This window comes from Protopterus annectens, chromosome 2.part0 (genome assembly GCF_019279795.1).
Source record: "Protopterus annectens isolate FY-2018-M chromosome 2.part0, PAN1.0, whole genome shotgun sequence".
In the NCBI taxonomy this organism is placed as follows: domain Eukaryota; kingdom Metazoa; phylum Chordata; order Ceratodontiformes; family Protopteridae; genus Protopterus; species Protopterus annectens.
In genome coordinates this window covers 40992984-41065072 of record NC_056728.1, presented here as the reverse complement: position 1 = coordinate 41065072, position 72089 = coordinate 40992984, and positions in this window count along the sequence as shown.

Here is a 72089-nt window from a genome sequence, read left to right as displayed (position 1 = left end):
AGGAGATAGTAAAACAAAAAAAAAAAAAAAAGAATTATATTGGTAAAAGATAGAGAATGAAATTTTTAAGGGACAAGTACCAAAGCAAAAAGAAAGGAAATGGATAAAAATATGTGTACAGTTAATGGTTGGGGGTTGGTATAATGGTTAAGGTGTTTGCTTCACATACACAAGGTATAGTTGGGGATGTAGTGATGACTAATCATGGTGCTAAAAGTGTTGGGAATGCAGTGATGACTAATTGTTGTGGTTAAGGTGTCAGGAATGCAGTTATGACTAATTGTGGTGCTTAAGGTGTTGGGAATGCAGTGATGACTAATTGTGGTGGCTAAGGTGTTGGGAATGCAGTGATGACTAATTGTGGTGTTTAAGATGTTGGGAATGCAGCGATGACTAATTGTGGTGTTTAAGGTGCTGGGAATGCAGTGATTACTAATTGTGGTGTTTAAGGTGTTGGGAATGCAATGATGACTAATTGTGGTGCTTAAGGTGTTGGGAATGCAGTGATCACTAATTGTGGTGCTTAAGGTGTGGGAATGCAGTGATGATTAATTGTGGTTCTTAATGTGTTGGGAATGTAGTGGTGACTAATCATGGTGCTTAAAGTGTTGGGAATGCAGTGGTGACTAATTGTGGTGGTTAAGGTGTCGGGAATGCAGTTATGACTAATTGTGGTGCTTAAGGTGTTGGGAATGCAGTGGTGACTAATTGTGGAGGTTAAGGTGTTGGGAATGCCATTATGACTAATTGTGGTGCTTAAGGTGTTGGGAATGCAGTGATGACTAATTGTGGTGGTTAAGGTGTTGGGAATGCAGTGATGACTAATTGTGGTGCTTAAAGTGCTGGGAATGCAGTGATGACTAATTGTGGTGTTTAAGGTGCTGGGAATGCAGTGATGACTAAATGTGGTGTTTAAGGTGTTGGGAATGCAGTGATGACTAATTGTGGAGCTTAAGATGTTGAGAATGCAGTGATGACTAATTGTGGTGCTTAAGATGTTGGGAATGCAGTGATGACTAATTGTGGTGCTTAAGGTGTTTGGAATGCAGTGATGACTAATTGAGGTGCACTGCCCAGTCGGGCAGAAGAGCTTGTCTGTGATGTTAACAACTGAATTATGTTAGCACTTGGCTGACAACTGGATAGATGGGGGAGGGGGACACTGAGGGAGTAGGGAGGAAGGGGATTCCCTCACTGCAGAATTATTGCCTAAATACTACCAGGAGCTTGCCACAAGGCAAGTTTGAGATGGTAGAACCTCACTGCAACTGTCAAGTGCTTTGCATGCAGCCACACATACTAAAAGTAACTACATGCTGAGGGTTATTCCCAGAACCAAGGAGAAGTAGTTAGTGCATAGAAACAAAATCTGGATTATGACTGTATGGTCATTGTGGTTTCTCTCTGAAGATGTGAGACAGCAGCTTGATGTCATTAGGATCCTCGTGTCAGATACATAAATGCATGCATGCATATATACATATGTATATATACGCACATACATGAACATATACTATATTGGGTACTGAGATGAACTTATATGAAAGCTAATAATGCCAAATCTCTCATGACATTGTCTTTAAACATCTTTTTCCAGGAAGAGGAAGAAGAAAGCCTTCGAGTTCCTTTGATACCTACATGAAGTAGTATGATTACCTGCGTGATGAAATCTTCCTCCATTATTATCAGCAGCAATCAGAGACTGACCATCTGGGTGTAGAGTAAAGACTCAGATTTGGTTGTTGTCTTCTGATAAAAATAGACATTATTTTAATGACTTAAGTCATTTTGTGTTTTCTCCTAGCAGAGGAATCTTAAACATTCATTGCCAGACTGGCCAGCATCAATTGACTATTCAGTGGGAGTGAAAGCTTTATCTGCCAAAAGCAGTTACATGTGTAAGAAGACTGTTTTTTTTTATTTGCATGAAACATATGCACATACTTTAACTTGATGTAACTGTTCATAACCCTTATTGTCCTAGTTTTGTACTCTCATATGTGTTTGACAATTACTTACAATTAATTACTTTATTATGACTGTGTTTTTCTGAAAACCCTCTTCCTCTACCTCTTTATCAAAATCAGAGCTGGATCATGGTCAAATGGTGTCCTAGGCTCCCCATCCGGCAGCCATTCCAGTGTCCCTTTACTTGTTTCTGTCTTTCCAATTATCATAAATACTGTTCAAAACTGTCAGTGTGCATACTATTTTCTTCTTTACTTTTGAAATTATTACAGACGTGTGGATTTAATTTAAAATTTGTAATTTATTTATCCTTTGTTGACCAGGTTAATCCCACTCGGCAAGTAGCCTCTTTTTAGGGAAGACCCAAGGTGGTATTTATACTACCAGGGGAAATTCAGCCACAATAGTGGGGAACTTTCCCTAATTATCATTGCTGTGAGTGGGAGCCATTTTGCATGAGTACTTCCTGTTTCCATTCCAAGTACAGAGGCTGCCAAGAGAAACAGGGAGGCAGATGGAGAGAGAAGGAGGTACTGGAGTGGTGAGAAAATGGAGGAGAAAGTTAATACTGAGACCAGAGAATTTGTGCAGGATTCTAAGGAAATGTTTCAAAGAAATCCATTAATCGAGATAAATTGGGATTATCATTCCCTTCAGCAAGGGTGATATTCCTGAAAACTACCACATCAATAGCAACACCCTAAGCACACAGTCAGTGGTGAGTGATCTCGCCACACAGGTTGACAGCAATCTTAACTTTAATTACCATGTCTCCACAGTGGTAAGAAGGGCATTTTGTATTGCTCATCTCATAAATAAGGGCATTGCCTCCAGAAAAAAAGAGGTTATAATCCTCCAGTACTCTTCCCTCATAAGATCAATAATAAATTACAATGCTCCCTTGATATGATTCTTTCCAAACACCTGCAGCAATTGGAGAGACCGCAAAGTTACCTTGCAAAGAAAATTCAGGGTCTTCAAGATCTGTCTTATGCAGAAAGACTGAAATCATTGCCACTTTACTTTGTGTTGTACAGACTGCTCAGAGGCAACCTGTGCCTTGCATATAGGGCAATCTCTGACCCAGCTTTAATGGAAATGCTGCACATTCGCAAATCAATGGCACACAGGTCACTTACTCAAAGGGCTTTAACCTGGTATGTGACATCAACAGAACATGCTAGAGAGACACATTTGTTTTACAGAGGTTGCCCCATCTTTGGAACAGGCTTCCTATTCATGTTAAACAAAGCCCCTTGTTGGCCCTATTCAAGTGTAATTTGGACAATTGGATGGGTAACTGGAAATTCACCCTGGAGTTTTGCCTGTGTCCCTCTTGGACAGGGGCAATAGGTGCTGATTTTAGTGTCTGCTTGAATCAGACATCCTGGGGAAAATGGTTTGAACTTGGCTGGGCTAGTAAGGGCCCTGGTGCCATTAGCTTAGTAACCTCCTATGATCTTATGATTCTAATGATAGATGTATAATTACACCCCTCCAGTAAGAAGGGTTTCTGGATGGTTTACTTAAAGAAATGGTGATGCAGAGTGAGCTAGAAAATGAAGAAGACATTTCCTGTGGAGACATTATGGTGAAAAAAGGAAGATGCAGAGACAATCCTGAAGAATAGTGGTGAAATGGAAAAGAAAATATATGCAGAGATAGTAAAAGAAGGCAAAAAGAGAGTAACAGAAATGAAAAAGGTAGAAGAAAATGAAAAATGGAAGCGCAAGATAAGACTTCAGAGTAAAGAAGACAAAGAAATGGAGAGGTATGATGTGAAGGACAATGTAATAGCTCCTTTGGGTATAAAAGCACATGAAGTAAAAGCATACATTCTTATTAACAAAGAAATGTTGTGATGTTATGTTTGAAACTGTTTTTTCAATGGAAAATTTTCTTGGAGAATATGAAAAAAGAAAGACTGTAACCCATAGAACCTTTATGTGATAACTGAATTTAACAGGGAAACAATTTTGAACAGAGGTGAAAAAATAGACTTTGAAAGGACATTTGAAAACCTTATGTAAAGAAGTACTAGACATTGCATAAGTCTATGATAAAAGCAGTTTATAGACTGGTGGATGTGATTGCAATATTGTATTAAAAATAGAAAGAGACAAACTTAGAGATAAAAAACTGGGGACAACCCAAAACATGTTGTTCTGTTTTTTTTTTTTTTTTTTTTTACTGTGGAAAAGAACATTTGATAACTAACTTTGTTAAAAGAAAATGTTTTATTTGTGAAGTGGGACATGATGCAAAAAAAATGTGAATTGAAATGTCATAAATGTAACAAAATTGAACATTTATGTATGGATTGTAAAAATGCAAATACGATTGAGGAAAACAAAAAAGAAAGAGAAGAAAATGAGTAAAGACAAGGCATTTTAGAAGTAGTAAAAATAGAAGAAAAATTACATGCAAAAGAAATAAAGAGGATGTAGAAGAAGGCTCTGAAATAAGTGATGCAAAAGACATACATGGGGAGATAGTAAAAGAAAAAAAAGAATTATATTGGTAAAAGACAGAGAATGAAAATTTTAAGGGACAAGTACCAAAGCAAAAAGAAAGGAAATGGATAAAAATATGTATACAGTTAATGGTTGGGGGTTGGTATAATGGTTAAGGTGATTGCTTCACATACACGAGGTATAGTTGGGGATGCAGTGATGACTAATCATGGTGCTAAAAGTGTTGGGAATGCAGTGATGACTAATTGTGGTGTTTAAGGTGTTGGGAATGCAGTGATGACTAATTGTGGTGTTTAAGGTGTTGGGAATGCAGTGATGACTAATTGTGGTGTTTAAGATGTTGGGAATGCAGTGATGACTAATTGTGGTGGTTAAGGTGTTGGGAATGCAGTGATGACTAACTGTGGTGCTTAAAGTGTGGGAATGCAGTGATGACTAATTGTGGTGGTTAAGGTGTTGGGAATGCAGTGATGACTAATTGTGGTGTTTAAGATGTTGGGAATGCAGCGATGACTAATTGTGGTGTTTAAGGTGCTGGGAATGCAGTGATTACTAATTGTGGTGTTTAAGGTGTTGGGAATGCAATGATGACTAATTGTGGTGCTTAAGGTGTTGGGAATGCAGTGATGACTAATTGTGGTGCTTAAGGTGTGGGAATGCAGTGATGATTAATTGTGGTTCTTAATGTGTTGGGAATGTAGTGGTGACTAATCATGGTGCTTAAAGTGTTGGGAATGCAGTGATGACTAATTGTGGTGTTTAAGGTGTTGGGAATGCAGTGATGACTAATTGTGGTGGTTAAGGTGTCGGGAATGCCATTATGACTAATTGTGGTGCTTAAGGTGTTGGGAATGCAGTGATGACTAATTGTGGTGGTTAAGGTGTTGGGAATGCAGTGATGACTAATTGTGGTGCTTAAAGTGCTGGGAATGCAGTGATGACTAATTGTGGTGTTTAAGGTGCTGGGAATGCAGTGATGACTAAATGTGGTGTTTAAGGTGTTGGGAATGCAGTGATGACTAATTGTGGAGCTTAAGATGTTGAGAATGCAGTGATGACTATTTGTGGTGCTTAAGATGTTGGGAATGCAGTGATGACTAATTGTGGTGCTTAAGGTGTTTGGAATGCAGTGATGACTAATTGAGGTGAACTGCCCAGTCGGGCAGAAGAGCTTGTCTGTGATGTTAACAACTGAATTATGTTAGCACTTGGCTGACAACTGGATAGATGGGGGAGGGGGACACTGAGGGAGTAGGGAGGAAGGGGATTCCCTCACTGCAGAACTATTGCCTAAATACTACCAGGAGCTTGCCACAAGGCAAGTTTGAGATGGTAGAACCTGACTGCAACTGTCAAGTGCTTTGCATGCAGCCACACATACTAAAAGTAACTACATGCTGAGGGTTATTCCCAGAACCAAGGAGAAGTAGTTAGTGCATAGAAACAAAATCTGGATTATGACTGTATGGTCATTGTGGTTTCTCTCTGAAGATGTGAGACAGCAGCTTGATGTCATTAGGATCCTCGTGTCAGATACATAAATGCATGCATGCATATATACATATGTATATATACGCACATACATGAACATATACTATATTGGGTACTGAGATGAACTTATATGGAAGCTAATAATGCCAAATCTCTCATGACATTGTTTTAAACATCTTTTTCCAGGAAGAGGAAGAAGAAAGCCTTCGAGTTCCTTTGATACCTACATGAAGTAGTATGATTACCTGCGTGATGAAATCTTCCTCCATTATTATCAGCAGCAATCAGAGACTGACCATCTGGGAGTAGAGTAGAGACTCAGATTTGGTTGTTGTCTTCTGATAAAAACAGACATTATTTTAATGACTTAAGTCATTTTGTTTTTTCTCCTAGCAGAGGAATCTTAAACATTCATTGCCAGACTGGCCAGCATCAATTGACTATTCAGTGGGAGTGAAGGCTTTATCTGCCAAAAGCAGTTACATGTGTAAGAAGACTGTTTTTTTTATTTGCCTGAAACATATGCACATACTTTAACTTGATGTAACTGTTCATAACATTTATTGTCCTAGTTTTGTACTCTCATATGTGTTTGACAATTACTTACAATTAATTACTTTATTATGACGACCGTGTTTTTCTGAAAACCTTCTTCCTCTACCTCTTTACCAAAATCAGAGCTGGATCATGGTCAAATGGTGTCCTAGGCTCCCCATCCGGCAGCCATTCCAGTGTCCCTTTACTTGTTTCTGTCTTTCCAATTATCATAAATACTGTTCAAAACTGTCAGTGTGCATACTATTTTCTTCTTTACTTTTGAAATTATTACAGACGTGTGGATTTAATTTAAAATTTGTAATTTATTTATCCTTTGTTGACCAGGTTAATCCCACTCGGCAAGTAGCCTCTTTTTAGGGAAGACCCAAGGTGGTATTTATACTACCAGGGGAAATTCAGCCACAATAGTGGGGAACTTTCCCTAATTATCATTGCTGTGAGTGGGAGCCATTTTGCATGAGTACTTCCTGTTTCCATTCCAAGTACAGAGGCTGCCAAGAGAAACAGGGAGGCAGATGGAGAGAGAAGGAGGTACTGGAGTGGTGAGAAAATGGAGGAGAAAGTTAATACTGAGACCAGAGAATTTGTGCAGGATTCTAAGGAAATGTTTCAAAGAAATCCATTAATCGAGATAAATTGGGATTATCATTCCCTTCAGCAAGGGTGATATTCCTGAAAACTACCACATCAATAGCAACACCCTAAGCACACAGTCAGTGGTGAGTGATCTCGCCACACAGGTTGACAGCAATCTTAACTTTAATTACCATGTCTCCACAGTGGTAAGAAGGGCATTTTGTATTGCTCATCTCATAAATAAGGGCATTGCCTCCAGAAAAAGAGGTTATAATCCTCCAGTACTCTTCCCTCATAAGATCAATAATAAATTACAATGCTCCCTTGATATGATTCTTTCCAAACACCTGCAGCAATTGGAGAGACCGCAAAGTTACCTTGCAAAGAAAATTCAGGGTCTTCAAGATCTGTCTTATGCAGAAAGACTGAAATCATTGCCACTTTACTTTGTGTTGTACAGACTGCTCAGAGGCAACCTGTGCCTTGCATATAGGGCAATCTCTGACCCAGCTTTAATGGAAATGCTGCACATTCGCAAATCAATGGCACACAGGTCACTTACTCAAAGGGCCTTAACCTGGTATGTGACATCAACAGAACATGCTGGAGAGACACATTTGTTTTACAGAGGTTGCCCCATCTTTGGAACAGGCTTCCTATTCATGTTAAACAAAGCCCCTTGTTGGCCCTATTCAAGTGTAATTTGGACAATTGGATGGGTAACTGGAAATTCACCCTGGAGTTTTGCCTGTGTCCCTCTTGGACAGGGGCAATAGGTGCTGATTTTAGTGTCTGCTTGAATCAGACATCCTGGGGAAAATGGTTTGAACTTGGCTGGGCTAGTAAGGGCCCTGGTGCCATTAGCTTAGTAACCTCCTATGATCTTATGATTCTAATGATAGATGTATAATTACACCCCTCCAGTAAGAAGGGTTTCTGGATGGTTTACTTAAAGAAATGGTGATGCAGAGTGAGCTAGAAAATGAAGAAGACATTTCCTGTGGAGACATTATGGTGAAAAAAGGAAGATGCAGAGACAATCCTGAAGAATAGTGGTGAAATGGAAAAGAAAATATATGCAGAGATAGTAAAAGAAGGCAAAAAGAGAGTAACAGAAATGAAAAAGGTAGAAGAAAATGAAAAATGGAAGCGCAAGATAAGACTTCAGAGTAAAGAAGACAAAGAAATGGAGAGGTATGATGTGAAGGACAATGTAATAGCTCCTTTGGGTATAAAAGCACATGAAGTAAAAGCATACATTCTTATTAACAAAGAAATGTTGTGATGTTATGTTTGAAACTGTTTTTTCAATGGAAAATTTTCTTGGAGAATATGAAAAAAGAAAGACTGTAACCCATAGAACCTTTATGTGATAACTGAATTTAACAGGGAAACAATTTTGAACAGAGGTGAAAAAATAGACTTTGAAAGGACATTTGAAAACCTTATGTAAAGAAGTACTAGACATTGCATAAGTCTATGATAAAAGCAGTTTATAGACTGGTGGATGTGATTGCAATATTGTATTAAAAATAGAAAGAGACAAACTTAGAGATAAAAAACTGGGGACAACCCAAAACATGTTGTTCTGTTTTTTTTTTTTTTTTTTTTTACTGTGGAAAAGAACATTTGATAACTAACTTTGTTAAAAGAAAATGTTTTATTTGTGAAGTGGGACATGATGCAAAAAAAATGTGAATTGAAATGTCATAAATGTAACAAAATTGAACATTTATGTATGGATTGTAAAAATGCAAATACGATTGAGGAAAACAAAAAAGAAAGAGAAGAAAATGAGTAAAGACAAGGCATTTTAGAAGTAGTAAAAATAGAAGAAAAATTACATGCAAAAGAAATAAAGAGGATGTAGAAGAAGGCTCTGAAATAAGTGATGCAAAAGACATACATGGGGAGATAGTAAAAGAAAAAAAAGAATTATATTGGTAAAAGACAGAGAATGAAAATTTTAAGGGACAAGTACCAAAGCAAAAAGAAAGGAAATGGATAAAAATATGTATACAGTTAATGGTTGGGGGTTGGTATAATGGTTAAGGTGATTGCTTCACATACACGAGGTATAGTTGGGGATGCAGTGATGACTAATCATGGTGCTAAAAGTGTTGGGAATGCAGTGATGACTAATTGTGGTGTTTAAGGTGTTGGGAATGCAGTGATGACTAATTGTGGTGTTTAAGGTGTTGGGAATGCAGTGATGACTAATTGTGGTGTTTAAGATGTTGGGAATGCAGTGATGACTAATTGTGGTGGTTAAGGTGTTGGGAATGCAGTGATGACTAACTGTGATGCTTAAAGTGTGGGAATGCAGTGATGACTAATTGTGGTGGTTAAGGTGTTGGGAATGCAGTGATGACTAATTGTGGTGTTTAAGATGTTGGGAATGCAGCGATGACTAATTGTGGTGTTTAAGGTGCTGGGAATGCAGTGATTACTAATTGTGGTGTTTAAGGTGTTGGGAATGCAATGATGACTAATTGTGGTGCTTAAGGTGTTGGGAATGCAGTGATGACTAATTGTGGTGCTTAAGGTGTGGGAATGCAGTGATGATTAATTGTGGTTCTTAATGTGTTGGGAATGTAGTGGTGACTAATCATGGTGCTTAAAGTGTTGGGAATGCAGTGATGACTAATTGTGGTGTTTAAGGTGTTGGGAATGCAGTGATGACTAATTGTGGTGGTTAAGGTGTCGGGAATGCCATTATGACTAATTGTGGTGCTTAAGGTGTTGGGAATGCAGTGATGACTAATTGTGGTGGTTAAGGTGTTGGGAATGCAGTGATGACTAATTGTGGTGCTTAAAGTGCTGGGAATGCAGTGATGACTAATTGTGGTGTTTAAGGTGCTGGGAATGCAGTGATGACTAAATGTGGTGTTTAAGGTGTTGGGAATGCAGTGATGACTAATTGTGGAGCTTAAGATGTTGAGAATGCAGTGATGACTATTTGTGGTGCTTAAGATGTTGGGAATGCAGTGATGACTAATTGTGGTGCTTAAGGTGTTTGGAATGCAGTGATGACTAATTGAGGTGAACTGCCCAGTCGGGCAGAAGAGCTTGTCTGTGATGTTAACAACTGAATTATGTTAGCACTTGGCTGACAACTGGATAGATGGGGGAGGGGGACACTGAGGGAGTAGGGAGGAAGGGATTCCCTCACTGCAGAACTATTGCCTAAATACTACCAGGAGCTTGCCACAAGGCAAGTTTGAGATGGTAGAACCTGACTGCAACTGTCAAGTGCTTTGCATGCAGCCACACATACTAAAAGTAACTACATGCTGAGGGTTATTCCCAGAACCAAGGAGAAGTAGTTAGTGCATAGAAACAAAATCTGGATTATGACTGTATGGTCATTGTGGTTTCTCTCTGAAGATGTGAGACAGCAGCTTGATGTCATTAGGATCCTCGTGTCAGATACATAAATGCATGCATGCATATATACATATGTATATATACGCACATACATGAACATATACTATATTGGGTACTGAGATGAACTTATATGGAAGCTAATAATGCCAAATCTCTCATGACATTGTTTTTAAACATCTTTTTCCAGGAAGAGGAAGAAGAAAGCCTTCGAGTTCCTTTGATACCTACATGAAGTAGTATGATTACCTGCGTGATGAAATCTTCCTCCATTATTATCAGCAGCAATCAGAGACTGACCATCTGGGAGTAGAGTAGAGACTCAGATTTGGTTGTTGTCTTCTGATAAAAACAGACATTATTTTAATGACTTAAGTCATTTTGTTTTTTCTCCTAGCAGAGGAATCTTAAACATTCATTGCCAGACTGGCCAGCATCAATTGACTATTCAGTGGGAGTGAAGGCTTTATCTGCCAAAAGCAGTTACATGTGTAAGAAGACTGTTTTTTTTATTTGCCTGAAACATATGCACATACTTTAACTTGATGTAACTGTTCATAACCCTTATTGTCCTAGTTTTGTACTCTCATATGTGTTTGACAATTACTTACAATTAATTACTTTATTATGACGACCGTGTTTTTCTGAAAACCTTCTTCCTCTACCTCTTTACCAAAATCAGAGCTGGATCATGGTCAAATGGTGTCCTAGGCTCCCCATCCGGCAGCCATTCCAGTGTCCCTTTACTTGTTTCTGTCTTTCCAATTATCATAAATACTGTTCAAAACTGTCAGTGTGCATACTATTTTCTTCTTTACTTTTGAAATTATTACAGACGTGTGGATTTAATTTAAAATTTGTAATTTATTTATCCTTTGTTGACCAGGTTAATCCCACTAGGCAAGTAGCCTCTTTTTAGGGAAAACCCAAGGTGGTATTTATACTACCAGGTGAAATTCAGCCACAATAGTGGGGAACTTGCCCTACTCATCATTGTTGTGAGTGGGAGCCATTTTACTTGAGTACTTCCTGTTTCCATTCCAGGTACAGAGGCTGCCAAGAGAAACAGGGAGGCAGACGGAGAGAGAAGGAGATACTGGAGTGGTGAGAGAAATGGAGGAGAAAGTTAATACTGAGACCAGAGAATTTGTGCAGGATTCTAAGGAAATATTTCAAAGAAATCCATTAATCGAGATAAATTGCCATTATCATTCCCTTCAGCAAGGGTGATATTCCTGAAAACTACCACATCAATAGAAACACCCTAAGCACACAATCAGTGGTGAGAGATCTAGCCACACAGGTCGACAGCAATCTTAACTTTAATTACCATGTCTCCACAGTGGTAAGAAGGGCGTTTTATATTGTTCATCTCATAAATAAGGGCATTGCCTCCAGAAAAATAGAGGTTATAACCCTCCTGTACTCTTCCCTCATAAGATCAATAATAAATTACAATGCTCCCTTGATATGTTTCTTTCCAAACACCTGCAGCACTTGGAGAACCACAAAGTTACCTTGCAAAGAAAATTCAGGGTCTTCAAGATCTGTCTTATGTGGACAGACTGAAATCATTGCCACTTTACTTTGTGTTGTACAGACTGCTCAGTGGCAACCTGTGCCTTGCATATAGGGCAATCTCTGACCCAGCTTTAATGGAAATGCTACACATTCGCAAGTCAATGGCACACAGGTCACTTACTCAAAGGGCCATATCCTGGTATGTGATTTCAACAGAACTTGCTGGAGAGACAGATTTGTTTTACAGAGGTTGCCCCATCTTTGGAACAAGCTTCCTATTCATGTTAAACAAAGCCCCTAATTGGCCCTATTTAAGCGTGATTTGGACAATTGGATGGGTAACTGGAAATTCACCCTGGAGTTTTGCCTGTGTCCCTCTTGGACAGGGGCAATAGGTGCTGATTTTAGTGCCTGCTTGAATCAGACATCCTTGGGAAAATGGTTTGAACTTGGCTAGGCTTGTAAGGGCCCTGGTGCCATTAGCTTAGTAACCTCCTATGATCCTATGATTCTAATGATAGATGTATAATTACACCCCTCCAGTAAGAAGGGTTGCCGGATGGTTTACTTAAAGAAATGGTGATGCAGAGTGAGCTAGAAAATGAAGAAGACATTTCCTGTGGAGACATTATGGTGAAAATAGAAAAGGAAGATGCAGAGACAATCCTGAAGAATAGTGGTGAAATGGAAAAGAAAATATATGCAGAAATAGTAAAAGAAGGCAAAAAGAGAGTAACAGAAATGAAAAAGGTAGAAGAAAATGAAAAATGGAAGCGCAAGATAAGACTTCAGAGTAAAGAAGACAAAGAAATGGAGAGGTATGATGTGAAGGACAATTTGATAGCTCCTTTGGGTATAAAAGCACATGAAGTAAAAGCATACATTCTTATTAACAAAGAAATTTTGTGATGTTATGTTTGAGACTGTTTTTTCAATGGAAAATTTTCTTGGAGAATATGAAAAAAGAAAGACTGTAACCCATGGAACCTTTATGTGATAACTGAATTTAACAAAGAAACAATTTTGAACAGAGGTGAAAAAACAGACTTTGAAAGGACATTTGAAAACCTTATGTAAAGAAGTACTGGACATTGCATAAGTCTATGATAAAAGCAGTTTATAGACTGGTGGATGCGATTGCAATATTGTATTAAAAATAGAAAGAGACAAACTTACAGAAAAAACTGGGGACAACCCAAAAATTGTTGTTCTGTTTTTTTATGTGGAAAAGAAGAACATTTGATAACTAACTGTGATAAAAGAAAATGTTTTATTTGTGGGGAAGTGGGACATGATGCAAAAAATGTGAATTGAAGTGTCATAAATGTAACAAAATTGAACATTTATGTATGGATTGTAAAAATGCAAATACGATTAAGGAAAACAAAAAAGAAAGAGAAGAAAATGAGCAAAGACAAGGCATTTTAGAAGTAGTAGAAATAGAAGAAAAATTACATGCGAAAAAAATAAAGAAGATGTAGAAGAAGGCTCTGAAATAAGTGTTGCAAAAGACATAAATGGGGAGACAGTAAAAGAAAAAAAAAGAATTATATTGGTAAAAGATAGAGAATGAAAATTTTAAGGGACAAGTACCAAAGTAAAAAAAAAAAGGAAATGGATAAAAAATATGTGTACAGTTAATGGTTGGGGGTTGGTATAATGGTTAGGGTGTTTGATTCACATACACGAGGTATAGCTGGAGATGCAGTGATGACTAATTATGGTGCTTAAAGTGTTGGGAATGCAGTGATGACTAATTGTGGTGGTTAAGGTGCCAGGAATGCAGTTATGACTAATTGTGGTGGTTAAGATGTCAGGAATGCAGTTATGACTAATTCTGGTGCTTAAGGTGTTGGGAATGCAGTGATGACTAATTGTGGTGGTTAAGGTGTTGGGAATGCAGTGATGACTAATTGTGATGGTTAAGGTGTTGGGAATGCAGTGATGATTAATTGTGGTGTTTAAGATGTTGGGAATACAATGATGACTAATTGTGGTGTTTAAGGTGCTGGGACTGCAGTGATGACTAATTGTGGTGTTTATGGTGTTGGGAATGCAGTTATGGCTAATTGTGGTGCTTAAGATGTTGATAATGCATTGATGACTAATTGTGGTGCTTAAGATGTTGGGAATGCAGTGATGACTAATTGTGGTGCTTAAGGTGTTCGGAATGCAGTGATGACTAATTGAGGTGCACTGCCTATTAGGGCAGAAGAGCTTGTCTGTGATGTTAACAGCTGAATTTCTGTTAGCACCTGGCTGACAACTGGATAGATGGGGGAGGGGGACACTGAGGGAGTAGAGATTAAGGGGATTCCCTCACTGCAGAACTATTGTCTAAATATTACCAGGAGCTTGCCACAGGGAAAGTTTGATATGGTAGAATCTCACTGCAACTGTCAAGTGCTTTGCATGCAGCCACACATACTAAAAGTAACTACATGCTGAGGGTTATTCCCAGAAACAAGGAGGGGTAGTTAGTGCATAGAAACAAAATCTGGATTATGACTGTATGAAAAAAGAAAGACTGTAACCCATGGAACCTTTATGTGATAACTGAATTTAACAGGGAAACAATTTTGAACAGAGGTGAAAAAACAGACTTTGAAAGGACATTTGAAAACCTTATGTAAAGAAGTACTGCAAAAAAATGTGAATTGAAATGTCATAAATGTAACAAAATTGAACATTTATGTATGGATTGTAAAAATGCAAATAAGATTAAGGAAAACAAAAAAGAAAGAAAAGAAAATGAGCAAAGACAAGGCATTTTAGAAGTAGTAGAAATAGAACAAAATTACATGAGAAAGAAATAAAGAGGATGTAGAAGAAGGCTCTGAAATAAATGATGCAAATGACATAAATGAGGAGATAGTAAAACAAAAAAAAAAGAATTATATTGGTAAAAGATAGAGAATGAAATTTTTAAGGGACAAGTATCAAAGCAAAAAGAAAGGAAATTGATAAAAAAATATGTGTACAGTTAATGGTTGGGGGTTGGTATAATGGTTAAGGTGTTTGCTTCACATACACGAGGTATAGTGTTTGATTCTTACCCTTGGAAGGGAAACTGGCTAGGCTTAGAATGACCATTAAGGCACCTAGCCTAATAATTAGCTATGTGTTTATGAAACCATGACTAAAGAAAATGAAAACTGAAAATTTGAGAGTGCTTTCTGTAAATGTGAATAGTATTAAGAATATAGCAAAAAGAAAAGGGATTTTAGAGTGGTGTAAATATATGTGATGTATATGTAATTATATTAGAAGACAATATTTTTAACAAATGAAAAAGATTTCAAATGATAAACTATGAGGAGAAAAAATAATCTGGAATTTGAGAAATGAGAGATACGTTCTGGAATAGCCTCATTCTGTAGAAATAGAGGAAAGATATTAGATATAACTTTAGCACCACTGTAGATTTAAAATGTAAATAACAAGTATATAGAATTATAACATTATATGCTTATATTAACTGCAAAGAAAAGGAAAGTTTACTTCATCAGACTTTAGGTTATGTAGTGATAAATATGAATATTATAATAACAGGGACATTTTACAGCTGGTGTTCTTTCATATTTCCAATTTTTATTGACATAAAGGGTATTGATACATATCTGTTTATATTGACTGTATACCAACTGTTTTCATGCTTATTATCAGGCCTTCTCTGAAATGCTGATGTTATAACTCACTATGCTACTAAAATAACTAGGCCGCAGTTTTAGTAATTAGCCCTAAGGCTAGGGTTCATGTTTAAAATGTACAGGCCCCTTTAAGGTACTTAATGCATTCACTCCAACTGACCTCAGGAAGTTTGCACTTCAATTTCCAAATGAGCAGAGCCTAATCCTTTTGACAGAATCAAATGATGTCCTCATACTTCAAACAAATGTTCATATTTCTGGAACTATAGGGATTATGAAAGAAGTATGAATGAGAAACTCTTCAGCACAAATTCTTTTTATAGTGATAGTATTCTTTCGGTTCTAGGTCTTAAACTGAATTTTAGAAGTCACAATAAACATAGTGGGGGAATTCAATAAAACCTTCATGGAGTGACTTTCAATGTAGGCAAAGTGGCATAGTGTTAACATGGAATCCAGCAGCTGTGCGATCCAGGAAACAGAGCAGAGGGGAGTGCACGAGCGTGCGGATACGGAAGTGTCCGTGGCATGCAAATCACCTCATAAGCAGGTGAATTGTATGCAAATGAGCATGTTTTGTGATTCAGCAAACAGATAGGTATCCATGCAGGACCTGTGTTGGTGTTAGAAGTGTACACAGAAAATATCCATGTACAGAGATATAAAAATTGAACAAGGTCTGGAAAATGGCAATTAAAATGTCAGAATTATCATAGTATCCACAGATATGTGCAAAACTATGCCCTGTGAGTCCAAACACTAATGCAAACTAATATAAAATAATATAGTTTTAATACCCATATTACGTTTGTGCAGAGCACAACAATGCGCAAACATGCCGTTAACAAAAAAAAATTTAAATGTTTAAAAACTAAAAATAAGACATATGTGAGATCAATGCATTATAGGGCCATGCATGCAGTATGTACAACGGTATATTTCAGTGGTTGCTAAGGAGGCAGGCCCTGGAATATTGAAGTACCCAAGTTATGTGCAAGGATCTGTATGCAAATGAGCTGGGGTTACTGAATAGCAAAAAACGGGCCACTTTGTCCACAGATAAAACCCGTGTAGCCTCAGAACCCTGTTGATATCCACAGAACAGCTAGCTGACATGAAAATGGGATATGTCACTATATGTTTAAGCATATTGTAGCTCAGTGGCGCCTGTTTGTGCGGTGCACTGCTCAGCTAAGTACGGTTTGTCTCCAGTGCTGCTAAGCTTTGTTTAGCTGTGGGCACGTGTTTTAGTTAGTTTAAGCTCTGCTGAGAGTGCCCTTACTTGCAGGTGTGTCCAGACTGCTGAGCACAGGTTTGCACTCCATGCTGCAGTGCTTAGCAGGGAAGGCAGTTTAAAAAAAAAAGAAAAGGAAATTGCCTGGGAAAGCTTATCATGTAGAAAATAATGATAACCCTTGTTCCACTTACACTGGCCAATTCAAACCCCTCAGTGATATACCTGGCAGGTGGAATGCATCATACTTAGCCAATCACACAGGCTGCATCTGCAGCACACCACTATAAAGTATGCATATACCCTACAATCTGATTTTTCCACATACTCTACACCATTGAACTACACACTTGGGAATTTTAACTGACAGAATGCTAGGGGCTGCTGCTGGTCTGCTACATCTGTATGTGCTAGAAGCTGAGAGCAGTGCTGCTGCTGCTGACAATAGGCCTATACTGAGAAGGAGAAGAGTGCTCAGGACCATGGTAACCTTCCAGAAGCTACATGAGCTGGAGATTGTAGAGTGCTACAGGCTGTACAGGGACATACTATAAGAACTCACTGAGTTTTGCTGCCCTCAACTCAGACCCAGAGCCAACAGAGGGGAACCCATCACAGTGGAAACAAAGGTATGTATAGCCCTTAGCATACCAGCTGCAGGTACTTTTCAAAGACCAACTGGGGACATGATAGGGGTCTCAAAGGCATCTGCATCCTGGGTAATCCTTGTATGGCCATCTAGTGGGGGATGCTGGCTACACCCTGGAACAGTAGATGATGACACCCATTGGAAATGCATACATACCTACCGAAGAATACCATAATGAGGCACAAGCACAAACTAGGAAAATCTTAGAGTGTATGTTTGGATTGCTTAAGTCACGGTTCTGCTGCCTTGATATATCTGGTGGAGCCCTGCAGTATTCTCCAGCCACATGTGCACAGATGTTAACAGTCTGTGCCATGCTACACAATATGGTCTTGCAGAAACAGCTGCTGCAGGATCATCACAGGGAAGGGACACACAGCCCCCCACCAGTGCTAAGGTCCCTGCAGCCACACCCATAGGGGACTTGGAAGAGGAACCCCCTGAGCCTGTCCCAGTAGGCAGACGTAGGCATGCCCAGTATTCCCTGGCCTTTGCAAAAAGGCAATGCATAGCACATGCACTGAAAACCTAGGGTCCTAGGGACTGACACCACTCTGACTCACATGCACAGTAAAAAGGATGCCAGCCACACCATACAACCTGTACCTTACCATGTATTGGCTGTGTACTGCATGCATCAGACAGTCAGCCCTGAGGCACTGTTATCTCAACTGTTGCATTCACAAGGTAAGTCACTCTTCTTCACAACAAATGTACGGGGCACTACACTATGATAGCATATGTATGGATCTGCTGTATGTATGCAAGGGAATATAGTGGGTTACTGTGGTACCTGCAGAGAACTAACAGCTATGTGGGACAATAGGCACTCCCTATCCAATAGTGGCTGCCCCATAATATGCAGTAGGCCAAAAGGCAGCAAAACCAACTGCAGTATGCAAGGGAAATGCCGAACAGTGGGGTCATAGGACAGATATATGACTGCCAATGCTAGACTCCCCTAACCACAACACAGCCATGTTCCCATACAACTGCAGTGACAGTATGTTTTCAAGGTTATAGCAGCAGACCAGACAATCCCAGGGCTGTCCCAAACAACCTGTTGACATGTTCTGTTTTCTCAATATGCAGGGGTCAAAGTGTAAGTCTGTCTGATGTTGATAGTGTCAGGAATTAAACTTCACTGCCTGGTAGATGGTGTGGATCAGCAGGCTAAGTACATTAACATGGTTGATGGTGCTCATGGTTCAAAGCTGGTTGCAGCTACAGTTTTGCATGTGAGGTACTCCTATAGTAGGAGTCCCACAGACTGTCAATCCATCACTATATGTTACTGCAAGAAATCTGGACAAAATGAGAAAAAATGGAGAATTGTAGAATTTAGAATTTGGAGCTTCACACCCCAGAGAGAAGGGTGAGGGCAACATAACTGTGTGTACTAATTAGTCTAATAATTGACTGTGTCCAGTGGGTGTAGATGAAAAATGGAGAGCAATGTATGGAGCAATATTTTTTTCTGGGACAGATGCCTTTTTTTTAAGGAGAGAGTGGAATGCTGGAGAAGGGATATAGGTACACGTGGGAAGGTACATTAGATAGGAGAAGTTACATTTACAAACAGATAATACAGCATACAGAGGTGGTGTGTGACACATGAGGGGGTAAACACCTTGGATGGGGAGGGTGTTCTGGAATCAGAGAGCCATGTGCCCCCCAGATAGTGGCAGTGAGATTGAGCTCCCCACCCATGGGCATTTAACACTGCTCCTTTACTGCCCCAAAGGTGGCTGTGTCAGGAGATGGGTGCCGGGGCCACCTTGCCCATCCAGATCTTTGAGTCTGCCCTCAGTCCGGCACAGGCAATCCTCATAGCCACAATGTACGATCCTGTGCACCATCACCAGTAGCTGTTCTTGGGTGACAACCCCTCTCCATGCCCACTCCCAGGGGGTTGGGCCCCATCCCCTGAGGCTGTTCCACCCATAGGTAGTGCAGGGGTAGCAGAGGGGGCACCACCGTCTTGGGGTCCCAGACATGTTGGGACCCGGTGCCATGGCCAGCTGAGGTAGGGTAGGTGGATCACCAGGAACTGGCCTACCCAGTCAAGCTATGGTGTTGAGATATTTCAAAGTGTATAGGTTAGTGATGAACAGAACATTTAGTTAGTTATAACAGCATATCAGAACATAGTAACCAACACCAAACACAAACAATGTAAAAATATAAGAAGGAAGGACTCCTGTTGTGTTCAGAACCTAAAATACTTTATTAATGGTTGAGAACTTTTGTCCATCTATACTGTTACAGGACTTCTTCAGAACAATTAATAATACCTTCACTTCCACTTAAATACACTTAAATGCAATGACACAATTAAACAATTAAGAATATCAACATAATTAACATTAAAAATAGGGACCAAGTGGCCTCTACTGCAAATATGTATAAACATTGAATACTACAAAAAAGTAAAACACAACCTGAACAGCCAACGTAATACTATTACAAACAACAACCATATTTTTTCAACTTTAAAATACTACTAATGCTAATACATTCATTCAATCCTGGATATTCTGTGGCATTGAGTTTTAATTGCCAGTGAAGCTCACTAACACCTAAATGCTCAGGAGTAATCCTGCCCTGTTGATCTTCACAAATCTGCTATATAACAAAGAATTTAAAAGAGTGGTCTCTATATTTTATTGTGTCTACTCAAAGCATTTGTTTTAGCCTCCCTTGAAATATCCAAAATATGTTCTTAAAAATCTAGAGGTTTTACCCACATAAAAAGCAGGGCAGACCACACATTTAACAATATACACCACATTTTTAGAATAACAATTAAAATGTGAAAAAAATATGCAATCTAAAATTGTTGAGCATAAAGTGATCAGTTGTTTCCAACACATATGGGTATTGTCTACATCTGCCACACTTATAATTGCCTAGCTTATTGTGCAACTGTTGACCCTTAGAATTATGTTGAACCCTTTCTAAGTAATCTTTAAAGTTAAAATCTCTCTTAAAGATGAAAGACGGAGATGAACCAAACATCTTCAACATATCTTGTTCCGAAATAAGCAAAGACCGATTTTTCTTTACTACGGAACAAATGTTTGGAGTTTTTGTTATAAACTAGAATAAAAAAACCTTATCATGCTTCCTGTTTCTGTTAACCTCTAACATGTTACAATTAGTGACCTCACCCCTAGACAATAAAGGTGTATATATCTTATTTCTTCTTTTCTCATAGACCTCATTTTTCAAATTCATAATTAAATTATTGGGGTAACCCCTTGATCTAAACATTGCAGCCATAAATTCAATCTGTTGGAAAAAAATCTAATTCCCTAGTAACCATCCTGGCTGTTCTCACCATTTGCCCCTTCACAACTGCTCTTTTTTGGAAGGGGGGATGGTGACTGGAATATTCTAAATAGGAGTTTGAAAAAGTGGGTTTTCTAAATATTCTAGAAACCAGAGTTTTTGTGTCATTATCAATAGAAATCTCTACATCTAAATAATGTATTTTGTCATTGTTGAAATTGTAAGTAAATTTAAAAAATTGTTCTGCGTTATTAATATAACTTAAATATTTTTGCAAAAATTCTAAACAACCCTTCCAAATCAGAAAGATGTCATCCAGGTATCTTGTATAATTACAAATGGACTGGTTATATTTACTTTGAAACACATATTTGGTTTCCCAAAAGGTCATAACAAGCTTGGCAAAAATGGGTGCGCAAGCTGCCCCCATAGCGACTCCGATTTTTTGCTTGAAATATTGCCCATCAAAAAAGATAAAATTATTGTTAAGGACCACTTCCATCAAAGAAACTAAAGAGTTAACCTTGTGTCCCTCATATTTTTTAGAAATTAACTGCCTTTCAAACCTAATTCATGAGGTATCACACCAAATAAGTTACACACATCTACTGTAACAAAATACATCTTGCCAGAAAATTCTAGCCCATTTGAACTAAGTAGAAACTGCGAAGAGTCTTTACAGATGTAAGAAAATTCCTGCAAGGCTGCCTTTAATTGTTGGTCCAAAAACCTGGAAACAAAAAATGTTTTAGACCTCTTGGCATCTACTATGGGCCTAAATGGTGGATTCACTAAGGTCTTATGTATCTTGGGAAAACCAAATATGTTACCAATAACTGGATATTCATTTTTCATGTAAACATGCTCATCTAATGTAATATTCCCTTGATACAACATATTGCCGAATAACAAATCTATTTTGTTATGAGAAATGTTAATCTCATTACGTGACACTTCATCATAAGAACCATCCATTAAAATTGCATTAATAGCACAATTGTAATCAACTTGGTCCATAATAACCATTCCGTTGCCTTTATCGGGTGTCATTATAAGAATATTTCTGTTGTGAATAATGTCCTCAAATAAACATCTTTCTGAGGGAGTTAAGTTATCTACAACTGAGCCAATATAGTCGAGACATTCTCTAAAATCATTTATACATGCTTTATCAAATGTGAGCAGATTATTGTGCATAGGAGAGTTAAAAGTACTTGATCTATTCAAACCTATGCTAGTAGAATGTTCAGTATTAACCACAATGAAGGAGAAAAAGGTGCAATTGTAGTTTAGAAAACAATTATCCACACCTCAATTGAACTCCAGAAGACACAAAACAGATGTGCTTAACACAGTTTTAATGCAGTAACAAAGCACAACACATAAACGATACTCCTTGAAAATACATTTTCGTCCTCAACTTCATCAGATACAACTAACAAACTAAATTACATGCCTTAAATACTTCAATTAAATACAAATTCACCAATAAAAACAGTGCATCACTAAAATTAACATTTTATAGGCTTTACCCACAATCCTTTTCACTGCCATTAACATAACTTCATTTACAACAATTCTACACTTTAAAAGTTCTTTTTAATACAATTCATAATGTAAAATAAACCCTGTAACTGCTTGCATCAATAAATGTTAAAACAACATCTCTCCTTAAGAGTAATAAACCATAAAAAAACTTGATATATAAGTTTATAAAATTTTTAAACAGTGACTCATGTGCTCTCTATTGGATATAAAACTCGCAACTGCTTCACATTTAAAATAACTACAGACTCTCACTATGCAGGGACTCAACACAATCAAATGCCACGGTTGTATACTTTTTTGTAAATGTTATAATATTGCCGCTCTCAGTTTTAAAACTGGGGCCAGGGATAAACCATCATTTAGTCCAGGGAACCTAATGGCTTCTAAACAAATCTGCCAGTAAAGTTCCCTGTATTCAATTCTGGTCTCCCACATACCACCCCTCATATCCCTTGGGATCTCCTCAAGTACAAAAAACTAAACTTTCCTTTTCCACATTCTATACTGTGCCTATATAGTCATTATTAATATTTCTATTACTTATGGCATTCAAATGTTCATATACTCTCCTTTACAGCTTCCTCTCGGTTTTTCCTACATAGAATGCCTTGCACTCACATAAGACAAGATATACAACCCTGCTGGTCTCACAATTACCGTAGCTCCTTGCCATGAGGGTTCTATTTCTGGAATCCAGGTGGACTAGTTCAGTATTCGTAATGAAAGGGCATTGCGCACATCTCACACATTTGAATGTCCCTTTCTTTTTTCAGGTTCCACCCCCTTAAAGTCATAGTATCCTTCCAAAACATTTTTGATACTTGTTCCCTTCCAATAGACACATTTAAAAGGGGTTTTAAAGTCTAGTTTAAGGTCACTGATTCTACTGAACGTAGTCCATTCCCTTTCGATGGTTCTACATACAACATTGTCATCCCCACTAAAATCAGTGATAAATGCTGAACCAAAGTTCCCCTCATTCTTATTTCTTTCAAACTTAAATGATCACCCGCAGGGCTAAATTCGGGAATTCCCAAGATTAGGACATATTTACCTGTCCTCTCACTAGCCACCTCCTGTTTCTCTTGGATGATTAAAGTTTCTGGGTATCCACTTTCACAAAACATCCCATGTAACACATCACATTCCTTTCTAAATTCTTCATCATTCAAAGTCATTCTACTAATTCATACAAATTGCCCTTTTATAATATCTTTCTTCTGATGGAAAGGATGGGCACTAGCATAATGTAGAATAGAATTAGAGTATGTCTTCTTCCTGTATACCCTTGAATTAAATTTATTACCTTCCTTGTAAATAGTGACGTCTAAGTATGCAATTTCTTTATGGCCAATATTGTATGTAAACCTTAAACATTCAGTAGATTCGGAAATGTACTGATAAAATTCCATGAATGTTTGAAATGTTCCTTTCCAAAAGATACAAATATCACCTAAAAACCATTTGTAAAATACCCAGCAATCTTTATATATACTATTCAAAACAAACTTCTTCTCCCACACCATTAGTATCAGGTTGGCATACATCGGGGCACACCTTTCCCCCATTCCACTCCATTGGTCTGTTGAAAAAATTCTCCCTGAAAGAAAATGTAATTATTTTTTAAAACCAATTTCATCAATTGCATACAAATAGTAGGCTTTAGGGTAAAGCCTATAACATGTTAATTTTAATGATGCACTGTTTTTATTGGTGAATTTGTATTTAATTGAAGTATTTAAGGCATGTAATTTATTTATTACTTATATCTGATGAAGTTGAAGATGAAAACGTATTTTCAAGGGGTATCATTTATGTATTGTGCTTTCTTACTGCATTAAAACTGTGTTAAGCATGTCTACTGTTTCCTGTCTTCTGGAGTTCCACTGAGGTGTAGATAACTGTTTTCTTAGAATTTTCAGTATTGCCAACATTATTAAACCATAAAAGCAAGTTAAGTTTGTGAATAAATAGTTTAAACTCTATAAGCAAATCCACAATATTAAGTTTTCTAGCTGGCACATACATAAACCCTTTAGCCAATAAATCAGCACAAGCTGAAGTAATGTTCTTTGTGAAATAATTGTATATTTTAAAATCTCTCCCTGTTTTAAAAAAACACCACAGAGTTCATATTTCTTCTTCAATAGACATGTTAAGTTGTTGTCACAGTTCATAGTTCCAAAAAAAGACTCTTAGTCCACTTGAATATCATTTGAAAAACTAGAATTACACTGTTCCTCCAAATTGCCAGAATATGAATATAATGATAAAAGAGACAAATTACAGTCACTAAGGTAACCAGTGCTCAAACAGTTACCTTGTATTTCTGTGTCTAAATTCAATGCCTCTTGCAGCTGTTGTAGTTGTTGTTCCATCTCTTGGGATGGGCTCCTTGCACTTGATATCTGCTGGTCTGGTCATTCTCCTGATAGGCACTGTTTTGAGAATGTTGAAGAGTAATAATTTTGCTGAGCCCGATTTTGCAAATGTTCCGAGCTTCTCACACTCGGAGCTCCAGTGGGGGCATGGCCATGATTGTCCTGTTCAAACCTCCCTCCACTATCATCATTGCCTACATCCAAATGATTGGCTGACCATCTCTGGTTGCCAGACAACACGTAAAATGTTGAATAAGCTTCCCCTTTTGAATAATCTTGCAAGTCTCTTTGTAACTTTTTACACTTGTGTAAAAATATATTGTTGCATTGATTGTCATCATGAACAAATGCTTAGTCAAATAAACCCTTAACTTGGGAAAATAAATCACTTTTAATCAAATTAATATGTTCTTCAAGCTCGATAGTCAGGTTTTTCAACTTAATATTGTTGCAAGTGACCATCAACCTTAATAAATCAAGCCCAGATGTATTAAATGTTCAAGCTCCTTCAAAAATTTAGGATTACTAGATGCTCCATTAGGCATTCACCACAATCTTAACCCTTTGGAACTTGATTTATCTCTAAATTATGCTCCGAGTAGCTGTTTTCTAATTGGAGCTTCTTGTAGAGGAACAAACTTTCCTCAAAAGTTTTAACTCATTGGTTTAAAGTGATCGACTCACCAGATCGAAGCCTCTGTGTCCCAGCTTCAGAAAATTTAAAAGAATTAATTTTCCAGTTGGTTGAACTAGCTGACCCAACAGAAGTACCAGTCTGAGTGTTAGGTGTAGGGTGAGTTAATGGAACACCTAAACTACCAAAATCTGGTGATCCGCCACACTGGGAAGTGAAGGAATTTTGTAACTGGGCTGAATGCATTGATAGTTGAGAACTCACTTGTTGCAATAGAGCAGATAAATTGCCATTGTTAGTAGTAGTTGATGCAGTCTGACTACCAACAGTGTGTCCACCTCCTCCTATAGTAGTAGTAGCATGCCAGAATGTTGCAAATAACCCAGTAACATAACACTGAATAGCATATGGAACACAACAATAAGTGAAATAACAGTCAGTATTGTAACTGTATACCAGTAACAGTTACAGCATAAGGCCAACAACATAGGTAATTCAACAAGGTATGTTAGGATGCAGCCATTGTAATACACAACAATAATAACGCACAAGCACCAACATAACTTTTTAGAACAAGATATGTTAATAGTAAACCATAACCAATGTATAACAATAATAAATTAAGATGCAGATAAGGGGTGGGGGGAGAGAGAAATGCAGTCCATTAATATCAGTATAGGCTATATTGTTTGAAACAGTACTCTTATATACTATACAGGTTTGCACTTACTTTATGTATACAAGTGCCCTATAGCTTCTGTAGCACGTACATACCTCTCAAGCTATCCACATGGGACAGTATGGGCCAAGCTGTAACACTTACAGGTACACAACTACAGGGGACTATTACATGTGAGGGAGACATATATGACTACCAAGGTGTACTGTAGACTGATGTAGTGTGACTGTGCTATTGACATAAATCATGTCGATGATAGATCTTTGACTGAGGGATTAGGCAACAGTGATCACTGTCCGTGAGACAGTGACACTTGAGAGACATGTATCGTGCACAGTACAGACAGTTTACGACTATCATGCCATCCTTTGGAGGCATGGGGTTAGACTATCAGCAGACATTCACAGACACACCAGGCATACAGCCATACCAAGATTACACATTTTATTTATTGTATTAACTTTTATTAGTATTTTACTTGTTGTCTTTATTTTCTGACATCTTATCACATTGCTGCGCAATGCTGTTAACACTCTGGTACATCTGAACACACAAACTATTAACCTATTCTAACAGCTACCGCAGCCATTTATTTACCTGCATTTCCTGTGGGGAGAATATCTGTTAACAATACATAACTGGTTCTATAATATTTAGTAATACTAGTCACTGGATTTGAAGCTTGGTCTGTGAGTGTGACAAAATGTACATCACACCTAGCCTTTATCAAATTGAGCTACTGAGCCACTGCTGCATTTTGATTAAGTGATATGTGCCTAGAGCTCACCTGGTAACAAAATATGACCTGGTAATAGAGGTTGAGTGTTATACAAGACTGCAGTACCACTTGAACACACATGCATGAGATTCACGCATGACAAAGCTAGTAGGTGAACTGTGCATTAATATATGGAATGCAGGTGTAGACAATATATCCCTAGTGTGTGGGAATATCTGCGATGTGTACAAACCATACTGGAGTGCTAGGTTGGCTACCTGTCCCATATACAGTTGCAGATGGTATATTTGCAGTTTACAGCTATTACAGTTTCATACTTGTCTGCAGCAGCGTAACTAACATCAGGAATGAATATAACTGAAATGCAATGGTTAACACAAGGCAATCCTGATATACACAGTATACATTGGGTGTTTGTATTATTGCTTCAGATCTTAGTGCAGAACAAATATTATAATGCATTGTATATTTTAGTACAACTCCAAATCTACAGTTTAGCAGAACAATATTTATTACCCAGCCTTTAGTCACTTAGTGGTATTCTTTGTGTTTTTAGTTCACAGCAGGTGTAATACTCGATTTCATGAACAACAGCCCAAAATGCACACATATTGCAAAACAAAGCTTTGTTAGAGGTTACTTAATGCAGTGAGTGGTATAATTTTTCCAGTCTTTATTGCAGAACAGTTCATATAATGCTGGTGTTGCAGTACAACTGTAATTCCACAATTAATGCAGTAGAAACTTTATTTCCTTAACATTCTCAGGTTTCATGCATTCATCTTTATTGAACTATACCTGGCATTACTCACTTATTGCAGTCCAGCTCTATGACCACATTCATTGTAGTACAATCAAAACTGAATATACCTAGTGGCAGTTAATACATTACTCTTTCTTGCATATATGACTATAGATTGCAAAATACATCTGTACTCACCACACTCAGAGCACAACCTGGCCAGGTGCCCTGAATAGGCCTCTAGGTTGCAAGCTCTCTCCTATGCAGTTTCAGGGAGAGAAGCATACTATTATGTGTACCTGTCTATCACACATTCAGATTAGGTTTTGGTAAAACAATGCAAAGAGTACTTACAAACTTGTGGAGCATTCCCATCCTGAGCATCTTGGACCCGGGTGTCCAAGAGATCTCCCTTATAATGCTTCAGGTCATCATAATGATGATGCACCTGCTCACCTGTGAGGAGGATACCAGTTCCACTGGTGAGATTGTGCGCCAGCTGGTCCCAGGCCTCCAACTTGTACTCTGACCCCTGGTACTGGCCCTGCAGCAGCCAGACATCATGGTATTTAACGACGAGTCCAACCATGACCCTAGACTCCAGAATGCCCCAACGCTGCACCTGGAAGCACAGACTCTCTCCAACACCTGCCATAGTTCCTGCCAAGTTCAAACTCCAACTGGTTCTGCTGTATTCCCACCTGTTGCACTTAAATAAGCCTGTTTTCCCACCCTTTACCTCCACTGGGCAATTTTTTAGAAAAGTGGCACTTCACTTAGCACTGTGCAAACCTGCTGAGCTCAGCTTAAACTGGCAATGCTTAACAATGCTTAGCAGTGTGCAAACCAGCTTAGCTGGGCTGAACAGTGCTTAAATGCACATTGCTTAGCAGGGCTTTGCACTGCTTAGCAATGTGCAAACCAGCTAAGCACTGCTGAAACATTCCTTGTTTAAGCAGCACTTGGCAAGGCTTAGCTGTGCTTAGTGGAGTTTTGCTGAGCACAGCAAAGCAGGATTTAAAAATACATCTCATAAGTGTATATTTGCCACATAAATGCTTAATAACATGTCTGTGCATACATACAATATGCAATCAAGGGTTTAAACATATTTCTCAGAATATGTATTTGCAGCATAAATGATTAATTACCTGTCTATGTATTCATATAAAATTCAATCATGGTTTAATAGTACTTCTCATAAATGTATATTTGCAAAATAAATTTAATAACCTGTCTCTGTAATCATACAAAATGTAATCGGGATTTAACTTTATTCTCATAATGTGTATTTACAAAATAACCTGTCTCTGTACTCGAACTCTGCACCTACTGCACATAAGGCTGTCACTCTAACCATTTGATTACATGGCCGTGTAGGCTGCTGCTATTCTTTTACATATATCTCTTCACTACATTTAAGCACCGCTGAGCAATGCAGCGCGGCATGCAGACCAGCTCAGCTATGCTTAAACTTGACCTTTGCATTCATAATTAAATGTATCTAGTTTCTATTTTTAGATGTCTGGCACATGTTCACTGCTGTGTGCTGCACCAAGCCAAGCCACTCAAAAAAATTTTTGTTACATATGCATACATTGCTATCTGGCACTTTGACAGTGCAGGGGTTGTGTTACTCATCTCTGGCCATAGTAACACACTCCCTACACTGATTCAATAACTATGTTACATGGCTCCCCCTCAGTAAAGTGCCTTCATTAATATGCATGCCACGCTACTGAGGGGGCACCGCATACACAGCTACGGTACCTTCCGAGTAAGCTATACACTATGCCTACACAGATTTTATTAAATCCCCACCAGTATCTATTACATATGTAATATTTTGTAAACACCTTACAATATCTCAGGTTGCACACATTTCAGCAGCATTTTATTCATCTAGCTGAGAGCTTTCTTATGAGGCTAAGGAGTTCTGTCTGTGTTACTTGGTTGCTGAGATATTTAGAAAAATGTGAAAATTATATCTATATAAATTAATATCATAAAACAAAAGAAAATATCTATTTACCTGCACTAGACTGAGGTCAAATATTAATTCCGTTCAGTTTGCCATTGTGCAAACTTTAAGATGAACTCTTTTAAAACTTTGTACATAGAATGGTTTTGAAATTATTGATGCAAATATGAACAAGCAATATTTGATGCCTAGAGGCGTCAGTAGGAGTTAACTGCAGATGCACCTGAGGGCATCACTTGGATGTAATGAGTTAACATTCAAATAAATAAAAAACAACACTGGAACAGAGCAACCAAATTGTTAAGCACTTTCATCCTGTTTAATACAGAACTTCATCAGAATGAGTTAACACCGTTTTACCTGTATAAAGATTGTAGTGTTGTCCACGTGATTATCCTAACCAAACTGGAATGCTACTAGCATCCTACAGGACTGAGTTATTGCTTTTACATTGAACCTGTAGGCTTAAATTCACTTTATTTTTCTGCAAGATTTTTCTCTTAGATTGTTGCTTTATGTAATACTGACCATAGCTGCCACAAGAATTGCATAAAGTATTACATTTCCTAATTGTATCTCTATGTATATCTTCCTATTTTACTACAAGGCTTGCTTGTTCCTTTTACTTAAATACTGCTAGAGTTTACACAAGCATAATGTATTATGACAGTTGCCACAAGAGATGCTTATAGTAAGTGAGGAGAGTTTTTTTTTTTATTTGCTTAAATAGCGCTTTACTAGTGAAGGTATTGACAAACATATTCATTCCATACCTTTTATTTAAGTACATTAACTCTAACAACTATCCCTGAAAATATCTGGTATTTCAGCTGTAATTTCTTTTAACTGGTCTTGGTGAACTCACTCAAGTGATTAGGAACTGTAAAGTGCTGGAAGAAAGAAACTTACAGCATCAAAAAATCAATGTAGGTCATGGTCAGGATTCTATTTAACTGACTTGCTATTTGGGTATTTGGAGAGCACATCACCAGGGACAATGTTCAAGCAGCATGTGTTTTATCTACCCCACAATCTGATAAATAAACTCTATGTGTATTTTTCTCCCTTTAGTTGTGGTTGGGTAAAACAGTAAGCAAACTTAACTATAGCTGTATTTTTTCACACCTTAGTTGTTGTTGGGCAAAATAGTAAACCTAATTACCTAGATCTCTAGTTTTTCTCCTTATAGCTGTTACTAGTGTATAGTACTAAGAAAAATTATCTTGTAGCTGTTTTGTGATTACTGCAGTATGTTACGATTTCCCCAGAGTGTTGTTTACAAATAAATAAAAACTGCCTGTTTCAAAACTAAAAATTACCAAGGGACTATGTTTCCTTGGGTCTATATTAGATTAACGAAGTTTCAGAACTTCGAATACCATATGGTTGACACCATATGACTGAAGTTCTGAAATTTCGAAAATAAAAAAAAAAAAAAAAACAAACAAACAAAAGTAAGTGCTTTAAGCAGGGGGCAAGCCCCCTACACTCCCCACACCCCCTGCTTTTTAAATATACCAACTCCAAGATCGGGCTACAGTGTAGGAAAGGGAAATCTTCCCTTTCTGCTCCATTCTCTGTTAAAGTGCGATTTCAGAATTGGTATATTTAAGTAGCGGGGGGTGTGGGGGGTGCAGGGGGGGTTTGCCCCCTCCCAAAACACTTTTAGTTTGCTTTCCTTTGTTTTGTTTTGTTTTTTTTTAGATTTTTGAAGTTTCAGTACTTCAATTATATGGTGTCGACCATATGGTATTCGAAGTTCTGAAACTTCATTAATCTACTATAGACCCTGGTTCCTTTAACTTCCTACCTGCCTTCAACCCAGACCATTTTGTTGATTGTTTTTTTCTGGTCCCAAGCACACTGACTGGCTCTACCCACTCCATTTGCCCTCACTTTGCTCAGGTTCTTTCCATTTCCCTAACCTACCCTCATTTCCCACACACTGCCACTATGTCTAAATTATTTCCAAATAGCCACTCCCCCTAAATAAAGCAATCCAATCACAACAAAGAAAGAACCATATTTATATCATTCCAATTATCCAATTACATTATCATTCCAATTATCCAATTACATTGTATCATACTAATTCCCATATATCACACTCCTCTTACTTAACTACCTGCTACTAATGTCTTTTAATGTAATAAGTCATAACCTGACAAAATAATAGTTTAAAATCCTCCACATATCCAAACTCAGTTGCAACTAACACAAGTAGCAAGCAATATTATAATTTTATATTCTAACTTACAGTCTCCAACATTGAATAAATCCACAAAAACTTACCACCTACCACCAAATCCAAGATAAGAAAAAATGTATTCCCCAAGACTTCATAACTAGTTTAAAAATGCAACTGGGCACCAGTCAAAAATCTGCCTTGAAATACTGCAGTTGAATACTTTAAATCAACCTTTCCCACCATCCTAAACATCTTGGCTCCCCAAGAACAATAAGGATAAAATCCAGTTATGCCCCCAGGCTAACCAAACAGACAAGATCTCTGTTAAAAACTAGAGATAGGGGCTGGGAGAAATGGCTCAATGACAAAACTACAACTAACAAACAAACATATGTAGAACTATGAAATAAATCTAAAACACATATTAGACAGGATTACTATAGCATTATCCAATCAAAAAAAATCTAAGAAACCCACAAATATTCTGGGCTGCCATCAAAAAAATCCTACAGCCAGGACAAACTAGCAATCCCACCCCAACACTCACCAATACTAAAGACAGCATAGCCTCACAAGTTAACAGATATTTCACTGAATCCATACTAGCCCTCACAAACAATAACTGCTTTTCCTCTACCCAGACTCATATAGTACCCAGACATAATCCCAATAACTTCTCTATCCAACCTGTCCCAATAAACACCCTAGTTAAATATCTCAAAAGGCTTAAACTTACTACTTGACAAATATCTAAAAATCACAGCAGAAGCAATATTGTATCCCATATCCTTATTATTAAATTGATCCAATTCAGAAGAACAAGTCCCTAAAATTTGGAAATTATCATATATTATCCTTCTATATAAAGGTATAAACTCTATAGCATTATCAAATTACAGGAAATAACTATACTATCACCATTATCTAAAATACTTGAAAGGTGCATCCATTCACAAATCTGTCACTCAGCATGATTTTCATCCAAATCATAGTACCACCACTGCCCTTGGTAACTTTACTAACATTATTAACCACCATCACAATGAAGGCAATTTAGTTTCCTCCATCTTTCTTAATCTGTCCAAAGCTTTTGATACTGTTTGTCATTCTAAACTCTTAATTACACTCTTGGAACTTAAACTTAGCCATTCTGCATGTAATTGGTTCCAGCAATATCTGCATGGTCACCAGCAAACTGTAAAATGGCAACAAAATCTCTCTTCACTACTGCCTGTAACCTTGGGAAAATCACAGGGATATATTCTAGGCCCTCTCCTTTTTATTATCTTTACTATCAGTCTTCATACTGCCATGCCACTTGCCTCCATAGTTCAATATGCGGACAATTCCACCCTGATTTGTGCTGCTCCAATACTACCAAAAACTCAAAAAAAAAACACCCAACAGTCATTCAATGCAGTGGAATATTGGCTAAACAATGCACAACTTATACTTAACACTAATAGAACAAAACTCATGCTCTTCTATCCAACAATAGCTGCAGACCCCTACCCACCATTTAATATAAGCCATACAATAATTTATCTGGTTTCACAAACAAAATTACTTGGAGTGGTCATTGACCATAATATGAAAATTGACATAAACATACCACAGACAATAAAATAATTGTTATATAGGCAAATGTATTTTTTACATGGAAAAAGAGAGGAAGAAGTATTGAGTTACTTAAGCAGATTAGTAAAGAAATATGGTAGTGTAATGAGAGAAATAAAAAATATAAAAGGAGAAGTAGAAAGAATTCAGGAAAAGATTATGAATAGTGTAGTACAGTATGTACAAGAAATGTTTAAAGAAAAAAGAATACAGTGAAAAAACATGGAAAGTAAAAAAGCCAATAAAAAAATAAAGAATTGGAAAATATTTCTTTATATAAACTAGATAAAGTATTAGGACAAGTAATTATAGATTCAGCCACAAGACACCAGATAGAATAGGGTATGAAATATATAAAAATGAAAGGGATTGACAAAGAAATATTTTTTAAAAAATTTTTATGAATGGTTAAATGAAGATTTTATGTATAAAGAATTATGTAGTGGAATACTTAAATTCATACAGAAGAAGGAAGATATAAGACCATTAAAAAACTGGAGACCAGTAGTGTCAAATAATAATAATTATAAGTTTTTATGGAAATAAAACAAATGTGCTTTGAAATTAAAATGGAAAATATTATGGAAGATAGCATATATAGTATAAAGGGAAATGATTGTCAAGAATTATTAATGATATATAAATTTCTAGATGATATTATGAATAGAAAAGAAGAAGCAAAAATAGTAATGAAAGACCTTAATAAGGCATTTGATACAACTGGACATAAAATCTTATGGGTAATAATGAAAGAATATAATATAAGTGAAAAAGTTAGGAAATTATGTATGTCAGCATATGGTAATAATAAAATAAAAATACTTGTAAATGGCTGATGAAGCCAAGGGGGTGCACATGAAGAGTGGTGTAAGACAGGGATGCCCAATGAGTTGTATATGCTTTGCATTAGTCATGAATGTGCTAGTATGTAAAATAAATTACAAAATGAAGTCAGTAGAATATATAACACCTGTAGAGTTAAGAATTTCAGTTATGTTAACATATGCTGCTGACATTACAATAATTGCAAAAAAACAAAAAAAAACAAAATTCAGATAAAAGAAGTAATAATTTGCACAAATTAATGTCTAGAGTTGATAAAGATAGCTATAAATAAAGAAAAAGTAAAGGTTTAAGTGATTTAGTAAAGATAGGAGGTATATATTTTACAATGAATGAAATTTCTGTGTTAGGTATAAAATCTGAGAATAAAGATGTAAGAAAAATCAAATGGGAAAAACAAAAGAAATAATAATATAGACATATCTTTTGTGGAGAAGACATAAGTTATCATTCAGAAAAAAAGTCTTTGATAAATTCACTAATGATGGGAAAAATAACATACTTAGCAAGTGTATTTATGTTGTTAATGGTATTTGAAAAGGAATTATTGCAGATATTTTTCATTAACATTGTATTCTAGATTAAGCCCAGTAAAAAGAGGACTTTTGCATGTAAATAAAGAGGGAAGGAGGTTTAGGGTTAATTAACCCAGTGGTATATGCTGTTTCATTAAAAGTGTACAAAGTGTTAAAGTAATAAATGAAAAAGATGAAAGATTAGTAGTAAAATTGTATAAATATAAGTATGATAAATTTGGGGGTATGGTAACAGAGTAAAAGAGAAAAAGAGTCTAGAAATGAAGAAATAAAATGTTACCAAAATAAAATCATTTTGTTGAAAATAAAAACTGATGATATAGAAAAAGAAAGAAAAGTATGGTATAAGAATGTAATGATAAAACATGACTATGTAAAACCATGGGAAAATCTAACAGATTAAATAATTAAAGCTATAAAATAAGAAGCAAATGGTGTAACCACGAAATAGAATGCCAATATTTTTTGTGAAGGCTGATAATAGATAAACTACTAGTAAAAGGAAATACAACATATAAAAAGAAAAGTGATAGAACTTGTTTACATTGTCAAGAAGACAAAACTACTGAACGTGTTTTTGAAATGTAAAAAAGTTATGGGAAAACTATGTAAAGAAGGTCTTTTCAAACATACAGCATAACAAAAGTGGATAAAATAACATGAATATGATTAAATATATATGTTATAAGAATGGAAGTAAAGAACATGTTAAAAGAATAGATACAGTTATTTATATGTTATATGGGTTATATGGAATGAAAGAATACATGAAATTATTTTTAATGGTAAATGGATTTTAGCAGCAAAATTAGATAAAATCAGATGGTGGTTATGGAAAAGGAGTGGTGGTTTAATAGGGATGAAAGTTTAGCATGATTGTAAGGAAAATTATAAATATCTACATATGTGTACATTTGCATATATCTGTAAATATGTAAATATGTTGTAAATAAGAGTTCTTTTTTGTATATAAATAAAGGACCCCTATTCTTTTTAACAGGTGACATGAAATTGCTTACATCCACCTGAGCTACCTCTAACACAAGAAGATGGGACCTCAGTTTAGCATCTCATCTGAAGAAAAACACACTCAGGAGAGCAGCACCACTCCCCAACCTATACTACACCACAGTATCAGCAATCCATATCCGTTGTGTGGGAGTTGAAACCAAAGTCTTATGCACCAAAGGTAAGTGTGCTGACTGTTGCACCACTCACACTGCTTTTTTATTTAATAGCGCAAACAAAGATGGACATTTGCTAAACAAAACAAAACAATTGCACATTGTAAACAGACTTAGAATGAGTGTAAACTTTTCTTCCCTTGAAGCTCGCATTCATTGAAAATGCATTAAAACATGCATTCATTGAACATGCATCCAACCAGTAACAGATTAAGTGTACTTTGTTCCCTTCTCAAACCATGGGCCCCCTGCTTAAATTTTTAGGACCATGCATAATTGCATGGTTCTTTGATTCCTACTCCTGATTGTTTTAAATGTATTTCTTGGTTATACAGCAACATTTCTTAGAGTGCATTTCAAATTTGTAGTTTTGAACATTTTTTCCATTAAAAAGTGAAACCAGAATTATGAATCAGTAATGACAAAAGAATCCTTTTCAAAACATTTCCACCAAATGTAATGACTGACTGTAGTCCTCAGTGTTTTACCAAAGGATCTGACAGCTGGAGTACAGGATTAAGGCTCTTGCCTCCTATAGTCAAGGTGCAGCGTTTGAGCCTGAGCAAGTCATATAATTAACTAAACTGCCCTCTCTAATTGGAGCATTACACACACATAGGTCAATTCCTGACTGTGAAATCTAATTGCTCTGCTGTATGCATTTGCATTGTTTCATTGGCTGGAAAACTTTAAAGCTAAAGGATGCGTTCATGCAGACACAATGTTAATAGTAAGAAAACTTTTTTAAAGCAGTAAAAGCAGGACAACTTTACTATTTTTAAAAATGAATGTTGTGGCTGGGCCCTCCCAGCCAACACATGGCCATAAGCAGCAGTCTAGAACACCTTACACTGGAGCTGGCCCTAACCACCTTGGGCTTGCATGAATCTAAATGCAGTTAAAAAGGTAGAGTGAATTTTATGTTTAAAAGCAGTAATTTCTATCACATCCTTTAATTTTTGTTCTCTCATTCCTCCAAATTCCTAACTCCACATCTTTCCATTTGCATAACTCTAATTCATTATTGCTTTCAACATTCAGCAAAACTTAACTCTCAACAAAACTGTTAGTTTTGCATACTCAAGATCATTTGACCATAATAGTTGAGTTAACTATTTAACTTAAGTAAAAAAAAATAAGATGTAGCATTTTAAATATTAGTAGCATAAATGTTTACTCTTTTCCTTCTCCTGTAGATTATCCACTGTGTACTAAGCCTGTTGTTAAGTTCTTGCACTTTATGTTGCTTTCTTTTTTTGGGGGGTATAATTTTTGCTCCCATCTCCAACCCATGACCGTCAAGCTTCCCCACAACATACGTTCCGTCCATTTGTTCTCCTAGATGATGAGAGCCTTATGGCTCATTCACTCCTCCTGTGGGTGAGAGTTGGTGGCACAGGTGGTGGTACCATCCTTCTCTGGGGATCAGGAATTTTTGTTTGCCCTACCAGTTCCTATTTATGTCTGCCCATCATGTCATAAAATATTACATGCAACTGGGATATCTGAACGTACATCTGCTTTTGTGAAAGATGCCTCATCTATACCCTGTCCCCATGAAAAAATAGCTGCTTTGGGAATCCCAGTCACAGGCAAGGATTTTACAATGTAGTCTGCACTCTGAATATGCCCCCCCTCACTTCTCCTTCCAGAGTGAGGTAAGCAGGCTCTGCTTCATTACTCCTCCCTATCACTGGAAAACTCCTACACCTAGGCTACTAATTGAACCTGGTTCAGCTGTGTCATAGTCAGGTCATAGCCAGGTGTTTGTCCCTCCAGACCAACAGAGGTAGTCTGACTGTCTGTCTGTCTATCTATCTATCTATCTATCTATCTATCTATCTATCTATCTATCTATTTTCCTGCCCAGGTTAGTCCTGATAGCCTTCCTCTCAACCCCTTAGCAGACAGACTATGGGCAAAGCCAAATCTAATGTGGGGACAGATGCCCAAAATCAGGGACAGACTTTAAATATTGCTCTTATAAATTAAGAAAGTCACTAGAATAACATGATTTGCATTAGCATGCATTTTCTGAAGAATATGAAGTCTAAAATCCTAATGTCTGCCATTATTTAATAATTGTAATCCTCAACGATTTGCCAGAAAAACACAAATATTAGGAGCAGACCAAAAATATGGGAAAACAATCTGGGCATTCTGCAAAATTCTGGACAGTTGATAGGCATGTCTGCTGGATTAGAGGCCTCTTTCTTTTTTTCTTTATTATGTTTCCTATGTCCTTTTATCAGGGCAGCCCAGTGCTACAGTTTTTTTTTATTTTATTTTACAATGTAGATACTGAAGAATTTATTGAGTAGGAGAATGGGTGACAAGGAAATAAAAGCAATAAATGAGCAATGCAACTGTGTAGTTTTTCTTGTGAGAATGGCCTGAGCAGCTAAATAGATGATTCAATAATGTAGCAGGAAGCCAAAGACATATCAATGCTGTCTGCACCATCATAGTTATGAACATTTATTTATAGTACATCTGAATTACATAATCTTCAATTTTCTCATTCATTATAGGAATCATTCCCATAGTGGAGTGCGGTAGAGACATAAACATCTACTAAAAGAGGCTGTACTGCAGATATTATTACAAAGATTATGTTCTGTGGAACAAAAAATATCAAAGATAAATGTGATTAGAGTTGTCATGCATTATATTCTACAGAAAAAAAAGAAAGGTAACCAGATGTGTACAGAATACTTCTGTAGGTGGTTTCTAGCTTGCTTAGAGCATACACTATCCATGCAATGCATTGTGGACCAATTTGACTAGCTACCTGTAAAGCAAATGTGATTTTAACTAGTATAACACATAGTACAGTTTATGTAATGCATAAAAAACTGTAGATTGCCATAGGCTCATTTCTGTTAGCTATCAATGTCATCATTGCATAAAGATATGGTCAAGCATGTGTATCTGACGGGCTTAAAAAAAAAAACACTTCTACACCATAACAATTCTTTACTATAAGACCATTAACACAACAACAGGAAAAACTATTGTACTTGGTACCTAGACAGCTTTATAATATTTAAACAAAACCATGATTTTTGCAGTTACAATTCTTATCTGAACTCAAGGTAGATGTAAGGTTCAGAAATAGGTTTAGAACTAGGATTAGAATTTAATCAGGGTATGTATGGCATATGCTTTTGGTTGTGTTCTATACATACACAGATATACACACACATATGTATTTGCATTTTAATGAATGGATTTTTCAGTTAACTGGTCATTGATATTGGTGTTTTTCAGCTGACAGGACTAGATAAAATTCTGCTATGTAGCATTTGCCAAATTAATCTGCATTCCCATACCTTTTGACAAAATAAAGTGCTGGATATTAGTTCTTACATGATATTTTTTCAACAATTTTGTTTTATATAACAGTCATTCATTCATTATTTATTTATTTATTTTTGGTAGTGCAAATATTTTATTTTTCTCAGGCTATTGTGATTCTTATTTTCAGGAATGCCATCCAAGGGTTAACCTTAGAAAAAAAAAATGCAAATATTTTGGGCCTGATTCCAAAAGAACTGCTCTCAGTGTAAGTGACCACTAACACTGAGGGCAGGTCTTTTGGATTCTGGCCTTCTTTGTAAGCCTGTTTATAGGTAGGCCTTACACTGAAGTTAGGTCACTTACACTGAGAGCAAGTCTTTTGAAATCAAGCCAGACTTACAACGAGAGCAACTCTTTTGGAAACTGTCCCAATATATAATTTCCCAACTCCTCTAGAGATAAATTTGAAATCCAACTGCTAAATAAAACCAGTATAGTATTATAGATTACTGAATGTTGCAGTTTCATTCATGGAAAGATACAAGATCAAAGGTCTTGATAGACAAGGTATACAATTTTTTGTGAAATTGTGTCTTGGAAGCAAAGAAAAATATTAGCATTTGTAGAAAGAAGCATCTAGAATAATCATATGCACAATGAGAAAACATTGGACATGGATGTACATCTAATTATCATTTTGATGTATGTGCAGGACAATACAGAAAAAAAATATGCATAAAAATAAATTTGGTAATGTGATTATCTGTGAAAGAAGAAAAAATGCTACAAGTCCCGCAAATTCAGGAAAGGAGGTAGACACTGTGGCTATCTGATAGGCACATTAATCGAAAAGCAGCAACAAATTGATGCTACAAGTAAAACATTTAAGCACTCTGGCACAAAATGCCAGTTCAAGACCAGAAAACAGTGTGTAGAGTGACTGCATGTCAAAAGAGACAGTGTAGAAAACTGAGTGTGAAAAACTCTACAAAAGTAAGTGTTGTAAGAGTAGGAGCTGTCCCTGGGAAGTCTCTGGATGGTTGCTGCTGTAGGGAGGCAAACTTTACAGCAGGTAGGAGACATTAGAAGGAAGAGAGAAGGACCAGTCCGCTTGCTCCAGGTGATTACTAATAAGAAAGCCCAGTTGCAGAGAAAGAGCTAAGTCAGACAGCAGCACGACACAAGGGAACACCTGAGATGCTGTTACTACAGTACCCAAAACTAGTACTTGGCAGGAAGAAAAAACAGCAGTAACAACAGCTGATCTCTGCAGACTGTGGAATGGAATGAAAGGGCAAAAAAGCAGACAGGAAACTGGACTGAGAACATGGATGTTGTAGTTGTACTGGCAAAGAAAAAATATTTAATAAGCACAAAGGTCCTGCAGGCTAATCATGACTTGAAGGATATATGAATCAATCCTTTCTTTTATTATATTGTGCAAAGCTACTATACATCGGAACACTATAATTTTAAAATTTGTTGTCACCATTTGCCAGAATAAACTTTTCTTGCTTTAAGCAACAAACCAGTGCAAAATCTGGATATTTATCAAACAGTGTTACTAAATAAATGACTGAGTCAGTTTCAGCACACATACTCACTATATAATATTCATAAACCACATGGAAACTTTGTAAATTTTAAACATAAGCTAACTATAAGACAAACCTTTGTTTGCTAAGAGCTTGCGGAATGAAATAAGTAGCTCAGAAGTGAATCATGCAAGTGAAAGTAAGCCAGCGAAATGTCATAGTTTAAACCAATATATCTCGCCAGGTTTGAAACTTAATGCAGTAACCTCTACCATAAGAGAGCTAAGAGACTAAATGTCTGAGTAAATCTGGAAAGTTAAGTTTATCTACAGCACACTTTAATGCCAGGACTAAAGTAAGAGCATGTGAACCCCCACCAATATACAAGTCTTGGAGGAAGTATGAAAAACGGCTCATCATTCCATTGAGACTACATAAAACATTTCCAGTTGAGAATTCTTTGCTTTAAAACAGAAAACAAGGACTTCTATGCAAGGCACCATTTCTATGTTGTACTAACAAATAAATATTCTGCTATGCATTATTGTATGGACAACTGATAGTCCTGTAGTGTTGAAATCAGCTGTTGCCACTATTTCAGTAGGGTACTGGTCAATTGTTTCTGGCACATATTCCTTCTTTTTTGGTCAGCTGCTGACACGTTATGTGATTCAGTCATCATAACTTTACTATTACAAAACAAACATTAATGCACTTGGCAAAATAAAATCAATCCGTCATTTTCACTATTTTTGCAGAAAACATGCCACATTCCATTAAAAGAAAGCATGCCACTGTAGTTTCAAGGCAACAGCTGAAGAACTTTATTGTATGGTACTCCTAATCTTGCATGAGAAGTTGATATGTACTGGTTATGTCCATCTGATTCAGTTCAGTTCAAAATTAATTTGTTTTTAGAAACATTATGTAACATCATGAGCATATGGGCCTCACTTAACACAGGTATAGCATCTACGTTTAGCATTTCATCACTGCACTTCTCTGCAGTCCTCACTCTGAAGTGTTAACTCAGGGATGATGACTTCTGAGCACAGTTCTTTCCATTTTTCATGTATATGGTTAATGTGGGTCTGTCCAGATAGTCTCCTCAAAAGGTAATGTGGCATAGCTTACTTGGATATGTACATTGTATGACTCCAGTGAGTAGAAGATACATACAGTAGTAGTAGACATTGAATTAGCATCTACCATTTGTGGATTAAAATATCATCATAGTGATCAGGTCTTTAAGTTTTTTTTTGTATGGTCATTTGAACCAAAGTGATGTCAAGTGTAAGTTAGATAATTGTCTGCATGAATTGCTCCTTAGATTCTTTTCATTTAAGCCATAGCTGTGTGTGTGTGTGTGTGTGTGTGTGTGTGTGTGTGTGTGTGTGTGTGTGTGTGTGTGTGTGTGTGTGTGTGTGCATGTCCGTGTGAGTCTGCTTGTGGTATGTGTCCAAGTGTGCATGCAAATCCCTTCTCTCAGCTTCATAATGCATAGTCTATTGCACCTGCATGAAGGCTGCACTCTCCTGCAGCATATGGGGTGAGGCACAACATCAGACCAATAGCATCCTAACCACGCTGTAGTACACTACAGGGTGAATTGTGTAGATCTGCTACAGGGTATGAGTACATTTTTGCTGTGCCACTAAAAGCATATGTACATTTTTTGCATTGTCAAGCAATTATCTTCATCCCTGGTACAACACTGATTCTAGAAAAATCCCCTAAACCTAATATATTTGAATTATCTTCTGAAAACTAACCAAAAGTTTATAAACTTCACACATAAAACATCCACACACAAACCCAGAACACCTTAGCCCACCCTAAACACATTTCTTTGGCCAACTCTACAGTAAGTTCAAAAGGAAAACCAAATATAAAGTAAACATATTAAATTTAAAATATGGACTGTATCTTTCATTCACTTTAAAGTAAAAAAATGTAACTTTTTGCACTGGTTACACATAATATACATACACAACCCTCTCCAAGAAAAACATTGTCCAACTGTATCGGACCGCTGTTAATGAAAAAAAACAATCATGTTATATTGAAACAGTTAAAATGAAACAAAACATACAAAAAAAGGAAAAAAAAAATAAAACGGTAGCCAAAAGTTGGAAAATGGCTTTACAAGCAAAATGAACTTGAATGAACCTATCTGAATAAACTCATTATCAAATTAATGGAGAAAAGACTAACAAATCTTAATATGACCCCAGCAACTCTACAAAAAATTAACCAATGCAAATAAAAATACAAAATACCTCAGAAATATAGCAGAAAACAATCCACAAGATGCTCCATTCATAAGTGCCCATGAAAACTACTTAAAGCCACATGCAACAGACATTTGCTGCAGCCCTTAAAAATCAAAATAAATATGAAAAAGAAATGCTGACCTAGAAAAAAATGGGTCTATATTAGAACACCGAACTTTCAAAATTTCGAGTGCTCTAATATCGAACCCTATTAATCAAAAATTTAAAATATTGAACATACAGAACAGTGAATTTTTTCCTAGGGAAAAGATTTGCTGTTCCAAAACACATACAGACAACACAAGCACACCAAACAAACAGCAATCCACATGCATACACCTAAACTCTTACACCTAACCCTACACTAAACTATACATACACCACTAACTATCCACTTACCTTAACCCAAACCCTAACCCTAAGGTCCGTCACTATTGCACAGTCACCTCACCCGCACCCTAACCCTAACTCACCTACCCCTCCCTAACCCTCATGTCCACACAATCGCACACTTACCTGACCTACGCCCTAACCCTAACTCACCTAACCCGCCCTAACCCTCACGTCCACACAATCGCACACTTACCTGAACCTGACCTGCAACTTTCCACCACAGCGCTGAAAATACTGAAGCAACAGAAATGGACAACCGAATTCTTTCCCTAGGAAAAAATTTGGTTTTCTGTTTCTTCGATATTTTCAGCGTTCACTGAAAATGGGTCGATATTAGAACACTCGAAATTTTGAACGTTCGGTGTTCTAATATAGACCCGAAAAAATTGAGGGATAAATGGGATACGTGCAGTCTGGTGCAAGAATGGGGAGCTTGGAATCCGTGACTAATTTCTTTACCACTCACACAGAACTTATCCCATGAAGGTTTAGTAGAAGCTATTTCATTTATTACACATGTGCTACTCAGTACTGAAAGTCAAGTCAGGACATGACAGATGCAATCAACTATTACAAGCAGAAAATAATGAAATAATATTGTGGTCAAACACCTCTTTCAAATGGGCACCCATGTTACAACCACACCAGTGTTTCACCTGGTATGCCTCTGCTCTGGGTTATGAAAAATAGCCATTAAGATCAGTGCTTGATAACTCATCTAATCATTTATGCGTTGCCCATCATCAGCAGAAACACACAGGTAAAAAAAAAAGTAAAAGGTAACAGGTGAATGGAAGGACTTGGGGGGATATTTAATAGTATCCCACATTTGTGGATAAAAGAGTGCTTAAAAATGTATAAGATACACCCTACACTGATTCACTACACTACAGTAACCATGAAACAATGGCAGACCACTTTGCAATTAAGCCATGATAAAGGGCAAACTATTATCCCAAGGAAAAACATTCAAAGGGGGGATATTCCAGGGTGACTCTCTGTCATCGTTGTTATTCTGCCTTGCCATTAATCCATTAAGCTGTTTACTTAACAGCTTAGGCCATGGCTACAATTTGGCTCCTAGAAAATAACAAAGTCTAATGACTTCTTATCTTCTCTTTGTCAATGATTTAAAACTGTATAGCTCATCAGATGAGGAACTGAAAGGACTGCTGCAGGATGTCAACACTTTTTCAGATGATATTAGAATGTCATTTGGTCTTGATAAATGTTCAAAAGCAACCTTTAAAGCAGGAAAACTGCAGCACTAGGAAAACATCAGTTTGGGACAAGAATGTGATATAAAAGAACTCGAGCAAGAGGGAGTGTAGAAATACTTGGGAACTGATGAAGGTTCAGCAATAAAACATGAACAAATGCGAATAAAACTCAGTAAGGAATACTTTAGAAGACTTAAATTAATCCTGAGAACAGCATTGATATCTAGAAACGAGATCCAAGCTATAAATCAATTTGCTCTTCCTGTCCTAACTTACAGTTTTGGAGAAACTGACTGGCCCCAAAAAGTGTTGGATAGATTACATATTAAAACAAGAAGGATGCTTCATGCTCACCAAATGATTTATAAAAATCAATGTATACCAAGATTATATATTCCCTGTTTCAAAGGAGGGATGGGCCTCCTTGAAATTGATTATATGTATAGATCTGCAATCATGGGACTCCACACATATCTACTGACCTCACAAGATCCAAATGTAGTGAAAGTTTTGAAACATGAGGAGAATAAATCTAAGATGACTTATCTGTTTAATTTAGCAGAAGCATATTGATGTCAAGCAGGAATAGAAATCAAAACAGAAGTAGATAAAAACTAGGCAGCACTAAATGTGCCAAAAAACAAAAGAAAGAATATAAGGTGAAGGACCAGATGAGAAGGCAAGAAATGTGGAAAAAACATAAATATAGTTGCATGTATAGAAAACTTCTGGAAGAACCTCATGTTGAGCAGGAAAGAAAGCAGGAATGGTTAAGGAGAGAGGAATTCAAACCAAGAAATGGAAGGTTAATATTGGCAGCCCAAGACAGTGGGCTATGTACACGCTGGTTTACAAAGTCCATTGAACATGTGGGAGAAACAGACAAATGTAGGTTTTGTAAAACCGAATTAGAAACAGTCACTCACCTCATTGCTGGTTGCCACATACTAATGGCAGAAGGACTGTATACTGAAAGGCATAATAATGTGGCAAGACTGTTGCAATGGGGATTGTGCAAACATGGTATTGAAGTGGCTGAAAAACACTGGATACATGAGCCACAAAGAATCACAGAAAATGATGAAGTTTATATCACATGGGATCACCCACTACAAACAGTTTAAAAGATAGATGCTAGAAAACTGGATATAGTGGTCCAAGAAAAGAAGACAAAAGTAGTATTGATCATAGAAATCACCACACCCAGTGACTACAGTGTCTTGCATACAGAGAGACACTAAGCCATAAAATACCAGGATCTGCAGGCAGAAACAAGAGCAATGTGGAAGAAAGATACCCAGACAGTTCCAATAGTAGTAGGAGCAATGGGTCTTATAAAAAATAATTTACAATCGTATTTAGATATGTTACCAATCCATGTAACCCCATATGAATTGTAGAAGCAGTCATTACTGGGCACATTGCAGGTGCTGCTAAGAGCACTTTTGGCTGACATTAAAGATTGAAACAATACTGAACTTTAATCGTACTTTGACTTAGGAATGGGGTCCATTCCCGTCATGGTATTAGAAACCCAAAAGACTTGGAGAAATTAAAAAAGAGTAAAAAAAAAAAAGTAAAAGGTAAGGACTTGGGGTCTGAATGGAGAGATGATTAAGTCAGCAAGCAAAGGAAAGCAGTATTGCTGAAACTGAATTCATCCTCAAGTCTAGCTGAGTACCTTCATGAGGTGGACCCTGTTTTTCACAAAATCTCACCAAGAAGATACTGATATATAGATTGTATTTTATATAGCTTATTTCATGGACAGACATAAGTCAAAAATTAAAAAAATGATAGCTGGGCGCACAAGACCCAGGATAAACAAGTGCCCAATCCTGGTAGCAGCATTGTTGCCAGGACTGGAAAAAATGACAGTGTAGAATTCTGAAAATATGGAAACATTTCTACAATGGGGCTAGGCCAGGCCCATGGGGAGGATGATCCCCCTATTGTAGAAGTAGCTGTCCACAAAAATCACAAAAACTGATAGGCCAAAGAAGAGCCATAAAGATGACAGAGTGGACTATTGAGGATAAGAAAGAACTTACGTATTGTTGCTATTATGCAAAAAACCCAGAATTTCCAGATGCAAGATATACAAAAAGATTAAGAGAAAAATTAGAAGAAAGAAAAATAATTCTACAAGAAAAATTGTCAGAAGCCTCAAATAAAAATTAGTGTTCATTGATACAACAGATTTGTGAAACGCATTATATAGCCCAAGAAACTTTGATCTGTTTGGAAAAAGAAGCATCCGAGGAAGTGTGAAAATATAAACAACAAAACCTAGAGATTCTTGAAAAGTATAAAAAAGAAATATGGACATGGGAAAGAAAGGGAGATTTGATATGGTGCAATATTTATGCAAAGGAGAAAGCCAAATTAATCAATACAAAAAAGGCAGTCCCAAAGATATTAAAAAAGAAATATAGGCAAATGTATCCAGATAGGGAAAATTTCATAATAAAGAAAATAATATACCAAACAGGGAATATAGAAAAGAAAATTAGTAAAGCAGAAGTTAAAAAAATAGAAGCTGAAGTTATGAATCCCTGCAAAGTGAAGGATTTGGTGTAGAAGGTCTAACATAGGTTATATCACAGCATGATGGAACGAGTCCCCAAAGTAAGGAGAAACAGGACAATCAGGAGACATCCAAAGAAGAAATATGGACATGGGAAAGAAAAAGAGATTTAATATAGTGTAATATTTATGCAAAGAAGAAAGCAAAACTAATCAATACAAAAAGAGCAGAACCAAAGATATTTGAAGACAAATACAGGCAAAGAAATCCAGACATGGAAAACTTTGCAATTCAAAAAATAAGAAGACAAAGAGGAAAAGTAGAAATGAAGATAAGTAATGGAGAAGTTAAAGAAATAGAAACTGAGGTTATGGAGTACCTGCAAAGTAAAGGATTCAGTGCAGAAAATCTAGCTCAGAAAGCACCACAGTAGGATAGAGCAATAGATGTCCAAATTAAGGTCAGTGAAATGGAAAGCAACTGGTCAGTTGCCATATGAAGATATTTTGGAGCCTTCCACAGGAAACTACTATACATGTTCACTTGAAGCTGGACAGCAAGAGAAGGAACAGAAAAATGATGGCAACTCTGGAGCAGTCACTGTTGAGGAGTGAGTCCCCATATGACAGAGCAACAGATGACACAAGATGAAATTGAAGAGAATATGCCACTGGGAGATGCTATAGAAGTTTCTACAGAATGCCCGCAGAAAATGGAGAACAAAAATGTGCCCTCAATTTAGAAGAAAATGAGCTAAAAGAGGAGTTGCTTGATTTAATAGAGATAGATATATTAAGATCAATGAAAGAAATAGACTGAATAAGGTCAATAAAACCCCAAAAGTCAGAAGTTTGATAAAACAAATGAGCACAGTAATTAGGACTGTCCATAGAGATCCATGCGATATAATAGAAGTAAACAAGATATATTACTGTGCAGCTAAATTAATAACAGATGAAATTCTACCACAAGAACATAGGGTTGTAAGGGAAAGGAAGGGGGAAAATCGAATACCATCATGGAAGTATCAAATACAGAAAACTATAAAGCAGTTAAGACAAGAAGTGTCACCATTAGAAGAGTATAGAAGAGGGAACAGATCAAGAAAAATACTCAGAAAGATAGATGTGATAAAAGCAATGTGCAGTATTATAATGGATCAGGCTCTATCATGCACTATTGCAAATAATAAACTAAAAATATCAGCACAGGCAGAAAATTTTAGAAGATGCATAGATAAATATAAAGGAAAAGTACAAAATAAGCAATTTATTGATGATCCCAAAAAGTTTTATAGAGAACTGGGAAACGAGGTAAAAATAATTATAAGACCACCCAAAAAAAGAATAAATTGATACATTTTGGAGAAGTATTTATGACTTTCCTATAGGATAGCCACAGTGGTGGAGCGGTTAGCATTGCCACCTCACAACAATAGGTTCTCTGTTTTGATTCTTGACTGGGGTGCCTTCCTTGTGGAGTCTGCATGTCCTCTCTGTGGTCATGTGGGTTTCCACCGGGTGCTCCGGTTTCCTCCAAAAGACATGCTGTAGGTGGACTGGACACTCCAAATTGGCCCTAGGTATGAGTATGAGTGTGTGTGCCTTCTGTAGAAGGTTGAGTGCCAGGCTGGCAACATGATACCGTAAAACTCTACAGTCAATCATGAGCGGAGAGGTGATCTGCTGTGGCAACCCCTAACCAGGAAAAGTGAGAAGAAGAATTTATGAAGATAGTATGGAACATAACAAAGATACTAACTGGATAGAAGAAGTAAAAGAAAGTATAATAAGTTCAAAGGTACAGGATACAAAATGGGATGAAGTAACAGCCAGAAAGATTGAAACAAATTTAAGAAAAGCCTCTAATTGGAAAACACTAGGTCTAGATGCAGTACCTAACTTCTGGTTAAAAGTATTAGCTTCTTTGCACAAAGATTTAGCCATGAGTAAGAACTATTAATATGCGCACTCTGAACAGACACCAACCTGGCTAAAAACAGGAAAAAAATGCTCCTACTTAAGACTGAACCTGCAAGCTACTCTAAAAATTATAGACCAGTAATTGGCCTTCCAATACACCGGAATTGATGCTGACAGAGTTTATAGTCATTTAGAAGAAAACTCAATCATGGCAATAAAATAAAGTCATATGGAACAAAGGATCATCTTGCTAAATATAGTCATAATGGAGAATGGTAAAAAGGGGAAGAATCTAAGTAAGGCATGGATTGACTACAAAAAACATTTGATAGTATCCCACATTCGTGGATAAAAGAGTGCTTAAAAATGTATAAGATACATCCTGTACTGATCTACTACATTATATTGACCACGAAACAGTGGCAGGCCACTTTGCAATTAAGTCATGATAAAGGGAAAATTATTATTCCAGTGATAAAAATCCAAAGGGGGATATTCCAGGGTGACCCCCAATCACCTCTGTTATTCTGTATTGCCCTTAACGCATTGAGCTGTCTATTTAACAGATTAGGCCATGGCTATAATTTGGCTCCTAGAAAACAACAAAGTGTAAAAACTTCTCATTTTCTCTTTGTCAGTGTTTTAAAACTGTATAGCTCATCAGATGAGGAACTGAAAGCACAACTGAAAGTAGTCAAAACTTTTTCAGATGATATAAGAATGTTGTTTGGTCTTGATAAGTGTGCAAAACCAACCTTTAAAGCAGGAAAACTACAACACCAGGAAAATATCAGTTTCAGACAAACAACTTGAGCAAGAGGGAGTGTATAAATATTTGGGAGCTGATGAAGGATCAACAATAAAACATGAACAAATGAGAATAAAACTTAATAAGAAATATTTTAGAAGACTTAAATTAATCCTGAAAACAGGGTTGACATCTTGGAACAAAATTCAAGCTATAAACCAAGTTGCTCTTCCTGTCCTAACTTACAGTTTTGGAGTGATTGACTAGCCCCAAAATGTGTTGGATAGATTAGAGAGGAAAACAAGAAGGATGCTTCATGTTTATCAAATGATTTACAAAAATGAGTGTATACTAAGATTATATATTCCCTGTTCTGAAGGAGGTATGGGTCTCGTTGAAATTTATTACATGTATAGCTCTGCAATTGTGGAACTGCACACATATCCGCTGACCTCACAGGACCCAGACATAGTGAAAGTTTTGAAACATGAGGAGAATAAATTTAAGAAGACTTCCCTGCTTAGTCTAGCAGAAGCATATTGACTTCAAGTAGGAATGGAAATCAAACCAGAAGTAGATAAAAATCAGGTGGTAACTGAATGTGCCAAAAAACAAAAGAAAGAATATAAAGTGAAGGATCAGATGAGAAGGCAAGAAATGTGTAAAATGCATAAATATAGTTCCAAGTAACTTTTGCAAGAACCTCATATTGATCAAGATCAAATGCAGAAATGGTTAATGTTAAGGAGAGGCGAATTCAAACTAAAAGATGAAAGGTTAATATTGGTGCCCCGAGATAGTGGGCTGTGCACACGTTGGTTTACAAAGTCCATTGAACATTTGGAGAAACAAACAAATGCAGGTTTTGTAAAACAGAATTAGAAACAGTCACATACCTTGTTGCTAACTGTGACATACTAATGGCAGAAGGACTGTATACTGAAAGGTATAATAATCTGGCAAGACTGTTGCAATGGGGATTGCGTAAATATGATGGCAGTAAAGTAGTTGAAAAACACCAGAAACATGAGTCACACAGCATCATAGAAAATGATGAAGTCTACATCACATGAGATCACCCATTACCAACAGTTCAAAAGACAGATGGGAGAAAACCAAATATGGTGGTCAATGAAAAGAAGACAAAAGTTGCGCTGATTACTGAAATCGGTACACCCAGTGACTACAGTGTCTTGTATAAAAAGAGACACAAAATCATAAAATATCAGGATTTGCAGGCAGAAATGCGAGCAATGTGGAAGAAAGATACACAGACAGTTCCAATAGTAGTAGGAGCAACAGGTCTTATAAAAAGGAATCTACAATTGTATTTAGATATGTTACCAATACATATAATTCCATACGAATTGTAGAAGGAGTCATTACTGGGCACATTACTGGTACTGCAAAGAGCACTTCTGGCTGACATCAAAGATTGAAACAATACTAATTTCATGAACTTTAATTGTACTTTGACTTAGGAATGGGGTCCATTCCCATCATGGTAAGAGAAACCCAAAAGACTTGGAGAAATTAAAAAGGGAAAAAACATAAAAAGACAGTGTCTTACATACAGAGGCATAAAGTCTTAAAATACCAGGATTTGCAGGCAGAAACAAGGACAATGTGGAATAAGGATACACAGACAGTTCCAGTAGTAGTAGGAGCAATGGGGTCATATAAAAAAGAGTTTACAATCTTACTTAGATATGTTACTTACACATGTAGCTCTGTATGACTTGCAGAAGGAGTCATTACTGGCACATTGCAGATGCTGCGAACAGCACTTCTGGGTAACATCAAAGATTGAAACAATACTAATTTCATGAACTTTAATCATACTTTGACTCAGGAATGGGGTCCATTCCCATTATGGTATTAGAAACCTAAAAGACTTAGAGAAATTAAAAAGTAAAACAAAAGTCTGAGATAATATTTTGCAATAATAAATATCAAGGATCGACTCCTGATTAATTTTTTTTTCCTTTAGTAAAGACATGTCACATTTATTTGGCTCAGGAATAACACTATGTTTATGAACAGGTACTTAACTTAGGAAAACATACAAAATGTAAGTTACTAGAAATGGTACGCTATACTAAATACTTTGCCATTATGTTATTCGGATTACATGGTGGCCAGGATTCAGGAACAAGCCCAGCCATGAGTGGTAAGTTTGTGACATAAAGAAACTTTTAGCGAGATTATTGAAAAAAAGTCATTCAGAGATTATCAACTAATTTGCATGTCTCTGAATTTCTCAGTGACTACTGCAAATGCTTACAATGTCTGTTCTGCTGCCCATGAAGTAATCACTTCTGATGGCCAATACATATATTATGTTAGCAAAGGTATTATCCCATTTACTTCTCAAACACATGTACACATTCAAACACAGAAACACACACACACACACACACACACACACACACACACACACACACACACACACACACACACACACACACACACACACACCACCATGTCTTACCCATCTCTGAAGTAACAGAATGTGCCTACTGTTGCCTGTTAGTTTTCCCCATCCCTTGTAAATCTTGAATAATTGTCAGTCAATAATGCTAGTCATTAGAGCTTCATTCTTCTTATTGTTCAGAAAGTGCATTGTAATACAGGACCTGTGGTTCTATTAACTCCTGGATTACAGTATTTAGAAACACTCCCTAGTGTTGTCTAGTGTTCCCCCAGCTTTGTGTGGAAGTCTTGAACATAACCCCGACACATGACAGACCATTACAGTCAGGCAATAAAGGCAAACATTTGAATTTTGTGGTTTGTAGTATTCCATGCTTCTTGTTCCAAAGCCCATGTTCTGTTATCATTCTGAGTCAATTAATGCTCCCCATACAGCTTTAATACTGCACAACCTGTTCTACTAACTTTTGAAGTGAGTTAGGGATATATTTAGCAGTCTCTGGTGTCTAGTGTCACCTCGCCAGTATTGCAGAATTTACTTGTTAATCAAGGGGAGTTTAGGTAGGGTAGCCACCTTCCCCCTGCAAACATAAAAATATTAGTACACACACACACACACACACACACACACACACACACACACACACACACACACACACACACACACACACACACACAATCACACACACACACACACACACACACACACACACACACACACACACACACACACACACACACACACACACATATGCACTCATGGTACATCTAAGTCATATACTACAGTCATGCACACACCCCCAACCACTCACCCAAACATATGCACCTACCCTACTTATCCACTAACTAACCTCCTGTGACCATCCAGACACACACACACACACACACACACACACACACACACACACACACACACACACACACACACACACACACCTTTAACAATTCATATCTCTAATACACTCAGACATACAGCCACATACATATACACATACACAGACTGCAACACTACCTATTTGCTAATCTCACTGGCACTTATCTCTAACACAATATCATTAAGAGTAATGAGTGACCATGAATTTTTGGCTAAGCTAACTATCATGGCTTGGGGTTCAGGATTTACAAAGCAACCGAGCAGCTCTACAAACCACTCAGCTGTGTAAATCACTTACCAGAAGCATTTCCAGGGGAGAGGACATGGCTAATTGTTATATCCCACTCCCCTAGAATGCCTCGCTAGAATTTGCTGTAGCCTAGACAGACAGCCCACTGTGGTGCTGCACCTCTTCAAGGTAAGTAAAGTTGTAGGGTTGACTAAGTATCAGAAATGGCTACTGCCAGTCATAAAAAGGGCTTACTGCTGCTGGAGGTAATATTTCCAAATCTTAGCCAGTGTGCTGCATTTCGTTTTGCTCAGTTTGTACCCGGTGTAGTAACTTCAGTAACAGCATTGACTTAATAGCATACCATTTTTGTAAACTATATGAGTTTGTTCATTTTGGTTGTTTCTTTAAAATAATTAATAGTTATGATAAATGGTTTTGAAAAAAAAAAAAAAAGAGGATAATTCTTAAGAAATGGTATGGCCAGAGAAATAGCACAGGATGTACCCATGTGTCAAGATTTTATCCTTTCCAAAAATAGGAATTCTTTTATCCCCACATATATATTACATGCTTATAGACAGAAAGGATTATGATTGGGTCTCCAGTCATAACCATGTGATTATGTGTTCAAGATAGGGATGTCACAAAATTCACCTCAATAGTGAAGCAAATCTCGCTGGGTTAATGTTGCAAACACATAACAAGCTGGTTATGGTCAGAGAGCCCCGATCATAACTGTTTGTAGCAGATGGAGCTTCAACTACTCTGAAGTACTACTACTTACAGGAAAACAGTCAGGAACATGAAGTGTTTTTTTTTTCAAAACACCTTTATTGAGTTATCATTTACAATCATATAAAAGTGATCACACTGTAATTAACATAAACATTTTACTTGACATATATTGCTATATATCATATAACCTAAGCAATATTACATAAATTATTAAATTTCTGCTTTTTTAAACAAGAAACATATTTATTAAATTTTCACTTACTACATAGGGAATTATACATTTATACAAATGAAAACAAACCACACAGACACAATCCTAGTTACAAGCATTTTGCATCCCAAACCATACTGACACACTCCCAGTTGCAAACATTATATATCCCTTATAAGCTATCCAATCTTTTTCAGTCAAATGTTATGTAGCTCATTTAAGTCCTGCCACCTTTTAAACCTAATTCCTCCCTTGTATGCATTGTTCCCACAATTCCCATTTTTCCTATGTAGTTTGCACCAACCCTTTTTTAAAGATCTCAGTTACAGTTGTTTTATATCTGTTACTATATTCACTCTAATATACTTGGTTTATATTTTGATTTCCATTTTCTAGTAAATGCTTTTTTGGCAGCCATCATTATTAGAAACAGCAAGGCCTGAATTCCAATTCTATATCATAGCTCAGAAAAATCATCTCCCTCATCAGAACAATCTGACTACCAAGCATTTCCGACAGTGCATCTCGCAGGAAAGTCTACCAATTCACCATACTCCTAGAAAATATGTTCCCAATTACCTCTTTCTTTCTCATCACACCTCCAACGTTTGCTGTCTGCCTGAGGAAAAATTATCTGTTGTCTACTTGGGGTATAGAAATATCTATGCAAACATTTCCAGGCAAAATTCCTAAATCTTCTAGATTTTGTTGTATATTTAGGAGACATACATATATCCTCCCATTGTTTCTTTGTGGATTGCTTATCCAGTCTCTCTTCCCAATCCTTTCTAACCTCCTCTGATTGATTCTTATAGTTATCATGCAATATTTTATATGCTCTACTAATTATTCTTTTTTTTAACAACAGCTTCTGTTCTAGATTCTACTAAAAACTTTGCCAGTGCTGATCTTTGATTTAGGACCCCCCTCCCCTATTTCTTTCTCTTTACCTATACTCTGATATCAATCCCTGATAGGGAAGGTCATCTCTAACCTGCAATCCAAATAAATCCTTGGCATCTTCCAATTCTATTACCTTTCCCTCTCTAGTTATTTGCTCCCAATACCTTGGATCCTTTACCAGTTTTCTGCAATAAATTCCATCCCCCTCTTGCCTATTGCAGTCATCCCTATTGGCAGAATCTCCTTTCTCCAATCCGAGTTGGCTTAGTTCTTAGAATACTTTCTGCTACTTTATGGATATAATATTCCGTATGACTGTTGTCATTCTCCTTAAATGCCTGCATCCAAAATCCCAGCCTCTCCTTGGTTCTTGAGCTTCCCCCTGTTTCAACATCATCCCTTTCCGCTTTGAGTTATAGTTGTGTGCTTGTGCTGTGTATAGGAGTCTTAACTGTGTAGCTCTGAAATCCCTCCAAACTGGGTAATCCCAATCCGCCCTGTTCTACTGGAAGAATCAGCTTATTCCACTTGACTCTTACCATCTTCCCCTCCCAGATAAAGTCCTTCAGCTATTTATTAATTACTATCCACAACTTTTGCTCTGGTTGATAAAAATATGCCTGACCTGTGTATAAGACTAAAGGGACTAAAAACATTTTAACTACTTGTATCTAATTATCCATATCCATATAACAGAGCTTCCATTTTCTCAGTTTTGTATTATCCTTGGTTTAGTCTCTTCCCACATATCCTTACCTGCCATGCTAGAATAATTTTTAATCCACAGTCATAAATACTTAATTTTATCATATCCCCATAAATATGTATATTCCTGAACTAATTTGTGTGTGGGTACATAATTTACTGCTATTGCCTTTGTTTTAGCTTCATTAATTTTGCATCCCAAAAAGATCTGAAACTGTCTCAAAATGTTCTGAAACACTGTAATGTCTCTTTCTGGTTTTGTCAGGTATAAAATAATATCATCTGCAAATAAAGCCAACTTTTCTTGACTAGCATACCAATTATATCCTTGAATTTCTGAGTTCCTTATATTCCTTGCCAATGTTTCTAAATATAATGCAAATAATAAGGGTAGAATATGACACCCTACCTGGTTCCTCTGCTCAAGCAGAAATTATCAGAGAGAACCCCACCCACTTTAATTTTTGCCTCCGCCCCTCATATATCCTCCTAAACAACCTTAGAGTTTTTTTTCAGGAAATGCAAATGCTTCCATTGCCCTGCTCATAAAGACTCAGCTTACTCTGTCAAATGCTTTCTCTGTATCAAGACCCACCAACAACAATGGTCTTGTCTTACATGTTACTTCCCTGTGGATCATCAATGTTCTGTTAATGTTGTCAAGTGTTTGTCTCCCCTCCACCAAACTACAGTGATCCATTTCTATCAGTTTTGGCATTACTTTTGCCATTCTTTTAGCCATTATAGACATGAACACTTTATAAGTATGGTTAGTATTGAAATGGGCCTGTATGAAGCTGGATCTGATGGATCTTTACCCTCTTTAGATATTACAGCTACCACTGTTTTCTTCCAGGATGATGGCTCTTCTCCACCTCTTAAAAACTGCTAAACAAAACCTTCCAGATCTTTATCAGTTTTTTTCCACCTCCCTCCTAGTTTTGGAACATTAAGTGTTTTTGTACTTTGATTGCTGTAAAACACTTAAAGCTGCCACAAGACAGTGCGCAGAAGTGATGTTTCACCAAACAAATGGCTTTAAAAGCTGTTAGATAGACACTTCACTCTGCCACATATAGTGCATTGTGTAAAAGTGTATTACAGCTTACAACACTGTTTTATCTTCATGGTACTGTTCTGCAGTGTCCCGCATCAGCTGCTGTTAGACTCTAGTATAAGACCTAAGCTTAATGTTATGTGGGGGAGCAGATTAAAGGGGCTAAAGTGCATAACAGAGTTGTCACTTCTACAGATTTTGAGTAAAATCTCAGCACTGCATGTAGTATATAACAATTAGAGATCAAGTGACATTTTATTTCACTTACAGTGGGGCCTAAAACCTTAAAAACTACCACATCCACTTGTAAATACTACCCGAATGCCATCACCCAGCCTCAAGAGTACAGTTTAGATGGCCTCATACATATTATGTGACCTGTATTCTGTAAAACTGTTGACCAAAATTTTACAGGAAAGCCATGATAGTCATATAGCTCTGTTGAGCTAAGGCTTAAGAACATAACTGTGGCAAAGAAAATGAGGTAGCCTTATATACAAAAATGGTATGTTAGTCATTTCTAATCATTATAATTTGGTACAGCTTTGTTTTACATTTATTTATTTTAGTTATTTCTTTGAAGTTTGTTTGCCGGGATGGTCCATTGGGCCAGAAGAGCCCATTTTCAATGGAGTCCTGAGGAAAAATGCTCCATAGAGACAATGTATATAATAACAAGTTATTATTAATATAGTACAACAAAAGTATAGGTAAAAATCATAGTATTTGATGGTACAATTTAGTAAAAAACAGAAATTATAGAAACTATAAGTAAATATTTACAAATATGTAGTTCCTACCATTGCAAAAACAGAACTTAAATCTATTACAACTATAAGTAGATATTTACAAATATATATGTCCCTACTGAGGAAATATAACAGTAGGGGGAAGGGATATATAGGTTACATAAGGTAAGGGAGAGATGAGTTTGGGGAAGAAGAGAGTAAAGAAGGAAGTGGGGAGGTAGATAGATTAGAGTGGGGGGTTAAGAAATAAGGTGAGTTACTGGGGAATTTATGTAGGATGCAAACAGGAACACTCCCAGTGGGATGTTAGGTGTGAGTGAAGCAAGATTTTAAAGGTAGAGAGGCTGCTAGTGGTACGGATGTGAGATGGTAGGGAGTTCCAGAGACATGCAATGGAGAAGGATAGTAGAAGTTTGCCTGGTGGATGGGCAGGCTTGTGCAATTCAATCAGATTCTGGGTATTGGCTCTTAGGAGTCTATTGAGTGCATTTTAAAAGTTGGGGCAAGGGAGGGGCAAAGAGAGGGACTGAAGATGAGTTTGTGAGCATGGGTGAGTTGAATGTAGGTAAGATAATTGGGCAATTTACTTTGTGAAGGGCAGTACAGTGATGGGTGGAGGATCTGCAGCCAGTGGCGAACTTGAAGATTTTGTTGTAACAGGAAGAGAGTTTTGTCTTGAGAGAAGATGGTAGGTTAGTTAGGAGTAGGACACCATAAAAGAGAGAAGGGATGAGATATGTGGTAGAGAGAACAAACCTGGTAGAGGGAGTAAAGTAGTGATTGTGGGGGTAGAGCATACCAAGTTCCTGATGCATTTATTTGATATTTGTTTGTAGATGAGTATCAAACTTAAGCTGATTGTCAATGAGTACTTCTAGCAGTTTTGCATTGGATACTATTTTGAGAGGTGTATTATTCTGACTGATGATGGAGAATGAGTTTTTGTCAATGATCATGGTTTTAGAAGTGGTGAATATCATAAGTTTGGTTTTTGATACATTGAGTGCCAGTTGTTATCTAATATCCATTGTTCAGTGGGTTCTTGAGTTAATTTTATGAGAGTGGAGGTGGAGATGGCAGAACAGAGAATTGTTGAATCGTTGGTGTATAAGATAATTTTTGTAATAGGGATGATGTGGTGGAAGTCATTTATAAAAATATTGAATGGTAGGGGACCTAATATGGTACCCTAGAGTACACAAGTGGGAGTGTTGAGGAATGGGGAGATGGCTTTTTTCCATTTGACTTCTTGTTGCCTATTAAAGAGGTAACTGGTAAATCAGTTGATAGAGGAGGAGGAAAGGTTTAGATTAGAGAGTTTAGTTAGGAGAAGGTTGTGAGAGATGGTGTTGAAGGCCTTAGAAACGTCTAGAAGGAGGGTAGACACAGTACAGCTGGAGTCATGGGCTTTGTTCACAGTTTCAAGGAAGGAGAGGACAGTGGTAGTGGTTCTGTGACCAGGCCTGAATCCATGTTGTGTGGGAGTTAGCAGCTGGTTGTCTATGAGATAGGGTAAGAGTTGTAGATGGGTACACTTTTCAAGAAGTTTAGAGATGGGGGATAAGATGGTGATAGGTCAGAAATTAGGGATATTATTGTTGTTGCCCCCTTTGTGATGGGGAATAATAAAGGCTTTTATCCAAAGTTGGGGTACATGGCCTTCTTGGATTGACCGATTTATAAGAATGCAGATGGGGAAGGCAATGGCTTTTGCAGCTGTCTTTAGAAAGTAGGAAGGATATTATTAGGGGCATTGGAGCATGGTTTTAAGTTCTGAAGGAGTTTTTTATGGTTGATATGGGGATGGGTTTCATAGAGAAGGGAGGAAGCTGGGAGGTGGAGGTGCTTGGGGAGGAAGAGATAGAAGAGATGGGAAGGTAGAGGTGAGGATGTAGGATTATTTGTGAAGGATGATGTTAGTTTGGTTATGGAGTCAATGAAGAAAGAGTTAAATTGGGAGGCTAAATCCATGTCGGAGGCATTAGGATCGGGGCAAGAGTTTTCCTTTCTACCTGGGTTAAGGAGGGAGGTGATACCATCCCAGAATTTTTTAGGGCTTGTCTTATGGTTATTTTGGAGTGTGGAGAAGTAGGATTTATGATCTGAAGTAATAAGTTTTTTAACTCTGTTATGAAGTATTTTGTATTCATTTAGGGTGATGATGTTTTATTTTTATGGTGACGTTTCAAAGCTTTGTCTCGGAGACGGAAGACAGCTATCTTTGCTTAACCAAGGGACAGTGTTACTTTTAATTCTTTCTGTTTTTGATGGGGCAAAGGTATCTAAAAGGTTTATAAATGTTGTGTTAAAGTAGGTGATGGCTTTTTCTAGGAGGAGAATTTTTAGAGGGCTCTAGTTGAAATATTTTAGTGTGTTAGAGAAGGTGTAGGGGTTGAAGTTTTTAGGGAACATGTGGAGATATAAGTATGAGACAGTTGTAAGGAGGAGGAGTGATGATGAGCAAAAGGTGGAAAGTGATAACTGAGGGTGTCAGGGAGGGTACCACTACTGGATATATAATGAGGGGGAGAGACCAGAATCCAGTCAAGGGTGCTTCCAGAGGAGTAGTCCTTGGAAGGTCTGGTTGTGGAGTTGATTAGTTGATAGAAGTTCTAGAGGTTTATGTTTAGGGAGTTTGTGGGAGATTGACTAGTGGTCCAGTTAATATTTATGTTGCCTAGGATTATAGTCTCATTGGTTATGTTGGTGGAAAACCAGGAAAGAATATCTTCGAAGATATGGACATTGTCACCAGGTGGAATATAGAGGGAGGCTATACATATGAATTTATGTCTATTTGTCTGAAGTGGGGCCATAAAAAATTCAGCATTAGCGAATTGGGGAATAGGTTTAGTATATGGAGAAAGAGTAGAGGAGAGTGACTCCACCACCTTTTTATGGGTTCTGTCATTTCTAATGATACTGTATTTGGGGGGTATTATTTCAGAGTCTTTTATGGAAGGTTTCAGCCATGTTTCGGAGATGGACAGGATGTCTAGTTGGTTATGGAGAAGCCAGGCATGGAGTTGGGGTTTTTGTTACATATACTTTGAGAATTCAGTGCTGAGAAAAAGAGGTAGTTTCCTTTTGAAGAGGGAGTAAGAGGGAGGGAATTTGAACTGCAAGTGGGAGAGGGGTCAGGGTTATGGTGTATATCTCCAGAGAGAAGGGTGGTTATAAGTTGGTAAATATTAAAAAAGAGGTATTTAGTCTGTTTAGTATCTAGTTTGAGGGCCACATATTTTGTAGGAGTAGGCCTAATTAGGGTTGGAGTAGTGTATTTATAGGCAGGGATGAGTTTATATGGGAAAAGTAGAGAGTTATTAAAGAAGTATAGATAGAGACTTATGAAAGTTGAAGAGTATATGTGTTGTATGGTGAGTGAAGTTGTAAGAAAAGGGGGAGAGTGGTTGTTATTAAGAGGCCTGTTAAGATAGCTTAGAGGATAGGGTGAGAATAAGTAGCATTTGGGTTATAAACGAGGTTGGTTTTGTAAGCATGGTGGTTATTTAGACTTTGAGTGGAGGGAGAATATTGAGTTGAGTGGATTTTGGTATGTGATTTATCAAGTATGGCTAGATGTTATGAAGTGATGAGGGGGTGGGACTAGGAAGTAAGGGGTGGGAGATGGTATGAGTCTATTGGAGTAGGTGGGAGTGGGTGTGGTTTATGAGTATAAGTGTAGAGGTACTGGGGGTGGGAATTGGGGTCAGGGTAGGGGAGTGGAGTGAGCCTGCAGGGCAAACGGTGTGAGTAGAGCCAAGGAGGAGGAGGAAGAAGATTTAGCCACTGAAAAACAATCAGTGAAGCAGAGAGCAGAGCTCAAAGGTAAGGAGACACAGGGGATAGGCACTGGGTCACTATGTATTTAAGGTAGAGAGAAGCAGAGAATTTCATTTCATCTTAGTGTTATAACCAATCGCAGTTTTGTTTATAAATTTTAAACTTTATTTTCATTACTGTCACTCTTATTTATGTGTGAACTAAATTATTTGCATATTTAAATGGGCTTTTTATCCTTTTACTTCATAGGTGCCATGTGCAGCGGTAGGATTGTTACCTCACAGCAAGAGGTTCTCCCATTCGATTCTCAGCTGGAGTGTGGGGAGTGAGTTCTGTGTGGAGTCTGCATGTCCTCCCCGTGGTTGGGTGGGCATTCAAAAGACATGCGTAAATGGGCGTGCCTTCGTTGAAGGTTGAACGTCGAGCTGGCACCTCGGCGTTCGTGAAAATCTACTGCCAATCATTAGCGGACCAGAGTTCTGCTGTGGCGACCCCTAACCGGGAAAAGCCGAAAGAAAACAACAACTTCATAAGTGCCAACATACCTCTTAACCTGTAGAGCAGTGATGGCAAACCTTTTGGGTTCAGCATGTCAAAAATTCAAAAATTGCCTCACTTGACGCTGCTTGTGTGTCTCCCCCCCAAAAAAAAAAAAAAAGAAAGAAAAAAGAAAGAAAGAAAGAAAGAAAGAAAGAAAAATAAAACAGCATGGCTCTCAATATATTAGGGATAAATCTCAACAGAATCAGGGACAAATCTAGAAATAAGAGACATGGACAGTTTTAAAGTACTAGTACTATTAATTTGAGACTGACAGAAAAAAATGAATGTGAATTAATATACATTTTCTGAAGTAAAATTCGTCTATAAATCTAATTATTGTCATTAAGTGTAAACAGTTGCCAGTTTTAGGCGTGACTAAGAGGGACAGTTGAGAGGAATGTAAAATGGCATACTCCTATAAATGCAGACTACTTGCCCTTGGCAGAAGTGTAACCATGAAGTGAAAACAATGTCAGCACCGCCCTTTGCAGACTATATCGAGAAAGTATACCGAAATAGTCTTTGAGGTAAATAACTTCCTTACCTCTGCAGCAGTGTTGTTGAACAGGCTCCCGGCACAAAATAATTCAATGCACTCCACACAAGCAACAAAATCCAAAAGCAGTTTCTTTGGTAACTCAAGTGTTAGTGAATGCTGGTGTGTCATCCAAAATGTTGTGGTGTGTCACCTTTGACATGTGTGTCATAGGTTTGCCATCACTGGTCTAGAGCAAGAAATCTGGACAAAGCCTAAAATAATGTGGGGGGAGTAAATGCATGAAATAGGGACAGATTTTAAATATTGCTCTTTTAAACTTAGAAAGCTGCTAGAATAACATGATTTGTATTAACATTCTTCTTCTGAAGGATATGACATCAGAAAGTCAAAAGTATACCATTAGTTAGAGACTTCAATCCTCAGTGATTTGCGAGAAAACCACACATTTTATGAGTAACACACCAATAATACAAGGTACAAATCTGGGCAGTCTGCAAAAATCTGCGCAGTTGAAAGTTATGGATGCCAATGCTCAAATTTTGCAATGAAACATCCTCCAAATAGCATCACCTTCACTCTTCTGAAACTGTTACTATTAAAACAACAGCAGCTATTCTTTTTGCACTTTCCATATGAGCTATGTTACCAAGAGATACAAACCCTTTTGTGTAGTTAGATACCCGGTCATATCTATGAGCTATGTTAACAAGAGATACAAACCCTTTTGTGTAGTTAGATACCCGGTCATATCTATGAGCTATGTTAACAAGAGATACAAACCCTTTTGTGTAGTTAGATACCCGGTCATATCTATGAGCTATGTTAACAAGAGATACAAACCCTTTTGTGTAGTTAGATACCCGGTCATATCTATGAGCTATGTTAACAAGAGATACAAACCCTTTTGTGTAGTTAGATACCCGGTCATATCTATGAGCTATGTTAACAAGAGATACAAACCCTTTTGTGTAGTTAGATACCGGTCATATCTATGAGCTATGTTAACAAGAGATACAAACCCTTTTGTGTAGTTAGATACCCGGTCATATCTATGAGCTATGTTAACAAGAGATACAAACCCTTTTGTGTAGTTAGATACCCGGTCATATCTATGAGCTATGTTAACAAGAGATACAAACCCTTTTGTGTAGTTAGATACCGGTCATATCTATGAGCTATGTTAACAAGAGATACAAACCCTTTTGTGTAGTTAGATACCGGTCATATCTATGAGCTATGTTAACAAGAGATACAAACCCTTTGTGTAGTTAGATACCCGGTCATATCTATGAGCTATGTTAACAAGAGATACAAACCCTTTTGTGTAGTTAGATACCCGGTCATATCTATGAGCTATGTTAACAAGAGATACAAACCCTTTTGTGTAGTTAGATACCCGGTCATATCTATGAGCTATGTTAACAAGAGATACAAACCCTTTTGTGTAGTTAGATACCCGGTCATATCTATGAGCTATGTTAACAAGAGATACAAACCCTTTTGTGTAGTTAGATACCCGGTCATATCTATGAGCTATGTTAACAAGAGATACAAACCCTTTTGTGTAGTTAGATACCCGGTCATATCTATGAGCTATGTTAACAAGAGATACAAACCCTTTTGTGTAGTTAGATACCCGGTCATATCTATGAGCTATGTTAACAAGAGATACAAACCCTTTTGTGTAGTTAGATACCGGTCATATCTATGAGCTATGTTAACAAGAGATACAAACCCTTTTGTGTAGTTAGATACCCGGTCATATCTATGAGCTATGTTAACAAGAGATACAAACCCTTTTGTGTAGTTAGATACCCGGTCATATCTATGAGCTATGTTAACAAGAGATACAAACTCTTTTGTGTAGTTAGATACCCGGTCATATCTATGAGCTATGTTAACTAGAGATACAAACCCTTTTGTGTAGTTAGATACCCGGTCATATCTATGAGCTATGTTAACAAGAGATGCAAACCCTTTTGTGTAGTTAGATACCCGGTCATATCTATGAGCTATGTTAACAAGAGATACAAACCCTTTTGTGTAGTTAGATACCCGGTCATATCTATGAGCTATGTTAACAAGAGATACAAACCCTTTTGTGTAGTTAGATACCCGGTCATATCTATGAGCTATGTTAACAAGAGATACAAACCCTTTTGTGTAGTTAGATACCCGGTCATATCTATGAGCTATGTTAACAAGAGATACAAACCCTTTTGTGTAGTTAGATACCCGGTCATATCTATGAGCTATGTTAACAAGAGATACAAACCCTTTTGTGTAGTTAGATACCCGGTCATATCTATGAGCTATGTTAACAAGAGATACAAACCCTTTTGTGTAGTTAGATACCCGGTCATATCTATGAGCTATGTTAACAAGAGATACAAACTCTTTTGTGTAGTTAGATACCCGGTCATATCTATGAGCTATGTTAACAAGAGATACAAACCCTTTTGTGTAGTTAGATACCCGGTCATATCTAAGAGCTATGTTAACAAGAGATACAAACCCTTTTGTGTAGTTAGATACCCGGTCATATCTATGAGCTATGTTAACAAGAGATACAAACCCTTTTGTGTAGTTAGATACCCGGTCATATCTATGAGCTATGTTAACAAGAGATACAAACCCTTTTGTGTAGTTAGATACCCGGTCATATCTATGAGCTATGTTAACAAGAGATACAAACTCTTTTGTGTAGTTAGATACCCGGTCATATCTATGAGCTATGTTAACAAGAGATACAAACCCTTTTGTGTAGTTAGATACCCGGTCATATCTATCAGCTATGTTAACAAGAGATACAAACCCTTTTGTGTAGTTAGATACCCGGTCATATCTATCAGCTATGTTAACAAGAGATACAAACCCTTTTGTGTAGTTAGATACCCGGTCATATCTATGAGCTATGTTAACAAGAGATACAAACCCTTTTGTGTAGTTAGATACCCGGTCATATCTATGAGCTATGTTAACAAGAGATACAAACCCTTTTGTGTAGTTAGATACCCGGTCATATCTATGAGCTATGTTAACAAGAGATACAAACCCTTTTGTGTAGTTAGATACCCGGTCATATCTATGTGCTATGTTAACAAGAGATACAAACCCTTTTGTGTAGTTAGATACCCGGTCATATCTATGAGCTATGTTAACAAGAGATACAAACCCTTTTGTGTAGTTAGATACCCGGTCATATCTATGAGCTATGTTAACAAGAGATACAAACCCTTTTGTGTAGTTAGATACCCGATCATATCTATGAGCTATGTTAACAAGAGATACAAACCCTTTTGTGTAGTTAGATACCCGGTCATATCTATGAGCTATGTTAACAAGAGACACAAACCCTTTTGTGTAGTTAGATACCCGGTCATATCTATGAGCTATGTTAACAAGAGATACAAACCCTTTTGTGTAGTTAGATACCGGTCATATCTATGAGCTATGTTAACAAGAGATACAAACCCTTTTGTGTAGTTAGATACCCGGTCATATCTATGAGCTATGTTAACAAGAGATACAAACTCTTTTGTGTAGTTAGATACCCGGTCATATCTATGAGCTATGTTAACAAGAGATACAAACTCTTTTGTGTAGTTAGATACCCGGTCATATCTATGAGCTATGTTAACAAGAGATACAAACCCTTTTGTGTAGTTAGATACCCGGTCATATCTATGAGCTATGTTAACAAGACATACAAACCCTTTTGTGTAGTTAGATACCCGGTCATATCTATGAGCTATGTTAACAAGAGATACAAACCCTTTTGTGTAGTTAGATACCCGGTCATATCTATGAGCTATGTTAACAAGAGATGCAAACCCTTTTGTGTAGTTAGATACCCGGTCATATCTATGAGCTATGTTAACAAGAGATGCAAACCCTTTTGTGTAGTTAGATACCCGGTCATATCTATGAGCTATGTTAACAAGAGATACAAACCCTTTTGTGTAGTTAGATACCCGGTCATATCTATGAGCTATGTTAACAAGTGATACAAACCCTTTTGTGTAGTTAGATACCCGGTCATATCTATGAGCTATGTTAACAAGAGATACAAACCCTTTTGTGTAGTTAGATACCCGGTCATATCTATGAGCTATGTTAACAAGAGATACAAACCCTTTTGTGTAGTTAGATACCCGGTCATATCTATGAGCTATGTTAGCAAGAGATACAAACCCTTTTGTGTAGTTAGATACCCGGTCATATCTATGAGCTATGTTAACAAGAGATACAAACCCTTTTGTGTAGTTAGATACCCGGTCATATCTATGAGCTATGTTAACAAGAGATACAAACCCTTTTGTTTAGTTAGATACCCGGTCATATCTATGAGCTATGTTAACAAGAGATACAAACCCTTTTGTGTAGTTAGATACCCGGTCATATCTATGAGATATGTTAACAAGAGATACAAACCCTTTTGTGTAGTTAGATACCCAGTCATATCTATGAGCTATGTTAACAAGAGATACAAACCCTTTTGTGTAGTTAGATACCCGGTCATATCTATGAGCTATGTTAACAAGAGATACAAACCCTTTTGTGTAGTTAGATGCCCGGTCATATCTATGAGCTATGTTAACAAGAGATACAAACCCTTTTGTGTAGTTAGATACCCGGTCATATCTATGAGCTATGTTAACAAGAGATACAAACCCTTTTGTGTAGTTAGATACCCGGTCATATCTATGAGCTATGTTAACAAGAGATACAAACCCTTTTGTGTAGTTAGATACCCGGTCATATCTATGAGCTATGTTAACAAGAGATACAAACCCTTTTGTGTAGTTAGATACCCGGTCATATCTATGAGCTATGTTAACAAGAGATACAAACCCTTTTGTGTAGTTAGATACCCGGTCATATCTATGAGCTATGTTAACAAGAGATACAAACTCTTTTGTGTAGTTAGATACCCTGTCATATCTTTAGACTGCATGCACAGCCCAGCAATTTAGGTAAACTAAAACCATCGCTGCCTAAATATAGTGAGTGGTATGGTAATTGCCAAATAGCTGTCCATATATTTCAACAATATACTGCCAGGATATGCTTATAAACTGAGGCTAACGACATCTGTCATCTGTCACCGATGTCTGCCTTAGTATAGCAGTGAGATGACTGAATATTTCAGCAAATTCACTACTGATTGCCATGCTGTATACCCAAAAAGTGACAGAACACATAGTCCCTGAGCCTGAGAGACCATAAGAGTTATTATTAGTGAATGTGGCTAAGTATTCTCTGACAGCCATGTAGTAAATGGGTACATGCAGACAGAGAAGTGTTGCTTCATGACAATCTGAATTTCAGATAATTCGACATAGTGTTGTGGAGGACTGTTTTCTTATGGGCAACACTTGTCACAAGTTTGACACAACATAAAAGGTGTGCACAATTATAGTGTGCAGTAGTTAACATAACTAACTTCTGGATGCCACTAAAACTCCTGAAGAACATCACTCAAGCATCATCAAGTATGGTACACATCAAAATCCACAGTAGTTGCCAGTTACATTACAGTAAATCATTTTCACCTATCTTATGTGGCAGTTGGTAAAGTCATTTATTGGCTTCACATATTGCTATTTATAAAATGCTTTTAAAAATGTGGTGTGTTCTCTGTACAGTGCTGAATGCACTCAAGCTATTTAGATTTCTTAATTTATAATGTATATTCTTGCAATGTTTATTTATTTATGCTTGATGGCTTATAATGTCTACTACTTAGGAAACATACAATCTTGTGGTGTTTAAGTATTTATGATTTTATGTATTTATCAGCAGTATCCATGTTGAGAGGAAAGCAATGTACAAACACCTTTAATGACACAATCAATATATATATTTGACCTGAAATTGGGTAAACTGATTTCAAATGTTACAGATAAGGCATGTCTGCAAAATAATTTGACTAAATTGATCATTTGGGCACAGGAGAATAATATGTTGATAAATACATCAAAAATAAGCATATGAGATTTGGGAGACATAAACTGAAAGGTGAATATTTAATACAGCACACAGTGATTGAAACTGTAGACTCATTTAAGGACCTGGGTATATGGGTAGATTCAGCTATGAGTTTTTCTAATCATATCAACCAATTGGCTAATGATAGTTATAGAACTATAGGCTGTATAAAAAGATTTATAAAGTCTAGGAAATCAAACATAATGAAGTAATTGTTTGCTAAGTACATTAGACCCAAACTTGAGTATGGAATAACAATATGGAAACTCTATAGGAAAACAAGCATGAATAAACTGGAAAGAGAACAGCAGAAATATACCAAGGGCATCCATGGATGTGAAAATCTAAGCTATTATGAAAGACTAAAATATCGGAACTTGTACAGTGTCTCTTACAGATATTTAAGAGGAGATCTTATTCAGGTGTATAGGGCATTTAGGGACAACTACCTCTGGGAATGTTTGGGGTTATCAAAAAGTACTAGAGAATCATCAGATAACCTATGTAGAAGATTCTATAGGAATGAGAAGTGTACTAACTGGTTCTCTGACAGAGTAGCTGATGCTTGGAACAGACTACCAAATTACATTAAAGCAAGCACTAGTTTAGATATTTTTAAGAACAGCCTGGACATTTATCATGGGAACAAGTGTTTTGGCATATTGACAAGCTAGAAGGGCTTTAATAGCCATGCTTGAAACATTTGTATGTATATATGTATGTATGTATGTATAATATATACTGCATACTGAGCAATAAGAAGTGCATCAAATTGACAGAAATTCAGATATTGTCAGTCTAATAAAGTAGGCAATTTTAAATTAAAATAAGAAAGTATTAAGTTGATGTGACATTTTGTTTATAAGTAAAGGGCTACTGCTTATGGTGGAAGTGCTTCTTTACCGTTATGGAGATACAAAAGGCATTCTGTCCTGTGATAAATACAAATATTACCTAAGAAGGTAGTGGCAACTAACAATGGCAACTATATAAATAAAATATAAACACTGCATAAACACATATTCAGTAATAACTATGGAAATCAATAAGTGCAATGAAAATTAAAGTTAAGTCAAGAAAGACTAAAGAAGGGCAAATCACAGTGATGTCCTTCTATTCCTATGTTGCAGTATTTTTTACATGAGGGATTCCCTATCATAAACTATCCTGACATCCGGCAAGTCAAAAGCCTATTACCACTGCTAGATACAAGGGACATCGCATGTAGGCCCAAGGCTGGCCATCAGCTATAAAAGTGACATCTGCACATGCCATCCTCACAACTTCTCCGCCACCAGTCTGAATCTGAACTCCATCTTTGACCATCAGTCTCCTTGCCCAAGTTGTTGGTTGTTGTACAAGCTTGTACAGATAAGTATCCCATTGGGTTTTTTCTTTTACTTTTACTACTGTTTTTCTGTCTGAGGTTACATGTCATTCAGGAAAGGCAAGTGGCATTGTGAAAGACAAATTCCACACAAAAATAGCCACGACCAGTGTCTGTTTTGTTTAGGCCCTAACCACAACCATAAGTCTTGCTCTATATGTCAGGCATTTGTTCCAAAAATCTTGCATAGCTGCCTTCACTCTCTTAATATTTTCCTTAACAATCAAAGATTTAAGAAGTTAGGCCGCAACGTTATGGAGTATATGTCGGGCCATTCTGCTGAGCCTGTGAAGGTGGCCAAGAAGCTTAGGCCTGAAGCTTCACCTGCACCTGCCATACTTGACATCCCTCTTGAAGCATATGAGGCCCAGAGGCCTGTTTGGAATTTGGCTCAGATTCCTCTGTAGGTACTGGAGTAGAAGCCATTAGGGAGTTTGCCACTGGCACGTCCTTGTAGGTGTTGCAGATGAGCAGGGGGAATCTAGGCACATTATATTAGAAGGACTTCAAGGTATTCCTCAGATCTTGGTTTGAGAGGAAGTACTGATGACTGTTATAGAATGCAGGCCTTTATCAGATATCTCAGGCTGCTGTACCCCTTAAAAAGAAACAAAAAAACAAACATCTTCCAGCTCCTCAGGAACCTCCACCTGACTGGGAGACAATCACAGAGGGATTATTTAATGCCTTTATGGCTTTGAAGCCTCCCATTGATGTTTCTCTTCCTAGCCTGCCTTCTACTTCTTCGCTCAGAAAAAGTTTAGGGAGCAAGTTTTTTCTGAGGATGAAGATTCCTCAGAGGATGAGTCTTTGGCATACTCTGCCCAAATTTCTTCTTCCTTGGAGTATGCTTTAACTGAGGAGGAGTTCAATGGAACTGAGTCTCCTGGTGAAGGTATCACATTTGAGGAGGCTATTTCCTGAATGAGGGAGTTTTTCAAGTGGGATTGCTCACAGGATACAGATGTTTAGAAGAGATACTATGATTTACTCCAAATGGTTTTATCGTCTCCATCTGCTGTACCTCCAGTTCTGTCAGGTTTTCTGGATGCTTTCACTTCTGCCTCTAAGAGTCCAGACTCTCAACTTCCTGTCCCCAAATGGCCAGACAGGTTCCGTAAAGTTCCATAGGACTGTAAATTACTTTCTAACTGCTCTGCTGCAGACCCAGTGGTTGTTTCTGTAGCTACTGATAAGCCATCCAGACTTTTGCCTTCCACTTCTCTTCTCCCTTCAGATAAGGACAATAAAACTATGGAAAGGATTGGGAAAAAAGTGTACACTTCATCTAATCTTGCCTTTAGGGCAATTAACTATCAGACCCATAAGAAAAAGTATGTTTTGGCCCTTCTTTCTCAGGCCACTTAGCTTCTCTCTGATCTTCTGGATTGGGATGTAAACTCTCAGCTTTTCTCTGTTTTGGGAACATCTTCCCAAGTACACCATTTCATTAGATGAAGTTATGATGTTGCTGAAGCATCTGCCAGGGCTGCTACCTCTGGATCTGTATTAAGGAGATACTCTTGGTTAAGGCTCCAACCTCTTTCTGAAGAATTTAAAGACAAGCTAATTGATGCACCATTCGATAATAATGCCTTGTTTGGTACTGCAGCTGCTACCTTGTTCAAGTCCCTGCAAGGGAAAGGTAAAGAGTAGCAGGATTTAAAACATATCTTTATGACTTCAGTGCCCAAATTTCAAAGAAACTACCCAGTTAAGACTGCTTTCATCAGGAAATAATCTCAAACTCTTACTTCCAGAGGTTCTAAACCATCTCAGCCTTCTTCTTCTCAAATACAGTCTTTTCCAGATGAGCGAGGTAGTCTGTGATGATCTGGCTCCCCCTGGTCCCATTACCCTCTCTCCATGCCTTACTCTCTCTCTTCCAGTCTGGGAACACATCACACATGATTCATGGGTTCTGCCCATTATCCACAAAACATATTTAATGGTCTGGAAAGCTCTTCCTCCTTTCATGGGAATTCCTCAACCACCTTGAGAACAACTTCTTTTCTTCCCAAAGGTGCTGTAAGAATTGATATGCCAGGGAACTATCAAAGAAGTCCCACTATCAAAAAGGGGAAGAGGATTCTACTCAAGAATGTTCCTGGTTCCCAGGAAAGATGGCCCATGAAGGCCCATTCTGGATCTTTCTAACCTCAACACCTTCCTAAAGGTCCCAGCCTTTCATATGCTTTTCC